General features: G+C 44.5%; 2 protein-coding genes and 1 non-coding gene across 5 annotated transcripts; 1 reads left to right on the forward strand and 2 right to left on the reverse strand.

Annotated features, from left to right (window-relative positions):
• Nucleotides 1-750: 750 nt before the first annotated feature.
• LOC123784475 (small nucleolar RNA U13) lies at nt 751-852 on the reverse strand. Its single transcript, XR_006777466.1, has one exon. It is a non-coding gene; the product is annotated as a small nucleolar RNA U13 (small nucleolar RNA).
• Nucleotides 853-4,856: 4,004 nt separating this feature from the next.
• Nucleotides 4,857-33,876, forward strand: B4GALT4 (beta-1,4-galactosyltransferase 4). Of its 3 annotated transcripts, XM_045785128.2 has the most exons (8): nt 5,890-5,970; nt 15,499-15,574; nt 16,444-16,837; nt 19,566-19,798; nt 22,810-22,997; nt 28,146-28,268; nt 30,227-30,331; nt 32,988-33,876. In XM_045785128.2, the coding sequence occupies exons 3-8, from the start codon at nt 16,585-16,587 to the stop codon at nt 33,118-33,120; spliced, it is 1,035 nt and encodes a 344-aa protein (XP_045641084.1). In that variant the 5' UTR covers nt 5,890-5,970; nt 15,499-15,574; nt 16,444-16,584; the 3' UTR covers nt 33,121-33,876. The 3 variants fall into 3 exon arrangements, with proteins under 3 accessions (XP_045641087.1, XP_045641085.1, XP_045641084.1); XM_045785131.2 differs by lacking the exons at nt 5,890-5,970; nt 15,499-15,574 and adding an exon at nt 4,857-4,875; XM_045785129.2 differs by lacking the exon at nt 15,499-15,574 and having other exon boundaries at nt 5,860-5,970.
• A 6,302-nt stretch (nt 33,877-40,178) lies between these two features.
• Nucleotides 40,179-68,217, reverse strand: UPK1B (uroplakin 1B). Its single transcript, XM_045785132.2, has 8 exons — nt 68,078-68,217; nt 57,001-57,088; nt 55,756-55,956; nt 52,838-52,912; nt 52,028-52,150; nt 49,540-49,719; nt 44,974-45,057; nt 40,179-41,101 (listed from the first exon to the last, which is right to left on the reverse strand). The coding sequence occupies exons 1-8, from the start codon at nt 68,215-68,217 to the stop codon at nt 41,051-41,053; spliced, it is 942 nt and encodes a 313-aa protein (XP_045641088.2). The 3' UTR covers nt 40,179-41,050.
• Between the last annotated feature and the right edge of the window lie 2,289 nt (nt 68,218-70,506).

Raw genomic sequence — 70,506 nt, forward strand, 5'->3', positions numbered from 1 at the left:
TATCTTGTTTCTGATCTTAGTGGGAAAGCATTCAGTCTTTCACCACTGAATATGAAGTTAGCTGTCAGTATTTTGTAAATGTCTTTTATCAGGTTGAAGAAGTTCCCTCATATTCCTAGCTTACCAAAAATTTTTATTAGGAATAAACATTAGATTTTGTCAAATGCAGCATTTGCATCTATTGAGATGATTATATGGTTTTTCTGCTTTGGTTTGATAATATGGTGAATTACTGTTTGATTTTTTAATGTTAAACCAACTCTGCAATTTTTGGGTGAACCCATCCTTCTTGGTCATGTTGTGTTATCATTCTTTATGCCATTGAATTCAATTTGCTAAAGTTTCGTTTAGATTTTTTTTTTGCTTCTGTATGCATGAGAGATATTAGTCTATAGTTTTGTTTCTTGTAGTATTTTTGTCTGGGTTTGGAGTTAGGATAATGCTGGTCTCATGGAATGAGTTGGGAAGTATTCCCTCTTCTTCAATTGTTTTGGAAAATTTTGTGTAGAATTAGCATTATTTCTTCTAGCTATGTGGGCCTGGAATTTTCCGTGTGGAAAGGTTTTTAAGTACAATTTCAGCTTCTTTAGTAGATACTGGTCTTTTTAGGTTATCTATTCTTATGTGAGCTGTGGTAATTTATGTCTTTCAAGGAGTTTGTCCATTTTATCTATGTTGTGAAATTTATTAGCATAAAGTTATTATTGTTCATAATAATCTATTTTTATCCCTTTTTTCTTATTTTTTTCACATCAGATGGGTAATATGTTGTAGTCATAACAAGGCTTGAAGGAGGCACATCACAAAACAGTGTGGATACTCAATCATCACACTTGTGAACTATAAAAAGACCTACTTTTATCCCTAATACTTGAAGAATATGTGGTGATATCAACTCTGTATTTCTGATTTCGATAATTTGTCTTTTCTCTTTTTTTTTTTTGATTAGTATAGCTAAAGCATAGTCCATTCTATTGATTTTCTGAAAGAACCAGCCTTTGCTTTATTTGATTCTCTCTATTGTTTTCTTCTTTTCTATTTCATCGGTTCTTACCTTGGTCTTTATTACTTCCTTTATTCTGCTTTCTGTTTGCTTTGCTCTTTCTTTTCTAGGTTTGAAAGGTAGAGCTGAGATCACGGATTTGAGACCTTTTTCTCTAATATAGACATTTAGTGCTGTAAGTTTCCCCTTAAGTACTGCATCAGTGGCATCTACAAATTCTGATATGTTGTTTTCATTTTCATTCTGTTCAAAATATTATTCAATTTCTCTTTTGATTTCTTCTTAAATCTGCCGATTATTTTTTTCTAAGATTTTATTTATTTATTTGTCCATGCATGCACGTGTGTATGTGAGAGAGAGAGAAAGAGAGAGAGCACACAAGCGGGGGGAGGGGGAAACAGGCTCCCCGCTGAACAAGGAGCCCCATGTGGGACTCAATCCCAGGACCCTGGGATCATGGCCTGAGCTGAAGGCAGATGCTTAACCGACTGAGCCATCCAGGCATCCCTAATCTGCCAGTTATATGGAAGAGTGTTGTTTAGTTTCCAAATACTTGGGGATTTTCCAAGGATCTTTTAGTTACTGATTTCTAATTTAATTTTTCTGTGGTCAGAGAACATAAGTTGCATGACTTGAATCCTATTGAATTTTATTGAGTCTGTGATCCAAAATAGTTCTCTGTGCACTTGAGAAATATGTGTATGTATTCTGCTATTGTTGGGTGTTCTATAAATGTCAATCAGGTCAAGTAATTAATAGTGTTATTTAAAATTTCTATATCCATACTGATTTTCTGCATACATGGTCTGGCAATTATTGAGAGAGGAGTGTTAAAATCTCTGACTATAATTATGGAGTCATCTATTTCTTTGTGCAGTTCTATCAGTTTTAACTTCATGTATTTTGAAGCACTATTATTAGGTTCATAATGTTTAAGACTTATATCCTCTTGATGAATTGACCCCTTTATAAAATGACCTTCTTGATCCCTGGTAATATGCTTTGGTCTGAAATTTATTTTGTTTGATTTTAAAGTAGCTAATCTCGTTTTCCTTTGGCTAGTGTTAGCATAGTTTCACTCTTTCCATCCTTTCACTTTTAACTTATTTATTATATTATCTTGATATTTGAACTGCACTTTTTATAGGCAGCATATAGTTGGGGCTTGCTTTTTTATTCATCCTGACAATCTATGCTGTTTACACCATTTACATTTAATTTGAGATTAAGGTAGATTTGCTGTTTGTTTTCTATTTGTCCTGCCTGTTATTTGTTCTCACTTTCCTGGTTTCCTACTTTCTTTGGACTAATCAAGTTTCTTGTTGAATGATTTTATCTCCTTTGTTGCTTAATTAGTTATAATTCTTTATTTTGTTATGTTAGTGGTTGCTTAAGGGTTTATAGTATATGTATTTATCTATCATAGGGTATCTTAAAGTGATCTTATGCCATTTCACACATAATATAAGAACCTTACAATATATACTTTAATTTATCCCTTTCTGGCCTATATGATGTAGTCATACATTTTATTTTTCATTTCTACAAGTTTAATTTGGGTCTTCCTTTATATTTTCTGTGTTTCTAACTTTTTGAATGTATGGAATACAGTTATAATAATTGTCTTAATGTTCTTTTCTGTTAATTCTAGCATCTGTGTCAGTTCTGAGTTGCTTTTCACTAATTATTCTTCCCTCATCAGTTGTATTTTCTTGACTCTTTGTATAATTGGTAATCTTTGTTTGGATACTAGACACTGTGAATTTTACCTCGTTCAGTGTTGACTATTTTTATAGCTCTATAAATCTTCTTGTGCTTTGTTCTGGGACATACTTAAGTTATTTGGTTATAGTTTGGTCCTTTGGGATCTTGTTTTTACTTTATAATAGGTAGTGCTCATTGTAGGGCTACTTCTCCACTACTGAGGGAAGATCTCCCTGAATATTCTACCAGGTGCCTTGTGAATAATGAGTTTTTCCAGTCTGGCTGATTGATATAGGCACTATTCCTAGTCCAGTGTGAGTGACAAGAACCATTCCCTCTAATCCTTACAGATTGTTCTTTCCCAGGCCTAGAACAGTTTCCTTAGATGCATGTATTGGTCATAAATTCTTGAGGGAGAACTCTGTGGATATGTCCAGTATTCTGTCTCTATGCAGCTGTCTTCTTTCTGTTATTCTATCCTGTGAAGTCTACCTGCTTTGGTTTCTGTACCCTAGGGTCTATTTCCTCAACTCAGATCTGCCAGTCTCTGTCTCAGCTTTCTCTTCCTTCTCCATGCTTGGAAACTCTCAAAGTAGCAAACTGGGGCAATTATAGGACTCACCTTATTAGTTTCTTTTTTTTTTTTTATTAAAGATTTTTATTTATTTATTTGACAGAGATAGAGACAGCCAGCGAGAGAGGGAACACAAGCAGGGGGAGTGGGAGAGGAAGAAGCAGGCTCATAGCAGAGGAGCCTGATGTGGGGCTCGATCCCATAACGCCAGGATCACGCCCTGAGCCGAAGGCAGACGCTTAACCGCTGTGCCACCCAGGCGCCCCACCTTATTAGTTTCTTATCTCTCAGAGATCACTATCCTTTGTTGCTTCATATAGAGTATCTTGAAAACTGTTGTAGATATTTTGTCTGTTTTTTTGTTTGTTTGTTCATTTTGTTTTGTTTTAGATACTTTAGTTGGGATGGTACTTCTTGTCCTTGTTAGTTCATCTTGGCCAAAAGGGGAAGTCAGGTCATTGCTTTTTTCCTCTTTGAGATTTAATCCTTTCTCTTCTATTTTCACTTTTTTGAGGGTAAAATGTCAAGGCTTAGAAAAGTTGTGAAATTTATTCATGGAACACCTGTATACACTTCATCTAGATTCATCAGTTGTTAACATTTTGCCACATTTATGCATACATTCTCTCTCACTCTCTCACACACAGACTTTTAACTGAACCATTTGAGAGAAATTGCAGACATTATGATAATCATTAAATAATTCTGAAGAATAAAGTCACTTTCCTATATAACTATAATACAATGATCAAATTCAAGAAATAGAATATAGTGGAAGAAGCAGAAATTGCCTTTTCTTTTTGAAGATCTTATTTATGTATGTATTTATTTTGAGAGAGAGAGAGCAGGGAGAGGGGCGGAGGGAGAGGGAGAGAATCTTAAGCCAGCTCCACCCTGAGCGTGGAGCCTGATGCAGGGCTCAATCTCATGACCCTGAGATCACAACCTGAGCCAAAATCAAGAGGTGGATGCTTAACTGAGCCACCCAGGTGTTCCCAGAAATTGCCTTTTAAGGATTGGGCTCAGAAAAAAAATAATAAAAAAATTAAGGTTGGGTTCAGAATTGGCACCCTGTCACTTCCACTCTACTCCATTTGTCCAAGCAGTCATCGCTAACCCAGATTTAAAAGGAGGGGAAATATGTACCCATTTCTCAGCCCGAGGAATGTCAAAGAATTCTAGGCTTTTTTTAATCTATCACACTGTACATATTCACTTCCTATTGTCTCAGTAATATACTTTGCTGCAACTTGTTTTTCAATCAGAAATTCAGATGTCAAATCTCTTTAGTCTCCTTTAATCTGAAACAGTTTTTTTTTCTTTGTCTTTTATGACATTGAAATTTTTGGGGTGTGCAGGCCAGTCGTTTTGTAGAATGTCCCTTAATTTGGGCTTATCTAACTGTTTTCTCATGATTAAATTCCAATTCTGTATTTTTGGCAGGAATACAATAAAGGTGATGTCATGGCCTTAGAATACCATCTCACGTGTGATACCAATTTGTACTACTGGTGAATTTAACTTTGCGTACTTGATTAAGGTGGTTTCTGCCAAATTTCTCAAATGTGCTGGTACTCTATCTCCATCGTAATTGGTAAGTAATCTCCAGGAACATCCCTTTTTTTTTCCTTTTCCTTTAAATTTTTCTAAAAAAAAAAAAAAGTTCTGTATTCTGTGTTAGAGAATCCCTTAATCCGTTGTGTATCAGTTGTGCTGACTGTCACTTATGTGTGACCGCCTACGTGTGGTGGTTTTGTTGTTGTTGCTGTTAACTTGCATTTGCATCAACCTTATGGCACTGAATCAAGGATGCTTCCCTCAGAGTGGGTTTCTAGTGCTTCTGCTTAGAGCACAGGAGACCTGGAACTCTTAAAAGGCTCAGGTTTGGCTCTCCTTCTTTCAGTCCCAGATCACAGTGTGGGCAGGAGCTCTCCATGCGCCCTGAGCAAAGCCCCAGATCTCCTGCTTAGAGCTCAGTGACCCACTCCTGGTTCTTCCCATGGTTTGTTCCTTTTGGGTTGGGGTAATTCTTGGAGAATCTCTTATTTTACTGTGCGTGGTAGGGTGCCCTGGAGAATATGGCCTGCTATCCTGCCTGCCTAAGCGGAACCCACCGTGATTTTTCTTTTAAATTTTTAGTTATAAATATGATTCTGTCTTGACTTTTTGTTTTATCTTTGAAGAAGTTAGGATTTCTCACAATTTATTCAGTTAATATTCTCAATTGTCCTGGGAAATGGGAAAGGCAGGTAATTTGGTACACTATGTAGTTGAGAAAGCTGAAAGCTGTCCGGGTGATGTAAGTTTACTAGCCTCTGAAGCCTCAGTTTCCTATTCTGTAAAACCAGAACTAACCATCGCTTTGAACTAACCGATGCTTTGTGAGCACTGACGGGGATGAATGTGGAAAGCACAAGCTTTATCTCTCAAAAGACAAGATGTCCACCCCTCTTTCTCCCTCCTAGCTCCTCGATCGCCCGGGTGGGGTACGTCTGGCTGGGGGTGGAGCGCCACGCTTGCAGAGAAACTGGCAGACCCGCCCCCAAGGCCCGGCCGACGCGACTCTCGGGGCGGGCGGGGGGAGGAGCCCGCACTCGGGAACCTCCTCCCAGGCGGCGGGGGCGGTCCCCATGGCCCCTCTCGCCGCCTCTGCTTTCTCCCGGAGGTGCTGGCCGCGGCCGCGTCCGTGGTGAGTGCGCCGGGCCTGGGCCCCCCGGGCGCCTGGGGCGCGCAATCCCGTGCGGGGGGGCGGTGGCGGGCGCGGCGTGGGCATCGCCGTGGGGCGCACTCGGGTGGGTCCGCGCTGGGGCTGAGCGCGCGGGGGGCCGGCGCGGCGCGGCCCGGCCCGGCTCGGTGGGGCCGTCCTGCCTCAGCCCCAGCGGTGGGGCCGGACTGGGGGCCTGCGGAGGCCGAGCCTAGCGGGAGGCACCGGCTCAGGTGTCCGCGCCACCGCGGCGCACCCTCCGCTGTTGGCGGGGGAGTCGGGGGAGATGCTGCCAAGTGGGGAGAGATTCAGGGGTCGTCTCACGAATTTGGGGTCGTCCTCCAGCACTTCTTTCTCCGCGGGCGCATCAAGTGAAAAAGCCCCCTCCTGCTTGGAGCCCTTTCTCCCAGGGTTTCTCCTAGGAAACCGACCAGCTGATCCCAGCCTAGGGCCTGCTGTGGCCGGCGAGTTGTCAGAGTCACCTGGATTTTAAAGTACTTCAGAGACACCTGCCCAGAGTGGGGCTCTGAGTCCACCCCCTGCCTTTCGATCGGTGTCTGTTGATCGGTCTCCCATTAGATAAGGGCTAACTCTAGTTGGAAAAGAATGGAAAAGTCCAGGAAGACTGGGACTGAGAAGAGGCCTTTGGATTGCTATCCTTAGGAGAGCAATTATCAACAAAGTGGACGTTGCAAGTGTTCACGAGTGGGAGAGGTTTGAGGACGTGGAGGCGTTCAGGACACAGGGGGAGTTCTGCAGCCCTTTGGTGATGAAAAGGAGGAGCAAGAAAATAGTAATTTGAGGGTTGAGGAGAGGGGTGTGTGTGTGTGTGTTTTAATTTTTTAATTTCTAAATTTTTTAAGAAAGGAAGATAACATGTTCGAGATGTGAGAAAGTCAAGGAATCTTGGATAGGAATGAATATTATTCAGGGCCCAGGCTTAGAAAGAGGGGTGGAGGACTATCCTAGGCAGGAGGGCTGGGCAGGAGTGCTGGAATGTGTCCTTAGGGGAGCAGATAATGCTTGATTGGACCATAGTTTATCTTTTAGGAATTTTATCTTCTAGAGCAAGGTTGGCCTTTAAACCCCATAAAATTGCAAACATTCAGGTTCCTGTTTGTGTGCCTTGACCAGATTAAGAACATCTGTTGGAGAGAAGTATTGAATTGTTTGCCCACATAATCTTGTTGGGGGGAGCAATAAAACCAGCTCTGTTATTGTATTTTATATGCCACTTGATAGAATAAGTATTTAGTATCTACTTTAAACTGAGCTGATAATAATGGGTGCTTTTTCCAGAGATGCATACAAATAATTTGAGAGCTAACCATCTCTTCGAAGATCTTTTATTCAGAGTGGGAACATCAAAAGCAAGTCAGTGCTGGTTTTATTCTCTCTCTCTCTCTTTTTTTAAGCCATCAGGGGACTCAGACAAACCTAGGTTGGTTTCTCAAACATACCTAGGTTCCTGTTGAAAATATGGATTCCCTGACATCACCTCAGACCTTTGAAATAAAAATCTCTGGGAGTAGAACCTGGGAATAGGAATTTCAAACAGAGACTGCAGTATTCTCTGGCGTTGAAAATTATTGACAGCCTCTGAGATGTTTTGTTTTGTTTTGTTGAGATTTGGGCTTGTTGGGGCCTCTTGAGAACAGATCCTTAAAAGTTATATGAATGAACTGTGGCCAAACTTATGTAACTTCAAGTTATAATCCTGTCTATTGTGTCCTCTCTAAATTTTAATATATTTTGAAGGAAATCTATATAGTCATTTTATCAGAAAAAAACAACATTGCTTCTGATCACAAAAACCCCACTTTAGAACAATTAGAACATAGAGGGGAAAAAAACTACAATTTCCCTAATCTTATAATTAACAAACAACCAGCAGTCGTCACTCTTTTTGGCATTTCATATATAAAAGACATGCACACCATACATAGAATAATTGAAATTGTATATGTACGTTTTTATATTCTGGGTTTTTTCCACTTTGCTATCATGAGCACTTTCCCATGTAGTTATGTTTTTGTTTTTTTGTTTTTTTAAAAGATTTTATTTATTTATTTGAGAGAGATAGAGAGAGCGCGCATGCAGGTGTGCAAAAGTTGGGGGGGAGGGAGAGGGAGAAGCAGACTGCCTGCTGAGCAGGGAGCCCAAAGTGGGCCCGATGCAGGCTCCATCCCAGGACTCTGAGATCATGACCTGAGCTGAAGGCAGATGCTCAACCCACTAAGCCACCCAGGCGCACCGCCCCCCCATGTAGTTAAGTTTTTTCAACACTTTTTTAACAAAAGCGTATGTTCCAGCATATGGAGGTACTGTAATTAATTAAATCAGCTCTGAATTGTTAGCATTCTGATTCTAATCAATTTTTGGTTATTTTTATAATGTTGGCTTGAATATTGTGGTCTGCCTTTCTGATTATTTCCTTAGAATGAAGTACTAAATGATGGAATCAAAAGCTATTCAAATGCATTTTAACAATCTCATTTTCACATATCTTTTTTTAAAAGATTTTATTTTTAAGTAATCTCTATACCAACATGGGGCTCAAACTCAGAACTCTGAGATCAAGAGTCACATTTTCTACTGGCTGAGACGGCCAGGTGCCCCTCACATATCTTCTTACTGTTTGTCCTCACTAGAAGGAAAATGAACATTTCTGAAGGATCTCTTGCATTCTAGGCCCATTCTCTCATTTCAGTGGTTCTCAAATTTTAATGGGTAGAAGAATCACCTGGGGAGCTTGTTAAAAATTCATTTTCCCGAGTCCCACGCCTAGCTGTTCTGACCCATTAGCTATGGAGTAGGGCCCAGGAATCTGTACTTCAGGATTCCCCACTGTATTTGCTAGAGGCATTCACGGAACCACATATTAAACAGGCTTTTTAAATAAATGGCAGGGACACCTGGGTGGCTGAGTTGGTTAAATGTCTGCCTTTGGCTCAGGTCATGATCCCAGGGTCCTGGGATAGGGCCTTGTGTCGGGCTCCCTACTCAACAGGGAGCCAGCTTCTCCCTTTGCCTGCAGCTCCCTCTGCTTGTGCTGTCAAGTAAATAAGTAACATCTTAAAAAAAAAAAAAAAAAGTTAAATAAATGACAAAACAGACTCAGAAATTTTGGTCACTTGCCCAAAGCCATTCATGCGTCTGGTAACAAGATTTGAACTCAGCTCTTTGTGACTTCAGAGCCTTGTTTTTTCCCATTTCCTTAGACCTTCTCAAGCTTTCTCATTGGTGTGCCCCTAATTACTGCAGAAGCAGAGCGCTGACCTCCTTGCAGGGCTCTTTGGGCTACCTGAGCAGGACTCACAAGTACACCATGAATCTCCATTACACCCGCCATCAGAAATTCTCTTGAATTCTGTTGTGCTGCATAACATATGCTATATAAGACAATTTCAGTCTTCAGCTAGTTACATTTACTTCATGTTTCCTGACTGTGTTGTGGCAACTCTTGCTGCTGTAAAATGGGTAATGTTGACATCTGGCAGCTCTTGGCTGGAGTCAGGGACTCTGATCCAGTGTGCCCTGTGGCTTCAGGATGGGAGGGACAGTGGAAGCAGCAGTTCCTTTCCGAATGAGGAGAGAGAAGCACTGCTTTTGAATATTCAGTGGCAGAGGAGCAGAAAGTTGTGGGCAAGACCAAGAGAAAGTGCCATTTATTAGAGAGGGGGCTCTTTACCCTTAGAAAAGTGATGGTGTTAGTAAACCAAAGGGAGCTAGCGAGGGGGCGAGCCTTTTTCAGTTTTTAAATGTTCCCAAATGGAATTTTAGACCCATTTAATTTTTCCCTTATTTTTTTATTTTTTTTAAAGATTCTATTTATTTATTTGACAGAGAGAGAGGGAGAGGGACAGAGCACACAAGCAGGGGGAGCAGCAGGCAGAGGGAGAGGGAGAGGGAGAAGCAGGCTCCCCGCTGAGCAGGGAGCCTGATGAGGGACTGGATCCCAGGACCCCAAGATCATGGCCTGAGCCAAAGGCAGACGCTTAACCAACTGCGCCGTCCAGGCTGCCCAATTCTTTCCCTTCCTTATTAATGTTTATTTTCCTTCTCTCCCTGCCCCCCCATCAGTTTTTAGTAGTCGCCTGGGATGATGGTGAGTCCTTATGTATTTCAACTAGTATACTCTAGACCGTCATTGATTATTTACCAAATTCAGCACCTGCTATGTATCAGGTCAGTTTGAGGTCCAGGAATACAAAAAAACAGTGATTCTCTGTGAGAATGGAATTAATTTCACTGCCCTATGTTGACTTGGGTTATACTCAGTCTCTGACTTTTAAAATTTTAACTTTTAATTTTAATTAAGTTTAGATTTAGAGAAAAGTTGCAAACATGGTACAGATAAATCACTCAGCTTCCCCTAATATTGGACCATTACATAACCATGGTTCAATTATCAATACGATTAAGCTCCAGATTTTATTCAAATTTCATTAATATTCCTGCTAATAATTTTTTGTTGTTGTTCCCATATTCTATCCAGAATCCTACATTGCATTCAGTTATTTCTCTTTAGTCTCTTCTGAGATAGTTCCTCAGTTTTTCCTTGTCCTTCATTATTTTGACCCTTTTGAAGAGCGCTGATTATTTTGTGGAATTTAAAAGATCACTGATTCATGAGGTTGGTAGGTCATATCACCAGTAATACTAAACCTTATCACTTAGTGAGGGTGAAATCTACTATGTTTCCCCACTGTAAAGTTACTGTCTTTCCCTTTACAACTAGTAATTCTCTTGGGGGAGATACTTTGAGACTATACAAATTCTGTTTATCCTCAAATTTTCACCTACTGATTTTAATACCCATTGACGGATCTTGTCTGCAACAATTCTTACAGTGCTGTTTGCCTAGTGGTGATTTTTTTTCCATCTCCTGTTTCCTTATTAATTGAGTTTCCTGTACGAACTGTCCTTTTCCTCCTATTTATTTATTTATTTATTTATTTATTTATTTATTTATTTGTGTCAGTATGGACTCGTGGATATTCATTTTATTCTGTGGGTTAAAATATAATGCCATCATTATTTTCTTGCTCAGATGCTTCTAGTTTTGGCCCTTCAGAGCTCAGTCTAAATGATTTGTACTTGTAAGTGGCTGTCACCCATCCTTACCCCCCACCCAGGGAACCACTGGGGTCTGGGCAGTGATCACTCAGAAGCCAGGTAAAGGAGATGAATACCAGAGGCCCAAAGAAGGTAGGACAACCTGTGTGCAAACACAGCTCTCAGGAATTCTGCAAGAGGAAAAGGAGTAGCAAAATAATGGCCTTTCCCCTGTGCTGCTCCGGAGGCCCAAAGCAGTAGGATCATGTGCCAGGGGCCTCATCACGCCCACTTTGAGATGCCTTGTGCTTGCAGATGGGTTTGGAAACCATATGGGTTTGGCACGCCGAGTTGGCACTCTTAGCTGCTAAATGAAGACTACACCCTTTCTTCCTGGTGCATAAGTATTTAGTAAATATTTATGAAATGACACCTGGTATCCTCCCTCCATCCCCCACGGTGCAAAAATGTGTATGTGTAGAGATTCTCCAGAAATGATACATGCTGATTTACCTTTTGTTATGGCTTATCTTCTTTGCTAGATTTTTTTCTTTCATTATTATGGGAAATTTCAAGCATACACAAAAGTAGAGAGAAAAGGAAAACGAACCCTTGGGTACTTTTCACCTAGTTTCAGTATGTCTCAATTTTGCCAATCTTATTTCATTTATTCCTCCAATTTCAGGGGTGGGGCTGGCATATTTTGAAACAAGTCATTAAAATCTAAGAAAGGTTTGAAATAAACTCTAAGTGCTAGGACGTGTCCTTAACTCCCTTTTTTATCCCTTTGGTGCCTAGTACCATGCCTGAAAATAGCAGATGCTCAGAAAAGACTGGTTGAATTGGGAGGAGGAAAAAGAAAGCTTATGAAAACTTCATCATTTTGAACTATTGGGCAAACTTCTAGCAAATAAGTCTTGCCCTAAAATAACTTGTTTCACATTACCTGGATTTATTGTCTACAGTCAGAATTTTCCTGTCACTCTTTTGATTGAAAAAGAAAACTCTTTTCAAGGGGAGGTTCAAGGTCTCTCAATTACTTGTATGTTATTATAAATAAGTCCAATCTAGTGACGTTTCCCCAAACATTAACCAAGAGTTACCTGCCTTTGAAAGAACTTTCTTTTGAAAATCATTATTTTTTAAATCGTAAAGGTAATGTAAACCCATTAAAAGAAAAATAGGAAATAACACAGAAATGGAAAATAAAAATTACCTGTATGTCAATATGTAATTCCCAAGATAACATTATCACGGTTAGCAGTCTGATAAAATTTGAGCATGAATCACATTGGTAAGCAGACTCAATGATTACTGTGTTCCTGGGAATGTACTAGGTGTGTTTGGGTGCAACTCTCATTAAATTCTTAGGGCAACATTTTTTTTTTTTTTTTTAGATTTTATTTATTTGACAGAAAGAGAGAGAGCACAAGCAGGGGAGTGGCAGGAAGAGGGAGAGGGAGAAGCAGGCTCCTTGCTGAGCAAAGAACTCAATGCAGGACTCAATCCCAGGACCGTGGGATCATAACCTGAGCCGAAGGCACTTGCTTAACTGACTGAGCCACCCAGGTGTCCCTCTTATGGCAATACTTTAAGATAAGTCTGTATATGTGTGTGTGTGTGTGTGTGTGTGTGTGTATGTATGTATGTTTAATAGCTTGATAAACATAGTAAGAGGGGTTGCCTTGAGTCACTCGGCCAATAAGCAAGCTGGGCAGGAGCTCTCTCCTGAAGGATGGTTGGACCGGTGTTATAGACCCTTCACACCTCACATGTTTACTCCCAGGAACCAAGGAGACCTCATACTTCAGCTTCCTTTATGCTGGCTCCCTGTACAGTCAGTTTTGAGGATGGCACTAAGGCTTTAAAAAAAAAAAGAGGGGAAGTGATTATTTTTAACTCTCAAGAAGTGGAGTTAGCCGTGAAGGGCTATTAAGTAATCATTAAGCATGGCTCCTTGCTTTTATAATAAATTCCTTATCTTTGGACAAATTCTGTGGGCTGCAGTTTAGCAATAATCGTCTATGATTGGGTTGGGTAGGTTTTAAATCTCTCTAAGCCACTCTTCCTCCCTCTGTAACAGGACAGGGTGCTGGACTCGTGTGCGTGGTGGTCCTTTCTGCTTCTGACACTACAGTACCTCTGGTCAGAAGTCTCTTCAGCCAGGGAGTCTCCCTGTCGGGGGCCTATACCTCCATAAGCAGCTGTTAGAAAAACAATGCTGTCAGTCTAAATTTTCCAAGAAGGAGATGGAAGTGTTAAATCACTGTATTGTGTACCTGCAACTAATATTATACTGTGTGTTAACTAACTGGAGTTTAAATAAAAACACAAAGAAAAACACTATTGCTGATTCCAGCAGTCAAGGCTCCTGCAGTTAAGTCCCCAAGAGCTTGTCTGATTGGCCCCAGGAACCTGTAGACTTTCTGGAGGGAAGAGAACAGACGCAGGAAGCCACATGAACACAGTCCCAAGGAAAGGGACAGGAGGATATAGAAGAGAGATAGAAGGCTGCCAGAGTATTTTAAGGGTTATTTTGTGTATTTTAAGGGTTAGCGTTGGGTGCCCCCAGATACCTACGTGAGGAAAGAGATTGGAACGTCCACGCAAAGGGCAATGGCAGAAGCAGGCTTTGGGCCTGGCCTTGCGGGCTCAGACCCCAGCTCCACCACTTACTAGTTGTGTGGTCGAGGGTAAATTCCTTTATCTCTCTAAACTTTCAGTTTTCTCCTCTATAAAATGAAGAGACTAAGGATTCTTACCTTGCAAGGCTGAGAATGAGAACTAGGTAAATTAATACAAGTGATTTAACCCCAGTGCATGCCACAGAGTAAATGCACAAATAAATCACTCTTCTTCTTAGCTGTCATGACTGCCTTCAGCAGCAATTTCTTGTGATAATTTCACAAGACGCTCAACAGAGGCCATACTGTTTATTTGCTTCCTGAGTCAAATCTTCTCTTTTGTGGCTTGACCCAGGGACCTAACCTCCCTTTATAACATTGAATCTGGAGAGAAATCGCTTTCTAGGTAGCCCTCGAACTAACCTAGTGCTAAATTTTTGGAATACTACCCTTCAGTAAATAGAGGACTATCTCAAGAGGTGCTAAGAGTCTTTTGTTTTTGTTTTTCATAGTGAATTACCACATCCCTATGTCTAATTTAAAAAAGCAAACACAGGGGGCGCCTGGGTGGCGCAGTCGTTAAAGCGTCTGCCTTCGGCTCAGGGCGTGATCCTGGCGATCTGGGATCGAGTCCCACATCAGGCTCTTCCGCTGTGAGCCTGCTTCTTCCTCTCCCACTCCCCCTGCTGTGTTCCCTCTCTCGCTGGCTGTCTCTCTGTCACATAAATAAATAAAATCTTTAAAAAAAAAAAAAAAAGCAAACACGGGTGCCCGGGTGGCTCAGTCGGTTAAGTGTCTGCCTTCAGCTCAGGTCATGATCCCGGGGTCCTGGGATCCAGTCCCATGTCGGGCTCCCTGCTCAGTGGGGAGTTTGCTTTGCCCTCTGCCACTACCCCTGCTTGTGCTCTGTGCCCTCTGTCTCTCACTCTGTCTCTCTCGAATACATAAACGAAATCTTTTAAAAAATAAAAAAACAAAACAGTTTAACAACTTTGTTTTCATTATGAAAGGGCAGAAGTATATCGTACAAAATTCCAAAAATAAAAGAGAAAAAAATACCCTTGGCTAATCGCATACTCCTAATACAATTATTGTTAGCTTTGGGCTATTTTTCTTTCTAGAGTTTTCTTATTTCTGTAGTTTTAGTGGTAATCACAAACACAGTGTTTATTTCTGTTTTCCTTTTTGTTACTTAAGATTTAATCATACCTGTTTTCGTGTCATTACTTGGCACAGCAAATATTTTGGTCTCCATTCTATCCATTTAATTAAGGATATGTTTGACTATGAAGATGACCGCCGCCCTGGCTTTATTTAGCATTTCCTGCACCCTTGTGATAACACGCTTAGAATTTGAGGAGAGAGGTGGTTTTGGCAACGGAGGGAGGATGTGGGGGGAATTGCTGGCTGTCCCCGCGGGGGCCTTGCCAAGTAGCCTTCATCACCGTAGTGCATTCACTATGGTCCGGGGTGGGCCCTCTGCGTTGTGGTCTCCGAAACCAGATTTTTGTTCATAACTAGAAGCACGGCCACCTCTCAGAGGTGAATTCACACTGTCTCACCACATGCTCGTTCAGTATGAAATCAGAACGGCAATTCAGCAACTGACAGAAGTAGTACAATAGCGTGACGGTGTGTCCACCTGTTGGCCGTCCTTAGCCTGGAGTCACTTAATGGAAGTAACACACCAACAGCAGCAGTGATGGTCGCCACTTAGCTGGTGCTCACTATGCATCAGGAGGTGGGCTAACACTTTATGTATTAATACATTAGGTCATTCAGTCCCACAGTAACTTCTCCAGGGAGGTACATTCTTATTCCCATTTTACAGGTGACGAGACCGAGGCTCAGTTCAGTGACTGGCTTGAGGCGTCCTGGCTGATACTTGGTGGAGCTATAGTTTCCGTGTAAGTCCAAACCCTTACTGAGCCCGTGTCGCCATTCTATGTTTCTTGCCCTCACCCCCCACCTGTTGGGATGTGCCCTGTGCCAGTGCCTCCTCGTGAATGTAATATTTATAGCTGAAACATCCTTGATTTTTATTGCCTGTTGTTGAGGAACAAGTTTTTCTAGCTGTCACAGAAAAGAACTTTTGTTTTTTTCCTTATTTTCTCTTTGGGTCAAAATACAAGATTTTACATGTTGTTAACATTATCTTCCTTTTTTTTTTTTTAAAGATTTTATTTATTTATCAGAGAGAGCACAAGCAAGGGGAACAGCAGAGGAAGAGAGAAGCAGGTTCCCCGCCGACAGGGGAGCCTGATGTGGGACTCGATCCCAGGACCCTGGGATCATGACCTGAGCCGAAGGCAGACGCTTAATGACTGAGCCACCCAGGCATTCCTGTCCACCTTATCTTAAAGTTGTGCTCGGAAGGGGCCACTAAAGAAAAAAATTGGGGGAAAGTTGTGCTAGGAAGGGGCCACTAAAGAAAAAAATTGGGGGGCTGTGTTTTGGGCTGTGCCCACCTCAGAACTGAGGAGGCATTCACAGTCTCTACTTAACTTCACCTCCTGTGTGACATCTGAAAGCTCCTTTTCTTCTTGGGTGACAGACAGCCTGGGTGGTAACCCGAAGAGAATTCCTGTGATGTATATGAGTTTTTGGAACCCTCTACCCCCGAAAACCCTCTGATTTTCTGATCTCAAAGCCCCTGTTGGAGAGTTTCCATTATTGTTGGTCAGGCTCCGCTGGGGATCAGTTTTCCGTCTGTGCTGGCGTGAATCATTCGGGATAGGATTTCCATGTGAAACATGTCTTTGTAATTGCCTTTCAGAGACTGCTGGAGCAGAACTACGGAGCAAAAGCAGGCGTCCCTATTTGTCGCCACGTTTGCCATCAGCTTGGAAAAGTTGAGCCTGAAGCTTCCTGCTTGCGGTGAAGCAGAGAGATACGTGTTGCTCACGGAGTAACAGACATGGGCTTCCTACTGACTTTCCATCTCTCCTACAAAGTCCGGTTACTCTTGCTTTTCCTCTTATGCCTGACAGTGGTTGGGTGGGCCACCAGTAACTACTTTGTGGGTGCTATTCAAGACATTCCTAAAGCAAAGGACTTCATGGCTAATTTCAACAAGGTCCTAGTTTGGGGGAAGGAAGAAACTCTGACTAAGGGAGATTCCGTGAAGGAAGCAGACCTGGACGACTGCCCTTCTGTGTCTCCGTACCTCAGTAAGGCTTTTCGTTTGTTCTTGTTTACAAGTGTTGTGTCACATTTTATTTGAATATAACACATGTACAGAGAAGCACAAAAATCAGAAGTGTGCAGCTTGGTGGAGTTTCGCAAAACGAACGAACGTACGTATGTGATCAGCATGTAAATTAAGAAATAGAATCCTCTAGAACCCCAGAAATTCTCATGCTTTTTTCAGTCATGACCCTTACTTCAAGATTCCAACACCAGGCAGTAGATTTTTCCTGTTTTTAAACTTTACATAATTAGAAACATGCACTATGGTCTCTGTTGTGTGTGGCTTCTGCTGTTCAGCATTATGTTTGCGAGACGTACCCATACTGCTGTGTGCCGTCCGTCTTCATTATATGAACATATCCAGTTTTATGACCAAGCCACTGGAGCCTCAGAAGCTCATGTCAATGGGAATATTTTTAGTTCCCAAGTCTGCCAGATGAACCGGGAGCCCATTGACCTAGGCTGGTGGCTCTGCTCCATGGGTCTCACATTCTCCTCCTGGGACCAGTGAGCTAGCCTGGGGCTGCCCTCCTGGCATCGTTAGCATTCCCTTGGCTAAAAGTGTGGAGTCAAGGGACGAGACCGAGTGGGGTTTTCAATGTTTTTCATGTTTATTTCTTAAATATGTTGTATATTCTGATTCCCCTTGGAGGTCTTGCCTTTCGGTTTAAATTAACAGTAAGTTGGTTTTATTGAACACGTTGATTAGAGAGGAAAAACTCCACGGCGATAGGAGACATAACCCACAGAGATTCTATCAGGCCTCTGATGCTCCAGACCATCAGAGTGCTTGTAGCTCTCCAGATACTTCTCTGAGCCTTAAATTTCCTCTTTCCAGAATGCCTTTCCTCAACCTATGTCTGCCTGGTGGATTCCTGTTTGTTCAGCAAAAATCCGATTTAGATTACTTTTCTCTCAGAAAAGTACGTACACTCACGTAGCCCTCTGCGGGGTGGCTTCCTGGTCCTCGCTGAGCAAGAACCTGCAGACCCTCTTTCCTAATTGAATCATTCTTGTACTGTGTTCATACTGGCATCTGTTTCTCGTTACTCAGTCATGGAAAAGCCAAAATACCGTTCCTGACCGTGTTGTGAGGGAAATTGCTCTCTCCCAGGTGATACAGGTTCAGATGGGAGAATGAGTTGTTGAAAGGCAAATCTGACTGTGTTATCTCCCTTGTTCAAAATTCTCACAGCATATTTAAGCAATAAAAGTATTCAGAAAAATAGATGGGCAGTGACCCAGGACTGGGGAAGTACCTGGATTAAGAGGGTGACAAAAGTAGTGATGAATTAAGATGGGCCAAGAAGGGACAGAATTTGAGAAGATGCCATGGGCGGGGCAGGGAGACTGATAGAGGGAGCAGAAGTAGGCACTGTAGAAGGTTAGGGCGCCTAAAAAGTTAAGACAATGAGAAAGTGAGCAAGGGGACTAGTTTGTATCAGAGCTGTTGCTTAGGGTCTTTCAGGGGCCAAGAATAGAGGCTTAGGTTAACTCAGATGGTGGGTTTGTTAACAGGCTGCATGGGAAACCATCTCAACAGCCACACCATCATCTCCCAGCAGCTCTGGTAGTTTGCCTCTCATGAAACTCATGTTCCTACTGTTGGCTTTTCGAGCATCACTGCCTGCTGACTCTGTCTCACATCTTCAGGAAGGGCTCTTCCTTATAGGCCAGTTAGTCTCTCTAGGGGCTGGAAGCAGTTTTTTGCCCTTAGTGCTGTTGGGCTGCATCTTTCAACCGTTTCATGGACCCTGGCGCCTGGTCTAAGCAGCCATGCCAGGCAGGGGTGGTCCCACGGAGCACGGCATGGTGACTTACACAGTGGAAGGGCCCGTGACTGCCTTGCTGCAGAGAGGAGGGCACAACATGCCAGCATCTTGAGATGTTACAGCCTACCAGTGTATATGCAGTGTAAAAAAACGCATGGCTGAGTTCTCTAACCGGAACTCTGCCTCCCCTCTTACCAGTCAGTTCCCTGTTAATTCAGATTGAGGACGAGGGCCTGTGGCTTCAGCCTAATCTGTAAAGCCTTGCACGAGTTTCGTTACCGTGCACGGCGTTGGGTGTCATCCAGTCAGGCTGTGTCCAGACTCGCTGGGCAAATGCGGTGTTGGGGGATGTCTGCTACCATGGCACGGCGGGAGGATTAGGATGTGGCGCATACGTGTTGCTGCTGGGTGAGGCCGGAGGCTGGTTGCTTTCATGGTTTTACCTGCAGTGAGCTAGGATAGCTTCCAGGAGCTCAAGGAAAGAGTGGGGAAATGGCCTTGCCCATGAGCTTGATTCCACGGAATGCTCCTGATTTTTAAGGGACTTGGCCCTCCTTTGGCATTTCGAGAAGGAAAAGTGGATCAAGCAATTTGAAGTTACTCAGTCTGGCCCTGATCTCTGCTCTTTACCGTGGCCCCAGGACAGGCTGCGTCTCCTCCTCACGGATGAATCACAGACCAGCGTTGGTTACCCAGCCACAAGAGAATGCTCTTATGTGTCATTTACTTCCTTTTGCAGCCAGTATCCTGGGTCACATGACTCTGGTTACAGTTCATGACCGAACGAGGCTTTAAAGTAATAATAGTAAAAGTCAGCTGTCCTACGGTCCTCACCGAGTGCCGGGTAGTGTTCTAAGTCCGTTATGTAAGTGCTCATGTCCTCTGTCAGCCCTTGATGAGATAGCTGTGGTTATTTCCTGTCCTGGTTTTATTGTAGGGGGCCAGAACAAGCTCGTTTTCAAACCAGATCTCACTCTGGAAGAAGTGGCGGCAAAAAATCCCCAAGTGCACAGAGGCCGGTATCACCCTGAGGAATGTAAGGCTTTACAGCGGGTCGCCATCCTCATTCCTCACCGGAACAGAGAGAAACACCTGCTGTACCTGCTGGAACACCTTCACCCCTTCTTGCAGAGGCAGCAGCTGGACTACGGCATCTACATCATCCACCAGGTGAGCGTGGGGGCAGACCAGGGCCTGCCTGTGCCTCCTCTCTCTGGGGTGGGGCTGAGGGACTTGGCCATTCGTGTCTCTTGGCTAAAAGGAGCATCAGACTCAACAAAGAAAAGGTCTCCTACCTCATTTATCCACGAAAGGAGTAAGGGAAATTCTTGTCTCAGAGTGTGGAATAATCAGACTACATGCTGGCAGATTTTGCTGCCTCTTTTTTTTTTTTTTTTTAAAGATTTTTATTTATTTATTTGACAGAGAGAGACAGCCAGCGAGAGAGGGAACACAAGCAGGGGGAGTGGGAGAGGAAGAAGCAGGCTCCTAGTGGAGGAGCCCGATGTGGGGCTCGATCCCAGAACGCCGGGATCACGCCCTGAGCCGAAGGCAGACGCTTTAACGACTGCGCTACCCAGGCGCCCCAGATTTTGCTGCCTCTTAAATGCACCTCTGGAGGAAGTCTGTTTAGTTTAGTTTTGTTTCCTTTTTGTGTGTGTGCAAGCCCTTCCATGTTAGCCAGTGACTGCCCGAAGGCTTTCCCGGAGATTTGCCTTGTATTTCCTCCTGCCTCTGCAGTGCGCTACATGATGAGATGTGGATTGATTTTCATTACTGAGCGTGGCTGTTCAGTGGGGATCTAGGCAGAGGATCCCACAGATTACCATGTTCATAGCCATGGGGTGCTATGACTGTCTCCATCCTTCTGCCTATAACTTTTATTATCTAAAACGGATTATGTTTAGTTTTCACTTTCGTGACTCCCTTACTTGGCTTCCAGAAGCGTGATTCAGTTGGAGCCCAGTAAGTGGTAAGCTTAGGCTGCTTTTGAAGAATTAAGCTCTAAGTAGAGAGGCTGATGAAGATGACCGTATTTGGTATTCACGTTTATCGAAAGAAAAGGCATCAACTTAAATATCCATGTCTAGCTTTCCCAGATTGTCCCAGACCATTCAAATAATTCCCTTCAAGTCCTTACAAATGCCAGAAATGTAAACAAAATCATTCACTACGTGTTTAATATTGTTTTATAACTGGTAGTATTTGTTTTAGGAAAACTTGTGACAAATCAGAGGGTGTAGTTCTGCAGTATGTACTTAAAAATAAACGGGGGCTCTTGAAATCGATGTGCATATATAATATGCCCATTTTTTAGGATTTGAAACAAAATTTTACTATTACTGGTTTAAATTCTTTTTTAAAGATTTTATTTATTTATTTATTTATTATTTATTTATTATTTATTTGAGAGAGAGAGAGAGTGCATGCAACGGCGGGGGGTGCAGAGGGAGAGGGAGAGAATTTCCAGTAGACTCTGCGCTGAGCTCAGAGCCCGAAGTGGGGCTCAGTCTCAGGACCCTGAGATCATAACCTGGGCTGAAACCAAGAGTTGGACGCTTAACTAACTGAGCCACCCAGCCACCCCTGTAATTATTTTGCTTTTTAACATTATTGGTCATTCTCAGTTCTTACTCAGGGCAGCAACCCCCAGTGTACGGTATATTTGTGACTAGAAAAATATGTTTGCTTGGTGTTACTCTTCTCAGGAAAATACTGTAGTAACTTTTGAGAACTGCCTGTGTTTTCTTATGATAAACTGTTTGTTAAACTAGAATTTTTTCTTAAGGATTATGATCCACAAACAGCCATGAAAAACTTCAGTAAAATCTTTTTCATACTATAGCTTTGTTCGTATTACTATTTGAATTGTGTTCTCTTCTTACCCAGTGATGAATCCTTTCTATAAGGTCACTATGAGATTTGCCTTGTTTGTTTGTTTGAAGATTTTATTTGAGAGAGAGACAGTGAGCACAAGTGGGGGGCAGGCAGAGGAAGAGGGAGAAACAGCTCCACACAGGGCTCAACATGGGGCTCAGTCCCATGACCCTGAGATCATGACCCGAGCTGAAATCAAGAGTCTGACACTCAACTGACTGAGCCACCCAGGTGCCCCAAGGGTTACCTTCTGCCATTAAAGATTAAAATAGGATTCTCTTACAGTGATTCCAAGAAATCTTTAAGTAGCTTAAAAATATTAGCAATAGGGGCTCCTGGGTGGCTCAGTGGGCTGGGCATCTGCCTTTGGCTCAGGTCATGATCTCAGGGTCCTGGGATCAAGCCCCGCATCAGGCTCCCTGCTTGTTGGAGAACCTGTTTCTCCCACTCCCTCTGCTGCTCCCCCTGCTTGTGCTTGTACTCTCTCTTTCAGTCAAATAAATAAAAAATCTTTAAAAAAAATAAATAAAAATTATAAAAAATATTAACAGTAATCTCTGTTTATAGGTCCAGATTCCTTGTCTTTTCTGGTAAGCAATGTCTCTTGGAAGCTTAGTGTAAATTTGTTACATACGGTAACAATTGGAATCAGCTGAAAGTTAGACAATAAAGCAGTGATACTAATTGGCATGACTAATGTATAAAAAAGGTTTATGCTTTTATGTGGAATAAATAAATGTATGTTCTTAAAATTTTTTTTAGTTATTTTTATTTGTAGTTTTCAACCATGACCTTTTTAAAATTGTGAAATATACATAAAATTTTGTATCTTAACTTTTTTTTTTTTTTTTACCAAACCATTTTATTGAGGGGCTTCAGGGCAAGGTCAATGGGCTGGGAGAACAATGAGATCCGATGTCCTCAGCCCTGCCAGGATCCCCCCAGGTTCACAGTCACTAGAAGTGCATCTTAACTGTTTTTACGTATACGGTTCAGTAGTGTGAAGTATATTCACATTATCATGTAACCAGTCTCTAGACTCTTGACCGGTCTCTCACCTCGCAAAACTGAAACTCAATACCTATCAACCAACAACTGTCCATCTCAAGGCATGTTTGTAACTTTTGGGATATAAGCATATATGAAAAAACACAAAAAAACAAATGGTCTTTATGTTACTGCATCTACTCTGTCAGATCTTTGCTTGGGGAGAATAATTCCAGCTCCCGCCTCTGAGCTGGAGAGGGGCGTAGTGTGAGACCTGATCTGTGGACCTTTCCAACTTTTAATTTCTACGTCTATAGGCTGGAAGTAAGAAGTTCAATCGAGCCAAACTCTTGAACGTGGGCTACCTAGAAGCTCTCAAGGATGAAAATTGGGACTGCTTTATATTCCACGATGTGGACCTGGTGCCCGAGAACGACTTGAACCTCTACAAGTGCGAGGAGCAGCCCAAGCACCTGGTGGTTGGCAGGAACAGCACGGGGTACAGGTGAGCGGGAAGGCGGCACCGCTGCTGGCTTGCTCAGCCTGAGACGCTCGCTCTGTTGTCCTCAAGGCTGTGTGGGACGTGGTGTCCAGACTATCGCAGAAAAATGATCCGTGACCCATCACCTAAGTTCAGAACAGGAATCACAGCAGTCTTGGCAGAGCATGAAAGACAGCAGGGAAAGAACAGGAGAGGGAAAGCAACCCAAGCATTGCAAATGACAGCCAGCCCCACCCACGGCACCCCCGTGGTGGAACTTTTGCCAGTAAGTCCACACTGAGTAGAACTCAAGTCATTGCCTGGCTATCCCTGACTTCCCCTAACAGGAGGCAACGAGAGTGCCCCTTCGGTCAACTTTTAGGCCTCTGTTTGGAGACTGTGATGTTTCTTTACAGACTGTGGCATCTTCCCAGGGTTCTGAGGGAGGATGGGCAGGGGCCTGGGCATACAGTAGACTGTTCAAGGGCCCGGACACCAGGGACAATTCCTGACTCTCAGAGCCACTGTGAGAATTGCTTAGCTTCCGTCATTCCTGTCTTCATTTTGGCCCCCTCTGTCTCCCAGCAGAGGCATAGCTGTTCTCCCACTTACTTTATACCAGCTCCTCTTCAAGCACAACCAAGAGGAAACGGGGACCAAAAAAATTCTCCATAAATGAAATCATATGTTTGCTTATACATCGGCATGTTTACCCATCTGCTTGCCCCAGGCCCTGCCACTGTTGTGTGCTCATGTCTGTGGTGCTTACTGTGCTAGGGGCCACGAGACCAGTTTGCATAAGGCCGGTGCTGCCCTCAGAGAGCTCCCTGTGGCGTGCTGGTGCGGGGAGACGGAGCTGCCCTGGGGGGGCATCGGTTTCGCACTTCACTTCTGCACATTGAGCTGTAAGCGGCTGGTCACGGCGGGGAGAGAGGAGGAGGCCGGGAGAGAATTATACAATTACAACACAGGAGATTGCCCCATTGTCTACCCTGGGAAGTGAGCACGAGATGGAAACCGTGAATCCCTTGATACCCCACTTAATCTCAGGTTTCGTGCGGCTCGAATTGTGTAGGTCTGTCACTTTGGACTGTAAGAGAGTTCCAAGAGTAACATCACAAGTGATTTTTGCCTTAGGTACTGACTTTAAACCCAATCCCTGTGTAAATTGTGGGATATAAACAAATATCTAGAATAAGCTACAATGGTTGAGCACCCAAGGTCTTTAAGAAACACCTACAGAAGGGCTTAAACCTCTTCCCCAGGGAACGTGGCCCCATCATATGTGCAACGACGGGAGCTTCCCAACCGAGTCCCAAGACATGGACACAAGAGAGCATGGCTTGGTGTAGGGGGGAATGCAGGTAGTTCGTGGGTGCTCAGCAGTGAATGTCTGGGATGGTGGAGGGAAGAGAGGCAAGAGATGGGGGTAGGCAGGGGCCAGCTTAGGCAGGCCTCGTTCAGTGGGCTAAGGAATTTGGATTTCTTACGGAAGGGACTGAGGGGCTTCTGACAGCTGGATACAGCTGAAGAATGACAGGAGCGCAGGGCAGCTGGCCTTTCGTGTATTGGATGGGGCAAGGCGGAAGGGGAGAAGCTGAGAGAGGAGATGCAGTGCTCCCGAATTCGGCAGGGGGCAGTGGGGCCGGAGGGCAGGGGAGGGGTCTGGAAGAGAACCACAGGATTTTTAACTCTGGGGAATTTTATCATGATCCTTAACCTGGAGGCTTTGCTTTCTTTTCCCCTTGAGCCACCTGTGCATGAAAGAAAGCAGTGTATTATATCGGGGTACCTTGGTGTTTTCAGAAGCATGTCAGCCATCTACATAAATTAATAAAGTCACCATGTATAACACCCAGCACCTGGACTTTGGGCCCTTCCATAGATAACTTTCTGCGGCCGAGCTCTTTCTGCACGTCCATGGTGAGAAATGATAAGCGCACAGGATTGTTTTTGCTGTTGTTTATTTTTGGAGCGCAGATACGTGGGATTGTTTCAAGGCTTTTTATTGAGATTCTGGATTTTTTTTTTCTTTTATTCAGCTGGACCACATAAAACAGAGTTCTTGGGCTTTCCTGCTGGAAATTAATTTTGAATAAAACTGCAGTGCCACAATCAGGAATTTCATCTTATGCTGCTCACTCTAAAAACAGCCCCTGCATGAATCTTGATGTTTCTGATTTCCTATTGTCACTGGCCAGACATTTCTTTTGTAACTAGGTATCAGAAAGCCTTTGTCTTCTTTGAGTAACTGGCAGGGTTTTCTTAGTAAGAATCAGGTGATTGAGTGTGTCTCCTCTTTTGATCTCGATGTAGGAAGCTGTGAGCCAAATCCATGGCCTTCTTTTAGAAGCTGAAAAGAATCTCATTTGTAGATCAGAGTTCTAATATATTTCCTTCTTTGATCTTCTGTTCTGTTTTAACTTTTCCTCTGGTTCCGATTTTTGTCATTTATACTTTTTTACTTTTTTGTATGTATCATGTAAACTGCCTCATCTTCTGTGGCCTCAGTAACGTAGAAATTGCCCTCATCCTCCTCCCCTACTTCTTACCTTTGCTATTTTGGGCAAAATCCCTGTAGTTGCAGTTGCAGGCGGGAGGCCAGGTGGGGTTGCAGGCAGCTAAATGTCTGCTCTCTGCTGGTCACTGTTACCCTGTGTCACAGAGCTTGAAACTCACATGCTTTAGTCATTGTGACTGCCGCCCCTTGAGTGTGATGAGGAGTGCAAGAAAAGTTTTCACTTCATACACGTGCAAGAGGAAAGAACTTAAAGGAACTTGCCCCCCTGTTGCAGATGCTGCTGAGGCCAGAAATAAATCTTGTTTATCTCACTGAGTGTGGATCAGTGACAAAGCCCTGGACCAGCCTGTGGCACGTTTTACTGCCAAGAACTCCTTTGGTACTGAACTGCTTTCTACAAGGACGCTACTGTTATTTTAGGGCTGCGTTCTCCCCACCCTTGGGCTTTACAGCCCTTTAAAAGTAAATTAAACTGTTCAGGGCCAATTAAATGATTATGCTTTTCCTGACAAGAAGAAAACCCAAAAGCAAAGATCGACAAACACATAGACATTTGCCATGCAAGAAACAGCTGAGAAACAAGAGTTCCTCACCCCTTCTTTCCGACTAGTGTCCTTCTGTGCCTCCCACTGTGGCGACACGGCTCTCGAGATGCTCCCAGACAGCCCGCGTTCATCTCTCTTCACTCGTCCTTGTGGAGTTCTGGCCACCAAGAGTTTCCCCGTGTTCCTGCCTACTGAATCCTCGCAGGCCCACCTGCCCGTGCTGCACGGCGTCTCCTCCCTCAGAACCCTGATGACACTCGTGTCTTGTGTTAGACCATAAGCTCTATGAGGGCAGGGCCCACCTGTTCCCACGCCTAGATCGCTGTCTCGCACACAGTGGATAGTGGTTACTTAATAGGTCACGGCCAGATCAGTAATGCCGGTTCTCTCCTGGTGACCCATTGTTGGTGCGTGGCCGGCTGTGTCTGGGCAGTGGTGCTACTCAGGGTCTCGATGAAGTTACTGGGCTGCAGGGCCTTAAGGATGCCTTCCCAGGGGCGCCTGGGTGGCTCAGTTCATCAAATGTGTGCCTTCGGCTCAGGTCATGATCCTAGGGTCCTGGGATCGAGCCCCGCATCAGGCTTCCTGTTCACAGGGAGCCTGCTTCTCCGTCGCCTCCCCATTTGTGCTCTCTCTATCTCTCTCAAATAAATAATTAAAATCTTCAACAAAAAAAAGGAAAAGAAAAGAAAAGAACACCTTCCCAGTCAGAGTCCAGCAGCCATGGCAACAAGTCACGGCAGCAGATGTCTTGGCCAGTAACAGCTGCCTTCTGAGCACTTTATTCCTTTTGTTTATTTTTGGTTGTTGTAATGCCATTTTCTAGAATTTTAGGTTGAGGGGTTACAAGTAAATCTATTTCCATTGTGAACAGGGCCTCCCCATCTATACTCAGAACATAGAAACAAACAGCTGAACTACAAATTGGCCTTTGGGACTCCACCTGTTAGATAGCAAGTGTCTGCGTGTTTATTGATCTTTTCTTTTGGTTTTTCTTACCTGGAAAAGCAGAAATATTTAATTGGTCCTGGAACATTTTGAAGTTAATTCAAATTAGAAATCCTCCATATGTTTGTATCTTTTTATTCAGTAACATCCAAGGTATTAAGCTGTTTTCATTTGCATTTCTGAACTGTTACAGAATTATATTCAACGGTTGTCTTTTTTTTCTCAGATTTGCTAATTTGTCCACCAATGATCCGTCAGAGTCCTGTATGACTGGGAGGTGCTCTCTGCCTCATTCCTCTTGATCTCTTCCCCCTCCCCTTTTTCTTACTGGCATCCCCACAGCTCCACCCTCTGCCCTCCTCTCCTCTCACCTACCGTGTTGTCTTCAGGCGACTTCTCCTGCTCCCACATCTTCACCCACCACCTCTTGACATCTTGGTTCCGAAGCCGTACTCTTTTGACTTTGGGTCCTAGATCCTTTGGCCCACTAGCAAAAGCGCCAGGGGTATCTCAGATTCAGCTTACCCGAAACATAATTTACTGTCTGCCCCTTACTGTTCCGTATACTCTGTGTCTTGTTGCCCAAGCCGGAAAGCTCTGGATGGCTGAGGTGTGTTGGCTCCTCCAGGACCCAGACTCGGAGATGGAACTTCGCGTGCAGAGAAGTGAAGTTTGCACACACCGTGCAGGAGCGGTCTCCTCTCCACCCCACTCCCCCCGAAAAGGAAAAGCAAAAAGGCAGTACATTCGTTAGGGCATTCATTCATGCTGAACAGGGAGGCAGCCTCAGAATCCTTCCTGACCCTGTGCCCTTGGCAGCCAGTACTGCTCCCTGGGTTGGCACACGGGGTGAAATCTGTCTTGCAGCTCTGATGTGGTGGTGCACGTTTACAGGGACCTCTGTAGACCTCTGCACACACACATTCACAGTCACAGGCGGGGAGCACTTTGCTTAGCGAGCAGGCATGAGCACTTAGCGAGGCAGAGGAAAGAAGAGCTGACAGGGGAGGCTGGGAGCGCTGGGAGGTGGAGGTCAAGCCGGAGTGGATGGATGGAAGTGCAAGGTCTTCAGCGTGTTCCTAGAATGCCAGCCCTGACACGAGAGAACAAAACGGCCTTGTGCTAATGTTACCCCTTCTCTCCTCTCTTCTGCTCCAGGTTACGTTACAGTGGATATTTTGGGGGTGTCACTGCCCTCAGCAGAGAGCAATTTTTCAAGGTGAATGGATTCTCTAACAACTACTGGGGATGGGGAGGCGAAGACGATGACCTCAGACTCAGGTGAACAACAGGGGCAGGTCCCCTTCACGGGGCTCTGCTATCACTGGTGGCTCTAGAAACCTGCGTTTACGTTCCTATACATGTCAGTCCGGCAGGTCATGAGGCTGCAGAAGGGGCGGGGGGCAGGGGGCAGCGGGAGGGCAGGCTGGCCCAAATTGCTGTTTGCCACTGGCAGTTCATAAACGATGGAGGGTTGTTTGTTTCTGGCTCCTGGGTGTTTAGGGACCAGAAGTGTTGATGGAGGTTTCTGGACTTGCTGGTGGGTATTACTTATGAAGACAGGATCCCAAACTCTGCAAAACTGCAATTTGAGGAAAGTGGCCAGAGAACCTGTTGTAGGCCTGTGCTTTTCCCCAGACCCAAGGGAATCCTGGCACGGTTCTCAATTTCCAGAGCAGACAGTGCCAATAGCCTCTGAGGAGTGGCACCCCCAGGATCAGGCCAAGATGTCCTTTCGTGCTTATGCCTTAGGCAGTCCCACTCACCGGGAGCAGTTGCTGGCCTGGCTCCCAGGACAGACTCTGGGCTGCGGGCGTCACCCTCAGATTTTCTTGGACTACTTTCTGCTCTGAGGGGCTCAAAGGGAGCATGTCTGGCCTCTTCTCTCGGCTCATCCCCATGCCAAACTTGGGTTTTGTGACCAGATAGTTATGGGTATCCCTAGCTCCCCAAAAGAAGTATGCAAGAGCCTGAAGTTAGTATTTTCAGACTTCGAATCACAAGGTCGTTCGGGCTATTAGGAGACTCCCTTTCCTCCTGCTGTTGCCTCTTAGAAAGGAAATTTCTTAGCTAGATTCTGAATTAATAAATGTGTGAGTGCCAGAAATTTTCCACCACTTTAGTGTGAAGGAGCCAGGGCTCCGTGATGGTCTTGTTCCCATGTCTAGGCTGAGAGTCTCTGGAATGTTTCTGGCCGGAGAGAATGGATTTCCCTCACGGAAGGCTCCATAGGAATAGCTGTAGTGATGGGCCACAGCACTTTGTGGCCCAGCCTGTCAGCGTCCTGTGTGGCCTTGGCTTATGAAGTAGACAGAGAGTACCTGACGGGTTTCAGAGCGAGAGTAGCAGGGACTAGAGATAAACAGTATCCACCGTCTTCCCCGAATCCGTCCCACTGTCCAGATGGGATGCTTAGAATTTGGCACATCTCTTGTAACTTCACTATCTTCTTGATCCTCTTCAGCTGCGAGGTAGAGGGGAGACCCCAGTTTTGCTTTCATTTGAGAAGAACAGCCTGACCGCAAGTGGTTCTTGACTAATGCTATGAATAAACCAATGATTTGAACATAAAAGTTGACTAAGATTTATTTACATAACATTAATCTACTCACCTGGGCAATAGGCACCACCCTTCTTTGCACTTCTGTATTACATTACTCTGTGCAAGGCGTGTTCCGTGGGGTCTGTTTGTTTTGGGCCTGTCCTATCAACTCTGTAACACCATTGCCATTTTACAAAGAAGCAGCCAAGACCCGGAATCATGAACTGACTTACTCAGGTCGTAAATAACGAAGTCTAGTTTTATACCTGGGTTTGTGAGCTTTTAAGCTTGGGACCTTAAACGGTCATTACTTTCTTTGTTAAAAAAAGGAAACATTAAGTAAATTAGGCATCCAAAGAGATTTGATTCTCCTATTTGTCATGATGTTTTAAAATAATTAGAATGAGTACTTTCTCAGGTGTTTTGGAAAATGACAAACTATAAATTGACACGGCTCCTTTGTACCCCAATGAGAAATGTTAAATGTGATTCTTTTATGGACTTACTGCCTGAGGCCCAACGTCATAAGAAGATTCTTTTTTTTTTAAATACCCTGATAATCAAACTCTGTGTGACTGTGTGTGTGCATATGTGTAAATTTTTGCAAATGATTTTTTGAAGTGCCTGGTGGTAGATAAGTGGGATAGACTTAAAAAACAAAAACAAAAACAAAACCCCACTTCTGTTATCCTTCTAGGGTTGAGCTTCATAGAATGAAAATAATCCGGCCAATGCCTGAAGTGGGTAAATATACAATGATCTTCCACACCAGAGACAGAGGCAATGAGGTGAATATCGAACGGTAAGTCTCGGGTTCACGTGCCTGGCAGGCACCTGCTTGGTGTCTTTTGTCGATAAGGACGCTGCTAAATTCGATCCGATGAGTCAGTTTATTTCGTTCAAAGCTTTTTATGAAGGTCATCTTCAAACAGACACAAAAGTCGAGGGAAGGGTATATTGAGCTGACACATGCTACACACCTAGCTTCAGCAGTCACCAACTCATGTCCTGTCTTCTTTCTTCTGCTTTCTTCTCCTCCCCCACTAGATTTTTAGAAGCAAATCAGATGTCACAGCATTTTATGTGTAAATACTTCAGTATGTATCCTTAAATATAAGAAGTCTTAAAGAAAGAGCCACTATAGCATTATCATACCTAAAATAAAATTTTCAATACTTTCTCAATATCATCAAATACCCAGTTAGTGTTTGGATTTCCCTGATTATCTCATAAATTTTTTCCCCCCTTAATGGTTGGTTTATTCAGATCAGTATCTAGACGAGGTCCACGCATTGTGTTTGGATGATCTTTCTGAAAGCTCTTAATCTGCAGATTACGTCTCCCCTACTTTTTTTCCCTTGCATTTTATTTGTTGAACAAACCAGGTCGTTCGTGTGTTGGAATTTGCTACCTTGTGGATCTTGTGAATTGCCTCCCGGTAGTACAACTTCCTATGTGCCTCTAACCTCTGCATTCCCTTGTAAACTGGGCATTAGCTCCTGGAGGCTTGAACGGAATCCAGTACTGTTTGGGGCAAGAACGCTTCCCCAGCGGTGCCACGTAGGATCCTCTTGTATCACAACAGGAAGACATGACGTCTGGTCGGGTCTTTGTGATGCTAGCATTGATCGTTGGGTTTAGAGGTTGTCAGCCCCATCCAGGTTCCCCATCAGCACCTAATGAGCTTAGCAGCCACTGATGCTCATTGAATAAATTTATTATTCAATTCGGGATCGCAAAATTCTGATATTCTGTCATGCCTTCTGCATTTATTAGATAGATTTTTCTGCAAAGAAGGACTTGGCTTCTTCGTGTGTTTGAGTACACCAAGGTATGGTTGTCATTGAAAAGGCAAAATAAAGGGAAAGAATCAGTACTGATTTTTCATTTTTCAAAACGATGAGTTGCTTTTCCCAGCATCCTGCGGAATGTAGTTAATATTCTCTTCAATGCTCAGTTTGTCTCATCTTTGGTGCGTGGCATCTTCTTCAAGCTGACTCCCGGGTCCTTTGACATAACTACACTAGTTTTGAGAGCTCCCTTCCCTTGCTCCTGTGTGATGAGCTGTTCTAGGCTCACGCTGTACTTCTCTTGTCCCAGGAATTGGCCCTTTCACCAAAGAATCCTGGCAGATAAGCCAGCTCTTTGGGGGGCAATAGTTGAAGAATCTACAATTCTTTGTTCTGATTTTTTCTTCTAAATTTTAAAACCATATTAAAGTGCTTTTAGCCTTTTTGTTGGAATCTACATTTTAAAACGATATTAAAAGGCTTTTAGCCCTCTTGTTAGAATCTGTGACTTTAACAAAACTTCTGTTTTCCATGTGTCTTTCTAGTCTTTGTCCGTAGGGGTGTATTTTTCACTTTAAATTAAAAAAAGAATAATAATTATGGAATAGATACAAAAGAATACTTACGAATTGTTTGAAAAGTCTGAAGATTCTTGATATCATGAGCAGTGGTAGTGTCCCTACCCAATTTATGTTTGTTACCCATGTAACCTTCCCCAATCCCATTTCCTCACCCCCCCCAAGAGGTCACATTTTCCTGCATTTTTGTGACATATACTTGTGATAATGAGAATAATTTCTGTGGTTTCTTTGTTGTTGCTGTTGCTTTCCCATAGGCGTGCATCCCTGTGCAAAAGATTGTTTAGTTTTACATGCTTTCCAATTTTATACAAGTGAAATCGTACTGTATTATTTTTCTCTGAGCTTATTTAGTTCAACATTGTGTTTCTGATCTTATCCACATTGATACTGTAACCAAAATGTATTTTCACCCACAGTTCCTAGAGACCAGTTCAGTTCACCACCTGCTCCACTCCCCACATCCCGGGGCTCCAGCCATGTACCTGCGGCTGCTGCTTGAAATGCATCCTGCTACTTTGCGTGTCTCTCCAACTTGCACAGGGCGGTGTCCCTGCCTGCATGTCCTTTCCCTCACCTTTCTCCTCTTCTAAGCCTCGGTCGTATGTCCTTTCCCTGCGCCTCTCCCCAGACTCCCTTATGAAGTCAGGTGCTGCTTCATTCATCCTCCTCTACATATATTCTAACTTTGTTTGAGACTCAGGAAAGCTGTGTACCCTCCTGCCTACAGACAACAACATGGGAGGATTCCTAGATCCCCTGATGATTAGCCGAGGACCTGTTAGCAGGGGATGGCACGTATCACGTTGTATCAGTGTTACTCGTGCGTCGTTCTGTCCTGTAGACTGGGGGCATTGACCCTTTTCATCACTGGTCCCTAGGATCTTAACATGGGGTCTGACACATGACCACATGCTATCATTGGTGTCCGTGACTTTAGATGGGGAAAGTTAACTTTTTGCAGTAGGAAACCCAGCAGATGCAATAATTTACAAAGATGCTTCTGTCAGATGTGGGGGCAAGGCAAAAAGCAACGGAAATATATGTTAAATTCTTGCATTACCATTCACATTGTTCTTTTTATCTTTAGGATGAAGCTCTTACATCAGGTATCACGAGTCTGGAGAACAGATGGGTTGACTAGTTGTATTTACAAATTACTCTCTGTGGATTATAATCCTTTGTATACCAACATCACAGTGGATTTCTGGTCTGGTGCATGACCCTGGATCTTTTGGTGACGTTCAGAAGAACTGAATATTTTATTGCAATAATTTTGGACTAGAGCCTTTCCCTAGTAGCACACATTAAGAACTGGTCGCAGCTAATTACTGAGCTGAATTTTTCCTTTTTGTATTTTCTTAGCAGAGCTCCGAGTAGTACGGACTGTAGAACAGTTGTAAGATGACAGCTTTCTTGGTTGGTTTGCTCCTGGGGGTTATCAGGACTGTAATACACATACTTGAAGGGCTGAGTCTGAAAGGACTGCTCAAGGGATGACATGAAGGCTACTTGAAAACTTGGACTGAAGGAGATTTAAGTTGGAAGTGATCCGTGATGGGATCGGAAAAGCCCACAGGAAATAGGGTTGCTGAATGTTCCAGAGAACTGGAATTGTTCTCGTTCGAGTTAGAAAGGTACGAAGAAGTCTATCTGTTTACTCATTTATCCTGCATGGTCATCTGAGAAGAGTTGGGTCCCAGGTGAGCAGAAGGCCACAGAAGAGAGGAGAAAGGGGAAGAATCAAGATGCAGTGAACTTGGGCACATATGGCTGGCGGGAGGCCAGCGTTGTGGCGGGCGTCTCCTGCCCCATACACGCCCTGGGAACAGCCCAGCAGGACACGTTCATCTACGAGTTTTTAAAGTATTTTTGTAAAATGATTTTGTACATGTAGGATATGAATTAGCAGTTTACAGATTACCTATTAACTAGTTATAGATCGAAAGTACCTCTGTAGTAAAATATGCAAAAAGCTTTGGGTGCTCCGTCTTGGTGTTGAACTGTTGTTTGAGGCCTGGAGATGTGTTCATGTCAGTATCCTTAACCTCAGTCGTGTAGAAACACACAAATTGGACTGAGCCCCCTCACTCCCTCTTTTCTCTATCCTTCTGATCCTTTCTCCTGTTCTTGCTGTGCACAGCCCCTTTGTATAACCAGCTCCAGGCCTGTGGCAGGTCTGCATTTCATTTCCTGGGCCCCATCATGCTTTTGTTCTCTTCATCCTCTTATCCCTGCTCCTTTCCCCCCATCAGTACCGGCTGCCACTGGGCTGGCCTCCCGGGCACACCTGGCTGGGTAGAGGATAGGAAGGGGTGAAGGCCAGGGCTCGAAACCTTTGATTTGGGAGGAAGATGGGGCCGTGGCAGTGACTTGGGAGAGAAGCGGCCAGTACTGCTGAGCTTCCTGGGGTGGGGGGCAGGGAAGTGGGAGGATAATCTCAGGAAGGCAATAGGAGGTGGCTTCTGGAATACAGAAATATTCAGAGATGGATGCTCGGATACAGAAATAATACTGTGTTTGCATGGGTGAACCGACGCATCAATAATGTAGCTGTGGCCGTTCTGCAGCAAGCTTTGTGGCACTGTGCCCCGGGCTCTCCCAGTCCTTCATTGCTATATGACGCTTTAATTGTTCAACTTGAACATGAATGAGTGCCAGCCGATGAGTGTAAATAATGTCCTCCCCAAACAGGGCGAGGGAGAGGAAGGAGGGCTTGGCGCTCCCAAGAAAGGCAGCAGCCACCTCCCAAGTAGGGAAGGAGAATTTGAAAGGAAAATACATTTTATAGACAGGACAGGTTTACCAAGGCTGGCCTGGTTTACCTTGAACTCAGCAGGGACAAATAAAAGCTGTGTGTTTTGTTTTGTTTTATTTCATTTAGCAAAGAAATAATGGTTTTCAGCTTTCCCCTCTCACTCTTCTCTTTTCTGCAGAATCTTGAGTTTTCTGCCGCAAATTCTCTTAATTATAATCAAATACAGACTGAACTGTTGTGATTGCCAGCAGCCCATGCCAGGGATCCCCAGTTTAGAGCTATGGGTCCCTGGTTGTGGTTGGGAGGGAAAAAGGAGAGAATACTGTGTGCAAAGGAATTTGAGAATCCATATTTGAGAATTCAGTTTCCTAGTAAATGGAAACAAAATACAGCCCCTACCATGTGGAAATTCCCCGTGCGTTTTCAGCTACTAACAGGCATCTGCGGTTTTGGGGGAATGTTCTAGAAACCCCTGCTCTGTGCCAATTACTGTTCTTCAGGTTATTCTTTCAACCAAGATAATGCACAAGTTGTTTCAGTGACTCGTTGTGAAACTTTCCAGGGTGGAAGAGAATTTTTTAAGACCTTTGCTTATTGCTCTCGTCCCCCTACCTCCCTTCACAGCTGGGCAGAGGAGTTTGGCCTCAAAGGAACGAAGTTTCCCCAGTTCTTGCCCTGTGTGTTCTCACTGTCGACTGCTAGAAAGAGGCCAAGCGTTTTGAGCTCTGTAGACAGGCCTCCTGTAATTGCCAAGGATTGTAGGAGTGCAGTCTATTTGGACATCACAAATACGTGAACAGCGTGTTACTTTACACAGTTTTTATGGATTTTTTCTCACCCTGCCACTCAGTGTTATCATACTATATGGTTTGTGATGTTTTTACACACACTTTATTGATCCTGTTGACTCTTGAGATTAGTGGGGTAGATGAGGAAGTAGAGGTTTTGAATTGTGGGGGACTTGCCAAAAATCTCACAGCTAGTGAATGGCAGAGTCAGGGCACAGACTCAAGTCTTCTGACTTCAAGACCATGACATCATATTGCCATCATCGTGGCTTCTCTTGTTTTTTAATTTTTGATTTATTTGTTTTTTGAGGTGGGGGGCTTCATTTATTTTTAAAGGTAGGTTTCCTGAATCTATATCCCTGTCCTAGCTCCTAGAGAAGTTTGGTATCTTCTGGGATCTAAAGAGTATGTTCCATTCTCATCCAGTCTCAGAACTTTTTTCCAGACTCCCTCCCTCATTTTTCTGCCCTCAGCCCCCTCACTTTCACTCAGGCCACTATTGGGGTGTCCTGAGGGGCCCCAAATGCTCTGCGGATGGGCTCTCGGGAGAGAGAAAAGATGTTTTGTGCTAGACTCCAAACCTCCATTTTCTCCAGGTTTTGTACGTAGATACAGTTCCTGTGCGACAACACAGCCTCCTAGACGGAGCATATTCAGATAGATTTCGTCAGTACTTTTGCCAATCACATTCCAAACTTTAAGTCTATCCCTTCCTACCTGAGATAGTTCACTGGTGTTAAATACGCTGAAGACGTCACACCTGCTGAGAGCATCCGATAGGTCTCGGAGGTATTCACGCAGGAGTGGCTGAGAGGTCCCACCCCAGGGAGCAGAACTGTACAAAGGCTCCATGGTTCCACTGGTGGCTGTTGAAGCTGAAGACTCAAAATTGAACCGTGTGTGTGTGTGTGTGTGTGTGTGTGTGTGATTTCGGGCCCTGAGAGAGAGGTTGGGGAAGGGTGTGTCATAACAATCATTGAATGCCTGCTCTGCATTAGCCAAGTTACCTGGGTGCGTATGTGTTTTTGTATTTTAACTTTCCAACAGCCCCGTAGGCATGTATGTACTGCAAAGAAGAAACGGATTCAAGTAACTTACCGACGTTGGTAAGAGGAAGAGATAAGTCTTGAATTCAAGTCTCTCTCTAATACCAACAAATGCACCAAGAGTGGAAATAGGGATGGGCAGTTATCTGGAGAGGGGCTGTGCCCTTCAAAGACCCCCCAGGAACACATCTGCAGTTAAATAAGTTGGGCTTATGACTCCCAGTGAGGGAGAACACGCCGTAGGGAATCATGAGGTGTCTTAGGAAAAGGGAGTTAGAACCTATTCTAGCATTTGGGTTTCAGTTGGGTCATTTGGGGAGGGCCTAAGCAAGCACGGTGTGCTCTGCACTGGGCATTGCCAGAAACCAGGGACAGTTCTATGAGTGTGAATACATTTTATTCATCGGGACTAGCAGGAGAATAGAGCTGTAAGTGGTAAACTTGTAGCAGTCACTTTTTTTAGCCAGAGGAGGGTATGTTTGGTATTTTGCAGGTGGCCCGTGACCTCGTATCTGTGCTTGGACCAAATTAGGAAGTGGGCTGACTTTGCCTCATTTTGTGTGACCTTACCTGAGGTCGGTATTCTGTGAGATTGTTTACATCTAACGGCCTAGGTGTGAGTGCAGCCTAGTTTCTGAATCTCAGGGGCTGCCCTTGTTTTCTTTTTTGGGGTAGAGGCCACTGGAAAGTAGGACAGGATGGCACCCTTTCTCTTTTACCCCAGGATTTGGCTATTTGTCTCTGTCAGAGCTGTGTGTGTGTGTGTGTGTGTGTGTGTGTGTGTGTGTGTATCTGTGTGTGTGTGTGAGTGTGTCTGTGTGTTGAGAGTTGGCTGGGGACTGTGGGGAGCGCTGCTTGGAGGAAGGTCTGGGAACTATGCCTTTCTCAGCAATGCTGCCTTTCCCCAAGATGTTTGTTCATCTCATTAGACGGGCCACTCAAGCCTTTTAAAAATGTCACACATGAAAGCAAACTCAGTAGCTTATGACTAGCCTTCTCTGGGTTTCTTTTCTTTCTTTCTTTTTTTTTTTTTAAAGATTTTATTTATTTATTCATTCGACAGAGAGAGAGACAGCCAGCGAGAGAGGGAGCACAAGCAGGGGGAGTGGGAGAGGAAGAAGCAGGCTCATAGCGGAGGAGCCTGATGTGGGGCTCGATCCCATAACGCCGGGATCACGCCCTGAGCCGAAGGCAGGCGCTCAACCGCTGTGCCACCCAGGCGCCCCTCTGGGTTTCTTTTTTGATTCAGCCTCCTGCATAGAAGGTGATAAGGATCTGGGTGTGGTGAAGCAGAAAAGACAAAGGAAAGGAAATAGTAGCTACAGAGGGAGAGACACTTGTTCATTCAATAGAGAGAAGAAAACAGCTGAGTTTCCAGTTCCTCAGCCGGCTTGTCAGGGATGGGGGGGGTGGGGGTGGGGTGGAGGTTTGAGAGGAGATTGGCTTTTCAAACTCACATGACTATTATTTGTTCTTTCTCTTCTTCATCAATAGCCAGGAAGTACCTGATGTGCTGTTTAGATTCAGAACGGTTTCTGTTTATTCCAGCTCATGTGGGAAAAAAAGTTACAGGGCTTACAAACCTGAGTATTAGGCCTTTCTTTCTTTTCCCTTTCTTTCTTTCTTTCTTTCTTTCTTTCTTTCTTTCTTTCTTTCTTTCTTTCTTTCTTTCTTTCTTAAGATTTATATATTTATTTTTAGGGGTGGGGAGGGAGAGAATCCCAAGCAGACTCCTCCTCCCCAGCTGAGCCCAGAGGGGGCTCAATCCCAAGACCCCAAGATCACCACCCAAGCTGAAACCAAGAGCCCGTTGCCTAACTTAGCCACCCAGGTGCCCTGAGCAGTAGGCTTCTTAACATTCCCTGTACACAGCCCACCAGGAGCCTGAGTGGCAACCTGGAGGAATCAGCTAACCAAGAGACCGTGATGACCCATCTGGCATTGCAAACAAGTAAAACCTACCCCAGAGTCAGCCTGACCCCTTTCTGGTGTCAGGTCGTAATTGTTCTTTGTGTACCTGATAAGCAGGCCATGGTCTGTTGGAGAAGTGGCATTTTCTCCAAGATGCTTTTGTCTGGGTGGATCTCGAGCCCAGCAACCTGCCAGCTTCCCAGAGCCAGGCGCCCCTGGTCTAGCGGGGCTGGAGGTGGCTTTGGTGAGGCTGGACCTGGCTCTCACCCTGAATGGTGGTTTGAGTCCCATTATGAGCCCCACTTCCAGTCCCAGAAGCCAGAAGGAAGAAGGGGAAGGCTGGGCTTATATGGAAGGCGGAGAGGGATGGAAGCAGGAACCAGGCAGAGCGGAAATTGCTCTGAAGTTAGACTGACGACCCCTGGCACAGAACGCACAGGAGTCCTGAATGGCTGGACTCTCTGCAGAGGAGTCCTCGGGCCTGGGTTTGTCTCAGCTGAAAGGTATGTCCTCCCCAAGTGTTGGTGGCCTGGACATAGTGGATACGTGAGTTCAGGGCCTTATTTGGTTTGGGGGTAACAAAAACCTGTCTACATTTACAGTGGAATTTGCACCTTCTCCGAAAATGAGGCTGAGGCTCCACTAGGAATCTAGCTGGAGAGGGGACAAGGGGCATTGACTAAAGGCCTGTGTTCTTTCAAGGTACTTCTTGGTAGAGAAGGCAGGAGGTAAGATTTAGAGAGCAGCAGGAGGACCATCTTACCCCCATGATAGCTCTTCCTGCTCCCACTGCTGCCTTGGATTCCACTAACCAGAGATCAATTTCCAGTTATCAGTGAAAAATCCACAGAGAAGATTAAGAGAGTGGAAACTAGTTGTCACTCACCCCTTAGTATGAATTAGTCTGCACAAAGCCTTTCCTTTAACCTAGCTGAGATCCAATCACAAGGAGAATGGAATTTTGTGGGTAGGCAGAGTTTTGGAGCATGCACAAAGCCCTAGAGGGGAGGTAGGAGTGGATTTGGGGCAGACTTCGCTCAGCCAGCACAGAGCGTGAGGCACTGGAAAACCTAGTTAGCAGTGGAAGAAAAAGGCATCAGAACACATGGGAGGCATTTCAAAGCTTGGCCCAGAGTAATCTGTCTCTTTCTCTCTTCTCAAAGACCATGGAGAGAAGTTTCTCAGCTAGTGCAGGTGTCCTTTATCCTGACACCCGAAGCACTCTCCTGGAGAGACAAGTGAGGCAGGGGAGGGGCAAGCCGGTTGGGAGTCAGGACAGGAGCCTGTGGCCCCCTATCCTGGGAATTAGGGATCAGGCTGCTGTCCCAGCTTTTCCAGCAGGTGCATGGCACTCCTCTCTTGTCCCTCCCTACCCCGGGGCTCAACCTAAGTCACCGAACACCAGGGTGTGGGATCGGCGCACTCCTTGTGACTGAGTTGGCTGTGAGTAGGACCTGAAGAAAACATCCATTTCCTTCATAGGGGGCCATAGTTCACAGTTGGAAGTTCGGGATGCTTCCGTTGCAGGAGGAAAAGGATTGAGGAGCCGGAGCTAGCATCCCCACTACTGGGCCAAGTGCAGCAGGAGTGAAAAGTTTCAACCATCTAACCGTACAGCAAGGTTGCAGGGCATCGGCAGGAAACCTCACCCGATTGCGTTTTCCATCTCCTAAGTGTTGATTCCCATGAGCCTAAAAGGCTCTTCTGTTGGAACACTCATTTTGTTACCCTTGTATGTGACCAGTTATGCCACTGGTAAAAACATAAGAAAAGGAACATATTTAAAAGCCCTTTTTATTTATAAGACTAGACAAATATTGAATTGTAAGAATTTCTTTCAGGACCACCAAGGAAACAGTTCAGAAGAGAAATAATTTGACAGTAGCAGAAATGACCATAAGTCACATATCTAATATCCAGCTTGCTTCTCTCCTGTTTGAAAGGTGTTTCCGTTTGAGACTCGTAAATACATGACAGGCCCCTACTTTGTCCCCAAAAGTCCACATACTTTTAATTAATGGGAGAACTGAGCTTAATACCCACATGTCACGCTGCCATGTCTGAGAAGAAGTTTCAACCACTATTAGCTCAAGTTTGGGCATCATCCTGGAGAATAAAAGGGTCCTAAGGGGGCATTAAGGGAATCACTTGAGTCTGTATAGATGGGAGCCACCATAGAACAAAGGCCAAAGATCTCTCTCAGCAACCTTTTCCTTAGTTCTCTGGCTTGAGCAAGGCTGAGAAGAATGAAAGCTGTTGCAAGTCTCTCTTAGAAAGTAGTGAGAAATACACGCAACCTTGCTGTCCAAATACGGACTTGGCTTTGCTGTGATAACACTGGTTCTTGCGAGTGTTTTTATGCCCCCAAATTAAAAGTAAGCAGGGATGGAAGTAGTTATTGACTTTCTAAAGTCTCCCTTTCCTAACGTCTATAAAAATGTTGCAGAACCCTAGACCAGGCTGAAAACACTAGTGAGAATTTTGAGAGTCTGAGAGCCCAGGGGAACACCGCACCAACTGACTCGGCAGTGTGAGCACGAAGGCACAGGGCCCCCTCGGGGCGCAGATGTGGGCTGTCCTAGGAGAGCTCACTTGCAGCACCGGGTCCAGAGTCACTGGAGGAAGGTGGTGGGGTGGTGACACTTTGTTCTTAATATTCAATTCTGCTCCAGTAGAACATGGTACCCAGGAGAACCCAAAACTAGAATACAAAGGGAAAAAAACACACGAAAATAAGGAATTGTTTTAGAAACAATTCATACTTGGGGAAAAAAGGATGTTAGGTTCACTCAGGCTTAGATGATGCTGATTTTTTAAGAGTAATCTCACCTTAAGAAACTTCCTGGGGCAGAGGTAATTAAGCTGCCAGTCAGTGATAGCTTCTCCATTCCCCACTTTCTTGCCCCAATCTGCCCTAGACTTCCCTGTCTGCTGGGGTTTCTCCCCTCACATCTGTGCTAAACTAGCCCGCTGGGGAAATTCTTTCCTCTTCCCAGCAGGCTAATGACCTTCCAGTGGATTCTTATTTCTTGTATGTACCATTTGGAGGTACGAGTTTCTTGCTTTCTGCTATTGAAACTCTCCTCCCACAAACCCCCTCTTTTCCCAAAAATGCCTGTGACCTGGAACAGCTGCCCCTGAAGAATGCCACAGAACTCAAGGTATTTGACGTGGGCGAGGGCTTAGAATATCTCTGTTCTGAGTGAGCTGCCACTCACTCCCTGCATCTGGAAAGTAATGATAATATTCTCCATCCGCCCCCTGAGTTAGACGACGGAATGAGAAAGAAATACTATGATCACTAATGTCTGATGTTTATTGACAACTTACTATACATCAGACACTGTTCTGAGTGCTACACGTACAAGTCCACTGAATGTTTCCAGAGCCCTATGAAGAGACCAAGGCACAAAGAAGGTAAGGAACTTACCCTAGGAGACTGGCTCCCTACCTAGCTACTGTTGTGGGGATTTAATGCTAAAAGTATTGGACATGATGCCTTGTCCATAGCAGGCCCTCAATACATTTAGTTCCTTTTGCTTCCCTCTTTTGAATTTCAAGGAGACTTTACTAGATTCAGAGTCCATTCAATGCTTGTGGAAATGTCAAGTGTTTCAACTGGTCTGGAGTTTAAGAGCCTTTAAACATTATCCCACAGTTCCTGCTAGCATGGCACGGATAGAAACTTCACTGTTACCATTTTCCATTGATTCAACAAACTATCAAGCACCAGCTACGTGCACTGCTAAGCCCTGGGGATACAGAGGGCAGCTGGTTCTCAGGCTTTTGACAGAGACAAATACATCGTAGCGGAGTGACGGTGACATGACGGAGGTGTGTGGGGGGTGTTGCAGGACTTCCTGAGGGTGGGTGAGGAACCACAGAAGAGCTCTCAAAGGACTTCACTTTCCCTTCCTGCCTGCCTCACTGAGCTGCTCACGCTGAACCCAGCATTTCCTCAAGTGTGGTGCACCAACACCCAAGGGACCCTTGGGGGTGTGCCGGATGTCAAGACCATTTGCATAACAATATTAAGACTTTATTTGCCCTTTTCCCTGTTTTCCACATTTGTACTGATGGTGCAAAAGCAGGGGAAGGTAAAACTGCGGGCAACTTAGCAGGATTCGAGGTAGAGGCACTAAACAGTGGTAGTAGTCTGTGTATTCTTCACTGCTATGTACGTGCAGCAAGAGAAAAGGCACCTTAAGAGATTTGGAGTTTTAGAATTTTGAGATTGTTTTTGATGAAGCAGTAAGAATTACTAATTTTATTAAATGTTCACCTTTGAATATACATCTTTTTTTTTTTTTAAGATTTATTTATTGGGGCGCCTGGGTGGCTCCGTCAGTTAAGTATCTACCTTTGGCTCAGGTCATGATCCTGGGGTCCTGGAGGTCAGCCCTGGGTGGGGCTCCCTGCTCAGCAGGGAGTCTGCTTCTCCCTCTGCCCCCTCCTCCATTCTGCTCTCTCATTCTTTCTCTCAAATAAATAAATAAAATCTTTTTTAAAAAAGATTTGAGAGACAGCGCACATGTGCTCATGCACGGGGGAGGGGGAAGGAAGAGGGCAGGGGAACCCAACATGGGGCTTGATCTCACGACCGTAAGATCACGTGAGCTGAGTGGAAATCAAGAGTCGGACACTTAACCAACTGAGCCACCCAGGTGCCCCTGAATATACATCTTTTTAATATTCTTGCAACGGAAAGTATGCATAAAGCAGTTTTGTTGAAAGCTGAGATCTGAGGGTTGTCTTAAGGAAAAGCACTTGTGTGATTGTTTGAGTTGTATCCTGAACTAGCCATTTTTTTTTAAGATTTTAATTTTATGTATTTGAGAGAGAGAGCATGAGGGGGGAAGGGTCAGAGGGAGAAGCAGACTCCAGATCATGACCTGAGCCGAAGGCAGTCGCCCAACCAGTTGAGCCACCCAGGTGCCCCAAGCCTTTTTTTTTTTTTTTTAAGATTTTATTTATTATTTGAGAGTGAGAGCACCAGCTGGGAGAGGCAGAAGAGGGGCAGAGGGAAAGGGCTGAGCAGGGAGCCCGACATGGGGCTCACTCCCAGGACCCGGGGGTCAGCACCTGAGCCAAAGGCAGACGCTTAACGAGTGAGTGATCCAGGCGCCCCCGAAATAGCCATTTTTTCATGAAACATGATTTTTACTTGAAAAAATGACTAACAGACAAGCTACAGTTATTCAGATGGGATGTTTGGCAGACACTGTCTCAAAAATTTACAAAGTGAGTCTGCTACTTCCAAGGAAAACAACTGACAATATTTGTTGCCAGTGATCCATTTGGGCACTCAAGCAAAAATCAGGCAACTTGTTTCTGTCCTGATGGGTTGATAGCATCCCCATGATTAAGGGCCTTTCCAATGTGGCAATAGCAACGAATGTGATTTCTTGGTATTGGGTAAAGAATTCAGCCAACGTTTGGAAGATCAGCATAACATAGTGAACCAATATTTTCCCAAATGACCAATGCATGATGTTATAGAATCATGAATGGGTAAAAGATTTCTGCAAATTGTAAGACAAACCAATGTGAATGTATTTTAATACAATAGAGTCTGAAAAGTTTGTTGACATAGTTTTAGATTCCACATTGCAACTAACCTTTAAGAAACTGCTAGTTGTCAAGTTTTGTGTAGTACCGAAGAAGAATATTCACAATTACCCTTGGATAAGGCTATCAAAACATTCTAGTTTTTTTCAACTACCTATCAGTGTGAGGGTGGATTTTCTTCAAATCCTTCAGCCTAAGCAACGTACCATAACAGATTAAGTGAAGAAGCAAATATGAGGACCCAGCTGTCTTCTATTAAAACCAGACACTGAAGATACTTTTAAAAATGTAAAACAATGCTGCTTTTCTATTTTTTGTTTTGGAAAATAGTCACTTTTTTCCACAAAAATATATTGTTAATGCTAACATGTAATTAGTTTATTATTGTTATTTCAAATGAATTAATAAGTATTTTTTAAAATTCTGAGTTAATTTCCATTAGGGTAAATATAAATAGATATAGTCCCCATAAATAAAAGCTTGTTGGAGTCCTCAATAATTGTTGAGAGTGTAAAAGGGTTCTGAAAGCAAAAGTTTAGAACTGCTTCCCAAATGTGATGGCTCTTCATCCTGACAGCAAATTAGAATCATATGGAAAAAAGGAAATGCTTTTTAACGTCTGGGTCCTGCGCCTGGATCTGCTGGATCAGAATCTCAGAGGCTGGGGCCCAGGCATATTTTCTTTTCCCCAAGCTTCCCTAGGAAGTGGTCTCTAACCACTGAGCGATCTTCGGTATCTATAATAAACTAATGAGATCTGGAGAGCAGGGGTAGCAAGCAAGTGCTTTCCCGTCAGCGGGTGGATGTGGCGAGTAGGGCACATCCCTTCTCCTGGGGGGATATGAACACCCTGCCCACCAACGGAATCCACGGTCCTTGGCCTGATGCCAACAGCTTCCTGCCCAGCCCTCAGGTCTGAGGTTTTGTTTCCAGACTGCTAGTGTGGTTGGGTTAACCAGGGGCAATCTCAAGTTCTCTCCTTCGCATGGGCAGGGAAATACTCACAGTCCAGCAGAGAATGGCGAATCCAAACCAGGCCACCCCCCAGGCGTGTCGGTTCATCGGTCCAGAGATGAGTTCATAGCATCCCTGGAGAGACAGGTGATCCCACGTGGGTGTGAGAGGAACCAGAGAAAAAGATGTAAGGGGTGGGCAGGAGAGCAGATTTCTACCCAGGTCAGTACTATTCCAAAGTCTAGTTTACATAACCAGGCTCTTTCCACGTCCCCGTGGACAGCCGGCTGTTGATGGGCTGTGCTGAGGGAATAGAAACAGTCCTGTTCAATAACTACTTCATATCACGTTCTTTTGTGTCTTTATCACTCAGGCTAACAAAGGTGCTGCTGTTTTAGGCTAATGTTTTTTCATACTGAATACGTGGGCAATGTATTCTTTTTTTTAAATTGTAGTATAAAGTACAATATAAAGTATTCTTAATAAAATTTGAGTATTTTTTCTCTCCCTACAGATTTTTTTGATTTTTTTTGAGAGCAGAGTTACCTTTTGTTTGTTCTTAAAAGTGCTTCTGATCTATGAAAATCAAAGGGTTTTTTTTTTTAAACCATTAAAGGAACTCCTATTTCATGCTGTCTGAATTCTCATTTGCTATCATATTTCAACATTTCTTTATTGGATTCTAGTAAGACATTGAAAAGCCACAGTGTGCGTGCAAGCGATTCATTTTTGATTAATCAAAGCAAGCATGCATGCCGTAATCCAGCGAGCTTTTACATGCGGCACACTCTGTCCCAGTCGCCATGCGAAGTGCTGGGGTGACGCACATGCGTGGGGTTAGAGCTGCCCTCTGGGGGACCTGTGCTGACACCCTGGGGAAGTCTAAGCAATGCGGCAGCCAGGTGGTTCCATGGACCACTGAGGTCCGGAGGGAAATGTCCTCAAAAGGCTGACCTTTTGGCGAGGCCCTGCCCAGGCGACCACTTGAGGTTCCATCTTTCTGGCCCTGCTCCAGGCCCTTGTTAACCCACTTACGCGCCCTGACTTTGCTAAGCCTTTATGTCCCCCCATTTACCCTTCTCTATCTACGTTACAGGCATCTCTGTTCACCTACGCGCTCAAGTAAAACTTTTGGAATTATCTCTAACTGTTCCTGTCCATTATCTCTAACTGTTCCTTATCCAACATCATATACTTAAGCAAGACCTTTTGGGTCTACTTTAACAATATATCTCAAATGCAAACACGTATTGCTTCCTGCTACCGCCTTGGTCCACAATGGTCTCACTCCAGAATTACTACAACCTCCTCTTAACTTTGTCTCCCTGGGGCCCGAGTCTGCTGTCGGCACCCTCCTTAGCTTTATACAGTGCCAGAGGGATGCTTGTAAAACATAAATCAGATCACTTCAAATCCCTGCTCAAAACAAATGGCTTTCCCCCACTCTTAAAATGAAATTCTGAGTCCTCCCAGCAGCCCTGTCTGACGAGGCTCTGCCTCTCCCTCTGAGCCTGGCATCCTCTCCCAGAGGCTGTTTCCCTGTAAAGCTAATGAGCTTAAGCTTCAGGGCTGCTTACTTACCAAGACCAATTCAAGGCCCTGTACCTAATTTTTTTTTCCTAAGGAGGGATCCTTCCATAGAGATTCAAGCCCTACAAAATCTAAATCATCCTCGCCTTCTACTCTTCCTTCTCTCATTCTGGCCTTGCCATGCGGATGTCCTTGGTGTTCCTCTAAAAAGCTAAGACCGCTCCTACTTAGGGCTTTGCACCTGCTGCTTCCTTTACTTAGAACTCTCTTCCCCAGTCTTTTTTAAGTGAGCGTCTCATATCCTCATTTGATTCAGAACTCTGTGCAAGTGTTATCCCAACGAAGTCTTTCTTGACCACCATAGAGAAAAACACTCTTTCCCCGTCATTCCTGTATACTTGCCCCACTTTACTTCCACTCATGGCATTTATCACTACCTGGAATTTATCATGTATTTGTTTGGTAACTTGTTTGGTGTCTCTCTCCCACACTACAGTACAAGTGTGAGGGCAGGGATCTCATTGTGCTCATTGCTGAATCTCTAGAACCCAGCACGAGTACCTGGCACATAGTAGGCACCTAATAAACATTGATAGAATGAGCTGATTCCAGCAGGAGCATCTGTGACACCGTAGCTCACAAGCCCTCCTATATCCATTACTCACGGGTCCTCCTGACAACCCTGGGAGGGGTCGTTTGTCCTAATATGTACCCATAGAACCCACTTATGTCAGGTGCCAGACGCTGGGCTGGGCATTCAGCGGTGACAAGACAGACATGGGTATTGTTCTTATGGAACTTACAGACAAAAGCCCCAGTTTTTTCACCTCTTCTAATTTAGTTCCTTCGCATGGTGCTTTTTTTTTTTTTTAATCATTGTAATGGTGCTTCCCTTGATCTTCTTTAGTTCTGTGATAAGGTTCCTGAGGTACAACGATCAGAATTTGCACATAGCATTTCTGGGGCAGATGGACCCAAGTAAGGATATCTGCATCTGACATGCTATGGGCAATTCTGGTGAGTTTCTGTTTTCCCCACACCTATGAGGACTTCCCTAATTTTGTTAGCCTTCATTTATACAATGTGCATTTTGAAAACTACAATGTGGATATGAAAAAGAGAGTCATTCCCCTCTTCCATCACCCACCCCCCAAACATTTCCCAGTGCCTGCATTGGGCCAGCAGTATGTGAAGAACTGAGACGCAGAAGTGAGTAGTGTACAGTCCTCGAGGAGACACAGAAAAAATGGACTTGTGAGCAAATACCTACAATATGGATCCAGGCGTCAACTGCAATAGTAGCAGTAAAGGATAGGAAGTACTGGGCGACGTATTTAACTTGGTGGGAAGGGATTGCTATAGGAGAAGTAGCAGGACCTGTAACTCAAAAAGAAGGGTGGTGTGTGGGAATCTGGGGCACAGGGAGAGGGAGAAGTGGAAAGGACGAGTAGGTAAGAGTATGTTGAGGGTGAAGAATGAGTGAGATCGAAGAGGAGGAGCACGGGGAGCTGGGGACAGAGAGAGGAATTTCAGGTGCAGGACTCGGGTAGGGGAGTAGGGTTGCGTGATGGTAAGTTTGTAGTTGTGCTGTAGCTGGTGGGTAGAGGAGGTAGAAAGGTTACGGACAGGTGAGGCCAAGAAACCTCAAGGGAGGGGGTGGGAAGGGTTGTCAAAACTCATGGGGAGGTCCCTCGCTGCTGGAAACATCACCTGTCCTAGGGAGATCACCTGATTATCTGAGGGCAAATACCCTATTCTGTCCCTTTCACAGAGACGATCCAGTTTATATGCAATGCAATCCAATCAAGATACGTTTGTGTGGGTCCGGGCCAAGGTTGAAATACTGAAAGCATGTATTACTCCCGAGAGTGATCATTAGGCTGCGTGTTGTGATTAGAAGGAGTACGTTTAATTGTTAGAGCGTTCTGAACGTAAGCGATTGAAATGACACCGGTCGGCCTCGCTGAAAAGCTAGATAGGGTTGCTTTGACGGACTCTGCAGAAGAATCCGCACCGCTCCCATGCCCTTTTCTGGATGAATGCAACCGATCCTCGTCCAGGCACCCTCCCGGCGATGGCACGATCTTCAGCTGTTCGGTGACCTTCACTCTGAAAGCGCGCTCTGTATTGTTTACTCCAGGACTAAGGAGCCTGATGTTTCTCAATATTTGATGAACTGGCACACAACCAGCTTCCCTCAAAGTGGTACCTCGCAAAGCAGTGTAAGTATTTCGGAGGCTGACTACAAGTATAGGAGAATTCTCCTCAGGCTTTTTGGGACTATTTCCAAGTTCTTTCTTGGCTTACAGTCTGGGCTCCAGAGCCAGATGGCTTGGGTTTGAATTCTGACTCAACCATTTACTAGCCGAGTGACCTTGGGCAAGGTACTTATATCTCCATGTCTCAGTTCCTCGTCCATAAAATAAGAATCACACTGGCACCTACATTTGAGCCTTAAATGAGTTAATATATGTTATGGCACTTGGAGTGGCATCTGCCTTAAGTAAGTACTCAATACATGTTAGTTTTCAGGATCATTATATCGTTCTCATCAGGCTGGAAACACTGTCTCAAAAACCATCTGTATATAAACTGCCTTCTACCCAAATCATCGACTTCATATTCAATTAAGACTATCCTATATTGCCACTGAATAATGAAGGCAGTTGTACAATTACTCCATTTACCATCAGCCATTGCCATTGCTTTGGCACTAGAAGAACATTCTTTTTGTATACACCCCTTCCGATTTACATTTTGCAAAAATAGAACAAATCTTTGTTTAATGGAAATCGTGTCTGAAATATCAAGTCTATATTCTCCTGTACAAATAGTCTGCATTTAAACAAAGTTGGACTTTGCTATCGCAATTCTCAGGTTCTGTTAATTTTATTACAATGTCGATTTTCCCCAGAACAGCCCTAGATTAGCATCCGCATTTTACTGACCGAGAAAGAAAGAGTTGACATGAGGTTTAGGAAGAAGGATGCAGAGTTCTTCATGAGAGACCTTACCTATAGTTAACCAGTATTTCCCTCATAAAGAACAGAACACGGTTCTGGCAGGTGTCGGGCGGGGAGGACTCACCTGCTGGTGGTAGTAACCAGGCACCCCTAGTTTGCAGGCCTCCAGGTTGAGAGGTTCTTTAAGATTGGTCATCACACAGCACTGACGAGGCCAGGGATAGTCGGCATCGTTATTCACGGTCCGGAAGGCAGACGTATATTTCTGCCAGTCTGATGGACCATTTACACCACAGCAGTGGTCCTGTCAGCAGAGGACAGAGACAAAATTCTCTTCCATGCTCCTTGCTAGAACATCAATGTAGCCACTGAGATTTTATGGTGAAAGAAGATATGGAAAGTGTACCGTATCTTACACTTACTAGAATTCCCCAAACAAGAGCTGAGGGTATCACTAACCTATGTTTTAGAGCCTACAAAATACTTCAACATTTGTTACTCTGCCAGCCACTAATGAGCTCTGTAACCTCTGAGGGGTTCAACTCCCTACTGTGCCTCATTTTCCTTCACTGTAAAACATGGCCTTGTTTCCTTCACACAGTCTGTGGTCCTCAGAATTCCTGTGAGGATTAAATTAACTAATGTGCCTGACCTGTCTAGTACAGTGCCTGACTCATAGCAAACCCTTGATTATCATTAATACTAATATCTTGATACAGCAATGGGAGGGAGGTATGATTATTCTCATATGACAAATGAGCAAATTGAGAGTCAGAAAATTAAAATTTTTAGCGGTGAAGAAGTGATGAGTAATTCTTCTTGTTTTACATTTCTGTACTTTTCACATTTTCTAGAGTAGTTGTGTATTACTTTTATAATGGGAGGAAATAAACTGGAAAAAAATGACCCAAACCTGGTGGCACACAGCTACGCCTCTACATAGGAGAGGAAGAGCAAGCAACACATAGCTAATATCCTCACCCTCTGGATACAGTTGAGGAGAGAGGGTAAAACATACTTCATACCACTATCCTTCCTTTGTAGAAATTCTGCTAAAATGTTTCAAGGGAAGAAGTTAAAATGACAGACCCCTCTCAACTTTCAGAATGAATTACTTTCAAATAAAGTTGATGGTAAATCAACTGTCTTTATTTTTATTTTATTTTATTTATTTATTTATTTGAGAGCAAGAGAGAAAGAGGGCACAAGCAGGGTGGGGGCAGAGGGAGAAGCAGACTCCCCACTGAGGAGGGAGCCCAACACGGGGCTCAATCCCAAGACCCTGGGATCATGACCTGAGCTAAAGACAAACACTTAACCAACCGAGCCACCCAGGCACTCCAAATCAGCTGTCTTTAAAGCATATCCTATTTTGCCACTGGATTATGGAAAATATCTTGCTAAGAAAAATAATTATCCTGTATTTAGATCTGGGCTTTTTTTGGGAAAAAAATGGTTAAGTTCAGACTGGGTTTTTAAAAGTTAGAAGATTTTTCAGATGTGTAGGCATTTGCATTTTCATTTGAAGAGCTTAGTTCTTGCTAGCAGAGTGGGAAAAGTACATGACCTATAGTCAGAAGAGTGAGAGAAAGTAAAAAAGTGCCAGTGAATCAGAGGTCCTCATGGGGTAAAAAGAATGACTGGAATGGGAATATTCAGATAAATGTAGGAAGGGATAGAGGATTGAGGGTAAAGAGACATCAAAGAGGGGGCAAAGCCTATAAGGGAGTTTGCTGATGATGTGCTGTGTGCCAGGGGAGGGGGAGGGGAGGCAGGGGGCAGTGTGAGAGTTGGGTCAGATTCGGGCTTATGTAGGGATAGACATTTACATACATAAGGCAATGTAAGGGTAACAGTGGATAGTCTGAAAGGCTTGGATTTTTGATGATATTTAAGGTAAATTTGCATATAAGGTATGATGGCCAGTTATAGAAAAGTGGGCAATCAAGTCAAGTCATAGCCCATGGTTCTTGGCAGCACTAGCCCTTCAGTAATAAAGAAGCAAAATAGGCAATAATTGCCACTTGAGTTCTCTGTGATGCAGAGGAAGCAAACTCATTCTTTCAGTGTAAGTGATGCTTGAGTTCTAAGAGGCAGTGTGTGTGATTTATCTAAATTTCTTAACAATGTCATTATCCCTAAATGGAAGTTAATCAACATAATGGCTCGAAAATAAAAGATCTAGGGGTCCCCCTGAGTGATGTACACACAAGAGGAATAGACAGGAAGAATAAATGAACTTGCCTATGTCCTGTCTCTTTTGTTCTTTTCTCCTTTTTTTTTTTTTTTTTTTTTGAGAGAGAGAGAGAGAGCAAGTCTGTGTGAGCAGGAGGGGTGGGACAGAGGGAGAGGGAGAGAGAGACTCTTAAGCAGGCTCCATGCCCAGCCTGATGCAGGGCTCTACCTCATGACCTTGAGATCATGACTGGAGCTGAAATCAAGAGTCAAGACACAACCGACTGAGCCACGCAGGCGCCCAGTCCAGTCTCTTTTTGAACGAGACCGCCCTAGAGGCTGTGATCCCCACTCTTTGGCTTCACTCCCCACCATACCTCACTCCCGGATACTGGTTTAGGTACAGAATGCTATCTCCCCAAGACTGCCGGCATTACCTGGAGCATGAGTCTGTCCCAGGTCTTGGTGACTCCGTTATTCTTCCATTGGTCATCATTGTTTGGAGGGCTGTTGTTTTGGTACCTCTCCAGCATCTGTTTCAGGAAGAGGTTGGGTGTGAACTATGGAGGGAGGAGACAAAAAAAGGAGAGTTAGCACACTCATCCCCAAGGAAGAAAATGATTTGCTCAGCCTGTTGCTAGGGGCACTGAACAGTGTCTCCTGGAGTAAAACTGTTTGCAGAGGCACTGAGAAGCGGTGGGGCGGGGGTGAGGCTGCTCTGGAAGGCTGAAGTCCCCATGAAGGGAGAAGACACCCCTCACCCCCATCTTCAAAGAAATCCCAGTGAGACCAGGGTGAGCAGGCATTTTAGAGCGGCTTAGGCTAGGAAATGGAGAACAAGAGAGAAGGCAAGATGCTGAACTGAGAGGAAGTCTTAGATGTGGTGGGTTATTGGCCATCCTGTGGGAGGGCAGAGTGGGCAGAGCACAGCCGTATAAACTTGGGCCTGGGAGTTACTCTGCCTGGACTCAAGATTCTTCTCTTTCCCTTACAGCTGTGTAACCTTGGACAAGTTACTTTGCCTTTTTAAGTCTCATTTCTTTATCTAAAAAGTGACCATTGTGATAATACCTATTTCAAAGAGTTATTCTGAGGATTAAGGAAACTTGTATAATTAATATTAATGCACATATTAGAGTGCCTGGTACAGAGTAAGGGCTTAATACATGTCAGCTATTGTATTGTTATGATGATAATGACGACTCCTGTGATCATTTTCGCTCTGTGCTTTTTGCGATTGTACTCACGAAGTCTCGTTGTGTCGCCGCTGTGATACAAGACGCCACTTCAAAGCCGTATACTATAAACATCAGAATGAAATACTGGAAGGGAAACAAATGGGGAAAAAAATTACATTTATCTCCAAAGAGAGAGTTTAAAGAAAATAAACTGCTACATTTTCCAGCACATTCATCTAAGTATTAACCATCTAATTATTCACGTAATTATTCAACAACCCCTCGTTGATCAGCTGTTTGGAGCAAGACTTGGTGGCAGGTGCTAGTCAGCTCAATTCCCTCCTTATGCCCAGAGAACAGATCACTATTGAATACAGAGCTTTCTCAGCCCAGTACCTTGCATTTCTATTTTAACTGAGAAAAACAAACACAAGAGAATGAACTGCTGTGTGCGCGCACGCGTATGCACGCGTGACTCTGTGTGCGTGTGCGTGTGCGTGTGTGTTGGTTCGATGGCTGGCAAGAGAGTCCTGGTGGGTCAGACACTACATAGAGCTTCATAAATCCCCCTCGCTGACGGCAATTTTCTTTATGGTTTACTGAAACCTTAGAATTACGGAGGTCAGAAGATCGTGTTTAACATCCATCGCCGCTCCTGACAAGGGTCCAGGCCGACCAGAGAGGAGCGGGCCGCGTCCGGGTACACAGCCCTTTGTCAGCACTCTTCTCTCAGCCCCCAGCCTTCCAGGTACCGGTCAGGCCAGCGGAACGCACCTCACTGTGTGGTGCCGTTGTGTGTCTGTGTGCCGTTGTGTGTCGCACGATGCTTCCCCACCACACTGTCTCTATTAATGACTGAAAAATATCTGAACAGCACGTGGCCTCGATCTGGGGTGGGAACTCTTTGCAAGGGTCTGTCTCTGCTTTCCTCGGTCTTGCATATCCGCTTTGGGGCCCCGGGTTCTTCTAGGGAAGGGGCGCCGCAGTCGGTGTGGGTGGCGGAGGGCAAGGAACGCTGTGCTCTCCCCCCCGGGGGATGGCTCTCTGAGCAGGACGCTGGGCTGCCCTAACGACTCAGCGGCTCCTCACACAAGGGCTGTGGCTGCGGTGGCGGCAGCAGGAGCACCGTCAGAGGCCGCCTAACATTTGCTGCCTTGTTTCTTGTCAAGAGCCTTGGTGGTTGGGGGCACCTGGCTGGCTCAGTCCCTAGAGCATGTGACGCTTGATCTTGGGGTTGTGAGTTCAAGCCCCACCTCGGGTGTAGGAATTACTTAAAAATAAAATCCTTATAAGAAAAAAAAAAGAGTTTTGATGGCTCTTCTTTTTTCTTTTCTTTTTTTCTTTTTTTTTAAGATTTTATTTATTTATGTGACAGAGAGACAGCCAGCGAGAGAGGGAACACAGCAGGGGAGAGGGAGAGGAAGAAGCAGGCTCCAAGCCGAGGAGCCCGATGTGGGACTCGATCCCGGAACGCCGGGATCACTCCCTGAGCCAAAGGCAGACGCTTAACGACTGCGCTACCCAGGCGCCCCTCTTCTTTTTTCTTTTTTCTTTTTTTTTTGAAGATATTATTTATTTGTTTGACAGACAGACAGCAAGAGAGGGAACACAAGCTAGAGGAGTGTGAGAGGGAGAAGCAGGCTTCCCCCAAGCAGGGAGCCCGATGCGGGGCTTGATCCCAGGATCCTGGGAGACCTTAAGGACTGAGCCACCCAGGAGCCCCTGATGGCTCTTCTTAAAGGGGCCCGGAAACCCCTTACAGACACTCCAGAAAGGAGGCCCCGGGCTGCAGGGGTTTCTCCATCAGCCCCCAGAAGGTGCCTTGCTCCTTCTGTTTGCAGGGCACGGTGAAGCATGTTCCCTCCTGGCTGTGTCAAGCATACACGGCTAGCCCAAAGGGAGACCAGGATGCAGGTGAAACTGTCTCTGGGGACACTTGCCCCTCCTCTCCCTTTCCCTGCATTCTTCTCCTTACCAGAAAAAGTGGGTGCTTTTGTCCTGGAATTAACTCATGCTAAAGGAATCAGAGAATGTAAAGGTTCTGCATTCCCTGGGTGCCAGGACAATGTTTAGATCGCAGGAAAAGTAAACCAACAAGCATCTTAAGTTGATGGGCTTGTTCCATAAAGATGTAACTCAGGTTCTGCAGCATTTGGGTAGGAGATTTATTTCAGGGAGGGGAGTGGGGGTGGGACCAGGACCGATCGCATTGTGAGAAACCATTGTCCTGAGCATGGGGCAGAGAACAGAGCTCTAGACCCGATGTCAAGGGTTCTTAGCTCTGCTGGCGGCAAACTGGCTTCCATCTACGCAGGCCAGGCATGCCCTTGCTGTCTGTGGCTAAGGGCAGAAGCCCGTCTGCAGGTGCACAGCATTAGAGCCTCTGCAGGCAGGTGGGAGCTGAGGCTGTCCTCTACAGTGCTGTGCAGCAGGGTTTCCTAGGGTCCCTGAAAAGTAGACTGAATGCAAAATATACAAAATGCAGGTCGTTTTACAAAATCATCAGCCTTGAGCTCAAAAATGTCTGAAAAACCTCATGTTTTCTCTTTAAAAAATCATGCATATTTTGTACTTTATATCCTAAAATGCCAATGATTAATAGGAAAACAATACTTTAAACTACTTATTGTCAAGAGAAAAAAATCTAATGATCATGTTCTCACTCTGTCTCTCCCTTGGCCTATGTAGCTCCTGGCTGTACCTGCTGGACATGTGCAGACACTGGGTAGTGAAGCACAGATCTAGAAAATACTCAAAAGGGTCATGCCCAGGTTTCTTCCCTGTGGGTTCCCTGTACTGGAATCTTCTGGACTTGCCATGTGGACAGGCTTCGCTGCAGGGGGAGTCTTAACCTCCTTCTCACTCCTCACCTGGCTCTCTCTGCTCCCACCTGCTCCACTACAAGCCAAATCACTGTCTTCAGGGAAGAGGAAACAGTCCATCACAATTGATCCCAGAGGCAACTGTAGAGAGTTTTAAGGTCTCACCGCCAGAAGAATTTTCCTGTTGGATTTCATGATGCCTACAATGCCTAGAACGGACAGGCAGAAGAGGCAGATGCCGGTGAACATGCCAATCCAGGCTGCCCCGTAGATGTCATCATTGTCAGTGGCCTCAAGCAGCGGGTAGAGGCTGTGCTGGTCGGATACAAAGAAGATGCACTCTGCAGTCAGGGCAAGGCCGCACATCTGGGGGCAGAGGGCGTTCGGTCAGGCCAGTGGTCAGGAGAACAGCATTGGGAAAGGGATGCAGAACAGTGGGGAGGGGGTTGTGAGAGAGACTCACTCTGTCCCTGCATAGGCTCAAAGCGATGGACTTAAACTCATTACCAGGAAACCAAACACCCCCTTCCATCCTGTTAATAAGTTGTATGCTTCCTCTCACATGTTGCTCTGTCTTATTGCTATTTAGGAAAAGATCCAGGCAATTTTAGACCATCTAGAGTCCTTGGGACATGAACCACTCAAGTGACATCTTCTTGTATGGAGATAACCTCCCACACCCACTCCCACTGCCCCTCGCCCAAATTCCTGGATTATAATATTTAAACTAGTCCTGGTCATACTCATCCATGCCAGAGAACCATTGAGCATTCGGGCTGGAAGGAACCTTGGTGGTTATCTTTCCCACCCCCTGCATCTTATAGATGAGGGCTCTTGGCCTTGAAAGCCAATGACTTGTCCAGAGTCACGTGGAGTGGGAGGCCGGGCTGGGCCTAGAGCCAGTGATCCTGACTCTCGAGAGCTCGGTCAGGACACCGAGCCCACACAACCTGGACTCGGAGCCACTCTCACATCCTGTACTGGCCTCTGTGGGATAAGGATGTGTAAGTGCAAACATCTGTCCCCAACAGCCTTACCAGAAGAGTTCCACAGAAATCAAACAGGTGAAATACGAAAGAAACACCAAAGTGTGCATGTGGTGGGAATGTTTGGACACTGACCATGGTGGACGTGGTTTCTTTCAGATTCTTGCATGTTAAAGCTGGGAGGATAATATTCTTTTATTTATTCTATTTTAAACCATGGTCTTTCAACATATTACGTAGTTACGTATGATTATTTATATAAGTTCTAGCTAACATATTTTACTAACACATTTCCTGGAATGAAGAAAAGAGAGAGGAAGCCAGTAATTATATCATTATTTTCCTTTAAACTCTCACTTTTGATTAATCCAAAAACTGTGATTACAGAAGGAACAGAATTTCCTGAAAAGTACTTGTTACTTACACCAACAATCACATTTCCAAAAATCAGCAGGCCCTGGAAGCAACGAACGGTGGAGTCGTCTTTGGCCATCTTAAGGATTTCACACAAGCTGGAGACACAGTGGAGAACATTACAACTGAATAGGACCAGGTGACAAATGCTGCTCCAAGTTCCACAACATGACTACGTCACACCATCACGGATCACCTTCTTGCATTTGAAATCATCCAAACCAAAGTGAGGCAATCATTTAGCAAGGGCGGGAATTTGCTTACTAAGCTCAGGAATCACTGTAACTTTTTTTTAAATGTAATTTTATGAATAAGAATAAAAAGGAAAGCTTGCTGGAGTCTTATCAGTGACTTTCAGTGGTCCTTTAAGGTGTGGAATATACAGACTGCACGCGTCTACGTGATGAACTGCATGTCGACCAGGGCAGACGTGGGGTGCTGAGGACTGGGCAGGGGTCCTGGCATGGCTCTTCCTGCCCTCAGTCATGGCGAACTGAAACCCAAAAGGTAAACCCATGGCCAGAGTTGGCAGATGGGGCCCATATGGACTACAGGCAGCTGTTAAAAGCCATTATCATCAGAATATTTTGTTACCTTCACAAATAGTTGGCAATTTAAAAAGTACCCTGTTTATTTACCCAAAGGATACAAAAATACAGATTCAAAGGAGCACCTGTACCCTGATGTTTACAGCAGCATTATCAACAATAGCCAAACAATGGAAAGAGCCCAAATGTCCATCAACTGATGACTGGATAAAGATGTGTATCAGAATATTATTCAGCCATCGAAAGAATGAAATCTTGCCATTTGCAACGACATGAATGGACCTAGAGCGTATTTTGCTAAGCGAAATAAGTCAATCAGAGAAAGACAATTATCATATGATTACACTCATATGTGGAATTTAAGAAACAAAACAGGTGAGCATAGGAGAAGGGAAGGGAAAATAAAATAAGATAAAAACAGAGAGGGAGGCAAACCATAAGAGACTCTTAACTATAGAGAACAAACTGAGGGCTGCTGGAGGGGAGGTGGGAGGATGGAGGAACTGGGTGATAGGCATTAAGGAGGGCACTTGGTGTAATGAGCACGGGGTGTTATATGAAACTGATGAATCACTAAATTCTACTCCTGAAACCAATACTACACTAAATGTTAACTAACTTGAATTTAAATAAAAACTTGGAAAAATAAATAAGGAAGTAAAAATAGAAGATACCCTGTTGTACAAGGCGGGGCGTGGGAGAAGAGGGGCTGACATATCGTTCCTTCCATGTGCCGCTGTCCTCCGTGCTTCCCCCACACACATTTCACTCTCATAGCCCAAGATTAGGTAGAAAAAGAAAAAAAGGTGAGGAGCCTCATTCTGCAGATGAGGAAACTGAAGCTTTAATTTAGGTAATTAAAGTCCACGGGGCCGTGCAACCAGTAAGTGGAGGAGCGAGGCTGGAGACCTTGGTCTGCGTGACTCTGGAGCCCAAGCTCATCCCCCAGCCCACACTGGCTCCCAGAAATTATTTATGTGGTTTAATGCTTTGTATGGCCCTAAAAATAAGTGGGCTTCTCTTTCCCTGAGGAGTCTCTGGTAGGAGCATGAGGGTAAGTGTTTGGGTTAATTACTTTAGCTTCTGTACTTTACCTTCAGAAAAGCCATCCAGATCTCTTACTGTGGTATTGACTTAAGTAATCACTTCCTGCATTCCTGCTCTAATTCAAAATGTATTAAATGATACAACTTGAGGTTTGAGGTATACGAAGATACATACGGGAGATTGCTGTAGTCTAGGATTTTATGCTCTAGCAGGGAAGCTAAGATCGTTCCTAAATAACTTGAATACTTCGAGTAAGACCCCAAGTGCTCTGGGAGTTCTGAGTAGGGAAGATGTGAGCCTTGCAGCATGTGTATGGTTTTGGTAAGTAGACTAGAGACTGACGGCGGTGTGGGAGGAAGGTGGGGGTTGCCGACCTTCCAGGGAAAGAAAAGTCAGGGAGCAGGGACCCAGAGGAGCAAGGTGACCGTGAGGTAGCAAATGAGGCAGTTTGGCTAAAATCCCAGTTTGTATAGAGGCTCAGTGGGAGGCTAGCCTTCTACTTGACTCAGACCTTGCTAAAATGTAACTTCATTGTTACACTCTAAGCGTTAACAATCTTCCAGATAATCTCAACTTCTCTATTTTCCCTTACTCGTTTGCCTGGGCAGCTGTGGGAATTGAAGAAGTTAAAATCAATGAGTGTTTTGGGCCCAGAATTGGGTGCAGCATGGGTCCTCCATCAATGTTTGCCGAGTGAATAGAAGAAACCGGGTCATTGTTACAAGATGTTTCTGTGTAGTTTCTGCTTAGAAGTGACAATCATTCTTTCCTGCAATTGTTCTGGTAATTGTCACGCTCCAGACTGCGCGGAGCCTGAGCGCCCTGAAGGAGTTACTGCGCAAACTCCACGGGGGAGGGGGGGATCTTTACTCCTGTGACCGACCAGTCACGTTGTAAAGTTCATTACTGGTCTGCGCAGACATTGCTCCGGACCAGTTGAGTTACCATCTAGAGACAAAAATAAATAGACGGTGAAAGGAGAAAGTTCAGATAACACAAGTATAGAGAGTAAAGGGCAGAAATCTGGAGAAGCCGAGTGCAGCACCATTTCAACCAGTACGGATTATGCACCAATGTGCTGGGTAGCAGCCTACTGGTGCTGATTAGTCGGGTTTAAAGAACAGAAAGACAGCAATTTGTTTTTTTAAGGCATTTAAAGTGTGATTACAGCAGCATGGATTCAAGCAAAAAATGACTGCATGCGGTCGAATAAAGGGGGAGGTAGGACTACAAACTTAAGGAAGGGGGGAGGCAGGCCACCAAAAGGGGCTTTATTGGTCCAGAAAGGAGCTGAAGGGGCTCTGAACATGGGATTTGGTCCCAGTGACTCATCAGACCCCATAACACACTTTTCCAAAGACGACCCGCCACACTGAGTTTTATAAAGTGGGGAAGAGACAAAGGAATACTCTGTGGGAGGGTTGCCTGCCAGGATCAGCGTGGAACCGTGCAAACAAGCGTGGGAGAAAAGGAGGAGGAGGCAGATGAGGGGTGGGTTTGAGCAAAAAGAAGAATGAACAGAAGAATCTGGCCGGGCATGCGGTAGGAAGTGCGGGAGGCAGCTGGGCTGCAGGCTGACTTTGGAAGGGCAGGGATACGGTGATGGGCCTGACCTGCTCCAGTTGCCGACTGCTAGATTTTTCTCCTTTTGCCCCGTGCATTCTCCTCTCCTTCAGGCCTCTGGGATCAGTGGCACCTAATAACTTAGGAAGTCATTCCCATCTTCCAAAATAACAAAGCAATGGTGAAAGCTGTCATTTAATGAGGGCTTATGATGTCCTCAGCACATGCTAGGCACTTAATGTTCATCTCTCAACAGATCCAAGAGATGGGTATTTTTTTTTTTTCACTGAAATCTGTACTAATTTCCTATGGCTGCTGTAACAAGTTACCATAAACTTAGTGGATTAAAACAACACAAATGTAACATCTGAGGTAGAGGTCAGATTCCGGGAAACAAGCTGAGGGCTACAGAAAGGAGGTGGGTGGGGGGATGGGGTGACCAGGGGATGGGTGTTAAGGAGGGCACGTGTGATGATGAGCACTGGGTGCTACATGCAACTAATGAATCGTTGAACCCTACATCAAAAACTAATGATGTACTCTATGTTGGCTAACTGAACATAATAATAATAAAAAAGTGTGAGATGAGTCTGACTGGGTTAAAATCAAGGTGTCAGCAGAGCTGCCCTCCTGGAGCATCTGGGGGAGAATCTGTTTTCTTGCCATTTCGCAGATGAAGAAAGGGAGGCTCGAGAGATTGCTTACTTTGCCCAAGGCCACATTGCCAGAAAAATGCAAAAGCTCAGATTCAGTGGTCCTGGGTGGCTCAGTTGGTTAAGCATCTGCTTTTGGCTCAGGTCGTGATTCCAGGGTCCCAGGATCGAGCCCTGCATCAGGCAGGGAGCTTGCTTTTCTCCCTCTGCCCCATCTCCCCGCTCATGCTCTTTCTCTCTCTCTCTCTCTCATTTGCTATCCCTCTCTCAATCTCTCTCAAATAAATAAATAAATAATATTAAAAAAAAAAAAGCTGAGTTTCAAACCCAGGTCTGCCTGGCTTCAGCTCATTTCCTTAACACCGAGCCGTGTATAAAGTCCTGTCACAGAGCTAATAAAAAAGCGACACCTCGCTCACTTCCTTCCCAACCCTCAAGCAGAGAGAACAGGTCTATTTTGTTGCTCAGATGGTCTGCCTTTGCCAAGGTCAGATTCACTGCGCCTCTCTTTACTCCCTTTACAGGTACTTGTCTCCTTGGCTCCTGGACGTTGCACTCATATTTGCACATTTTCCCCAAACCCAGTGTGGCACCTGCATGTTTTTTCAGAAAATTTGTTTAGATGTACCCCAAACCCGCAGTTCTCTCACCCGCTTCTTGGGACCGAAATTCTTGGAAGGAAAAGTGCACATGTACAGGTTAATATGAGAGTCAACATTTCATAGCCTCTCCCTGGACACCTGTATTTTAGACTAGGTCCGTGTCTAGAGGACCCAAAACCTTTGTTGCATCTTCTAAACAGCCACAAATGTCAAAAGAGATGGCAATTAGGGAGCCCAACGTAGGGTTCTCGTGGCTCACGGTATGGCCTAGTGGCTGTGGTCTAACTGGGAGCACGCTGGATGTGGTGTCAGAATGCCGAGCTTCAAACCCCACTCTTGCCCAGCCTTTCTGTGCACCCCTGGGCAATGCCACTCACCGTCTACTTCCTCATTTATAAAGTGTGTAAGACACAATGTGTTTGATGGGGTCTTTATGATCTCTGAGATAAAAGTTGGGGAAGGGGTTGGCAAACACTGTTTATAAACCTAGGAAATTATGGTTAATAACCAGGGGCACATTTAGGAAGGGCAGGAAATTGGGCTGTGGCTTTGCTTTATGGACCAGTGACACCTGGGGCCTGGCCAGGAGGTAACGCCTTCCAGGCTGAGGGGAAACAGCCCCTCTACCTTCCCTCTGTCCTCTGCCTAGGGCACGTTCTCCTGTAGGGATCTATAAGCCTTACCCATGTGTGCTTCCTCTTATTTTCCATGGAAGGATTCATAGGGGGAAAATAATCTCTTTGGGACAAGAAAAAAGGTTCCCAGTTGTGCTTGGGGTGTGGCCAGAGTCAGGTACCAAGCAGCGCGTTTGTATGGGAGGGACCCTCTCTGCATTCCATCCACATTCCCGAACATCCACATTCCCGAACAGTTAACATGCAGACACTGGCTCCATCCCTCTGGGTTTGGCGAGCTCGAGTGCCTCTGCTCTGGGCTGTGAGGTGATGTCCAGCTCATGCTTGAGATTCTCCTCTGTGCCGGGGCTGCAGAATTTACTTAAGGAGGACTCTGTTCCGCTCCCCTTGTGCATTCATTTCTCCTGGTATCAACGCACAAAGGGTTCCCTGCACTTTATTGCAAGAGTCTCCGAAGCAGGGGCACCTGGGTGGCTCAGTCGTTAAGCGTTAAGCATCTGCCTTCGGCTCAGGTCGTGATCCCGGGGCCTGAGATCGAGCCCTGCATCAGGCTCCCTGCTCGAAGAGCCTGCTTCTCCCTCTGCCTCTGCCTGCTGCTCTCTCTGCTTGTTCTCTCTCTCTCTCTGTCAATAAATAAATAAAATCTTAAAAAAAAAAGTCTCTGAAGCAGGAGAAGGCCCTGGGACCCTGTTTCATTTGTCTTTCTAGGACCAAGGTGGCACAGTGCTTGACACATAGTAGGCACTCAATAAATTATTTTGCTAAACAAAAGGCAGATAAAAGTAGATTTTAGAATGTGTATTTGAATGAATGAATGAATATATGAGTGACTCATTTGCCAAGACCTCTGATGCAGAACGGGTTAGAAAGTACAGTGAGTGAGAAGAGCAGGGGCTTTGGACAGACCTGGGTTTGAATCTTTGCTCTGTTATTTAGCAGTTTTTTTTTTAAGATTTTACTTATTTATCTATCAGAGAGAGAGCACGCACAAGCAGGGGGAGCGGCAGGCAGAGCAGAAGCAGGTTCCCCGCTGAGCAAGGAGCCCGATGCGGGACTCAATCCCAGGACCCTGAGATCATGACCTGAGCTGAAGGCAGATGCTTAACCAACTGAGCCTCCCAGGCGTCCCTGCTACTTAGCGGTTTTGTGAGCTCAGGTAGTTTCTTAATCTTGTTGAGCTTTATCTCTAAATGGGTATCACAATAACTAACTCAAAAGGTTACTGTGAAAATTCAGTGAGAATATAGGTGAATACGAACACAATGTTAGTTACCCAACCAATATTCATTTTCTTTACGTTTGCCTCAATTTCTTGAAACAGATAGACCAAGCCAACAGACTTGAATGGTGAAAGCACTAAAACTAGTGGTTTAATTTTGTTTTAAAACACAGAACCACAGGGGTGCCTGGGTGGCTCAGTCTTTAGGTGTCTGCCTTCGGCTCAGGGCGTGATCCCGACGTTCCGGGATCGAGTCCCACATCAGGCTCCTCCGCTGGGAGGCTGCTTCTCCCTCTCCCACTCCCCCTGCTTGTGTTCCCTCTCTCGCTGGCTGTCTCTCTCTCTCTGTCAAATAAATAAAATCTTAAAAAAACCAAAAACCAAAAAATCCCACAGAGCCACATTTCAAAGGACATATGATTTTAATAGGGTTGCTAATATACAAAACCAGATCAAAATTTGGCTGAAGCAAGAGTGGAGAGTTTTCCCTCATCAATTCTGAATTTCTGAGCCACATGGTGAGCCCCAGAGTGGCTACGAACCACCCTTCTAGAACTAACAGGAACAAAAGATGTAGGAGAAGTACTGAACTAGAAGGCAGTCAGTTGCCCAGAGAGTTAGGAGACACTCAAGACTGAAGTTGGAAAATCCTGGTCAAAATGTGAACAATGATATTACATAGTTTCTGTGTTGAAGAGACCTGTGCTGAATGGAACATTTCAGGAAAGTTTCCTGGAAGGCAGGCGACTTCCATAATAGCCATCTGGAGGAGCATCTGGGAAGGGTTCTTGGCATACTTGGAGCAAAGGCAACATGACTTCTATGAAAGGAAACCATCAGGCCTGGCTCATCTTTCAGAGTTCTTTGAAGGCTCTGAATGCCTGTGCACCAGGGCAGACTCATGAACTTATTTAAGTTAAAACAAGAAAGACTTTGACAAATTTTTACACCTATGGCTGTTAAAAAAAAAAAAAAAGACATTATGAATGTATTGCCCTTACCAGAGAGGACAGGCCCAGAGAGAGAATGAAAGAGAGAGACAGGTGGCACCACTCTGCACACAGAGTATAAACTGGTATTCTCTAGGGCCTTGACTAGGATACAATGCCTAGTTGTTTGGTCAAATACCAGTCAAGATATGGCTGTGAAGATATTGTTACAGAGGTGATTGACATTTAAATCAATAGACTTTGAGAAAAGCAGATTTCTCTTCACAACATGGATGGGCCTTATCCAATCAGTTGAGGGCCTTAAGAACAAAGACGGATTTCCCGAGGAAAAAGCAATTCTGTCGCCATACTGCAAAGCAGAAAGCTCATCTGCAGATTTCAGATTCAAGACTGCAGCATCAACTTCTTTCCTGAATTTGTGGCTGCCTTACAGATTTCAGGCTTGCGAGCCCCTACAACCACGTGAGCTATTTCCTTAAAACAAATATCTTTTTACTTGGCTGAGGATGTAGAGGCTTTATAGTAAGTCCTCTCATTGTGCAAATGAGAAAGCTGAGGCTCCCAGGGGGCAGTGACTTGCTCAGGATCATGGATGTGTTGTTTGCAGAGTCAAGATTCAAGTCCAGATCTCCTGACTCCTAACAGCCTTTTATTGAGTTTGTCACTAATCATTCTTGTTTTTTAAGATAGGTAGACACCACCTCCCTTTATGTTTCTTTTAAGTTGAGAGAAAGTCCCATGCCCTGCCCAGCTCTTTTCTCTTAGAGGTTAAGCCACGAAGGGAGTCACATAAACAAAGCTGGCAAGGAGAGAGCCTTCCGCTTTTGCCCTCCATTCAGTCTTCCTTGCTCTTTACCCTGGTTTCTGAAATCCCACAAGAGAATCACGCCTTTGCTCCTGATCAGAATGCACATCATTATGAAAGAGGCACAGTGAGGCTTAGGAGCCATCAATGTCAATGCCTCATTGTGAATGGTTTTTTCAGATCCCTTCCTTATTTTTCCAAAGGGAGAGGAAAGACAGACGTGAGAGAAGGAGACCCAAGGAGTGTAGAGCCTCAGTGGACTAACCTAACTCATGATCTGGGGTCTTGGATCTGTCTTCTGTGAATAGAGACTGAGTCCTGACAATATGATGAGCCTTCCCCTCCTAACTTCTTTTTCAGCCTCCAGAATGTATCTGCTATTTCAAATATGGGGTCTATAGAAACTTTCCTCTGTTATTCCAAAGTAGCACTTCCCTCATAGGTATTAGATTTCTTTTTTAATTTGGCAGAGATGGAAAAGAAGCAGATGGGGTGGGGCGGATTTTAAAAGGTGGGATTGGTAGAGGGCAGAGACCCGAGGAGCGGCTGTCCACTTCAGAAATGTTCTCGCCCCTGACTGAAAGTACGCAGCTTGCCTCAAACTGTTTTCCACATTCAAGAATAGCCTCTGTGAGCCCCACCCTGTGGAAAACTGCCCAGTGGCCTGGCACCATGATGATATACTCAAATTGCTCAACATCCCAGGAGCTCCTTTGCTCTGAGGAATGCAAACATTTTAAAAGGCTAGAGTTTTATTTCTTTTTTTTTCTTGTGCCCTCGTTCAGTTTGTTTTCTTATAAAAATTACTCATATCCATAGTATTGGATGTTGATGTTTCCAGACACATTGAATAGGTCTAAAAACCATTGCTCACTAAACAAACCACTTTCAAAGCAGAAGAAAAAGAAGTGAGACTCTCCCACCAAGCATGAGATCATTTTTTCAAGTTCATTACCTCTTTTCCTCACTCAAGTTTGTTGGACCAGAGAACATGCAAACCACACCTCAAACTCCAGCTCACGCTAGAGAAATTTGGATTAACAAAAGAAAAAAAATAGAGAAAGAGGAGAGGAAGAAACAAGAAATACGCTGTGCTGTTGCCTTAGCCCTGACCTTGAAACCCAGAACAAGAGTAGACAGTTGTATGACTTAGAGGGGAGAAGAAAGATGGGTGTGTGGATTTTAGATCAGAACAATTGCTGGTCTGCTTAAGTTTAGGGCAGGTGAGTCCCTGGGAATGATGAAAAGTGGTGCTTGTTCCCATGGCCATGACACACAGGGCTCACAGCATCCATTGGTTTTTCTTCCTTTAAAGCTCTAAACCTACTCTCACTAATATGGTAACTAGTATATATGTAGCTTGGTAATGTGGTAACTAATATGGTAACTAGTATGTATGTAGCTATTTTCATTCAAACTAGTTATTCAAACTAGTTTCATTCAAACCAATCGTTCAAACTAGTTTAATTAAGTAAAATTTAAAATTCAATTCTTTAGTTACACTAGCCCCATCTTAAGTGCTCAATAGCCACATGTAGTTAGTGGTTTTGGTATAGAATATTCCCACCACCACAGAGAGTTCTGTTGGATAGCATCACTCTAGACTCCTGACGCTTGCCACGCTGACCTCAGAATCATTCACCCCCCTGAAGTCAGGATGAAGATAGAAGCAATGGCCCAGGCATTCTCAGCCAAGTGAGGACCTCAGGTGTGGGCCATGCCAGCGGGTGCCTGGCCCCAAGGCAAGAATGCTATGGAGACTCCTTGGGGGAGGTGAGATTAGGGCACCTCTTCATGAATTTGGCCTTTGCCCCAGTTAGGGAACATCAGGTGTGTGGGCACCCTGCATGGGCTGATCAGTGTTTGCTCTTGGTAAGAATGTAAGCAGGAGAGGTCGAAAAGAAATTCTGAGAGTTCATTTGCTTTTCCTGACTAAATGGTGTGTAAATTCCCCTTTGGATTTACAAGTCTATGATTCTTTCCAGGTAGTTAAAAAAAAAAAAAATTGGGTGAGTTGATTTTTAGGCCTATGGTAGCAGAGAGGAAAAAAGTCTGTTGCAGCCGAAAGCAAAATAAGAAAATTTTCTCCTCATTGAGAAGAGCTAATCAAAAGGAAAACCATTTCTTTATAAGATTTGAAAACTATATAAATATATAAAAATATGTATGTATATATATACATATATATTATATATATATTCTTAATATATAAATTAAGAATCAATCAACATTGCCTTTAATTTAAAAAAGACATTGAAATTAATGAAATTCAAAATGTGTTCAAAATCTTTGAAACTAGTTATAAGTGGGGTTTTAAACTTACATAAAATAATACTAGCATTATTTGAAACTTGATTCATATTACACGTAGAAATGTTCTTAGAACAAAAAGTATATTTAGGACCTGTGGCTCCTATACATCAACTAATTGGTGAAGAGTAAAAATAAATTATGTAAAAATAACACTGCATAGATAAAGCTCATTATTTCAACTGACACATTTATTAAACAGAACTATTTGCAGAAAAGAAACATGAGTAAATTGCCCCACAAATTTCATTACGAGTAGGCAGGATCAAATGATTTCTGACAAGACGACCAGGGGGAACTTTCTCCCTACTACATTATTAAGAAAGAACGTAGCCTATTTCCTTAAATTTTCTTTTTGCTTCTCTGACTTCACCAGGAAATTGGGGTCCATAGGGTTCTGTCTGAAATTTTAATCAGGAGATACAGGTTTTCCCAGGGTTCTTGAATATTTCTTGGTCTTTTTGTCAGGAAATTGGAGGTTGAGATCAGGGTGGGTGAATTATACTCCCAGAATTTTAATCTCAGTTCTGAGAACTGGACGATATCAAATGGTTTAAGAAAGCAGTTTGTACCATTTAAAGTAAAAGAGAACAAAATCGTTAAGATAGTCTAAGTTACAAAAACTGACGGATCTATTCATAAGGGAATTACCTTCTTCCCCTTGCCCTTTCAGACCCCAGCTCGCCTCCCCGGAAAGCAGCCCAACCATTGAGAGTGCAGGTGGCCTCCCTGCAGAGTGAGATCAGTTTGCTCACCTTGCGCTCTCCTCCTTCTCCTCCTTGTGCTGCACCGGCCACTCTGCAAGCTGCTCTGGCCTCAGGTGCTTTTCTACCCAGCACCCGTTCCTTGAACCTCCTGGACCAGAGAACAGTGGTCTGTGATTGGGAGGAGACATCTCACATGGGCTGAGCCTGATGCTGCCTGAGCTTGCCTCGCTGAGGCCGGAAGTAACAGGAACTTTTTGGACAGTAGATTTCTGCTACTTTGGAATGTGTGATTCTGACAGATGGAAGCACCTTGACAGGGCTTAGCTCATCACTCTTCTGGATTTCTCCTAGGTCTGGGCTTTCCTGGAACACACACAACTCAGGGCTTTTTTTTTGTTTTGTTTTGATTTTTTTTTTTTTTAACTATGTGATCCTTATTTCTGCTTTTGTGCCTTTGAAGGCTTATCTATTGTCCTGACTGCTCACAGTCATGCTGGTACATGTCTATCTGTCCAAGGTCATGTCTAATTTCACTTTTTATAACTTGCATATGCTACATTTAGGGGGAGAGTGACTGCCCAATTAACACTCACATAGTAGGTGGTCCAAAGACTCCTAAAACTAATGTTGCCCCGCCCCTCCCATTCCCTTCCCTTCCCTTCCCTTCCCTTCCCTTCCCTTCCCTTCCCTTCCCTTCCCTTCCCTTCCCTTCTTTTCCCCTGGAGCCACTATGTGTCATACCCAGCACCAACAATATTTCTGTTAATGTCTGCATAACATATGATGGTATAAGCACACAGTAGTTAATTTAGCCTGCAGTTAGGGGTGGGTGATGGCAGTAATGTTAGAATTTGTTGAGTGCTTTCATCAATAGACTCAGGAGTTCTCTTGGGTCCGGATCATCTCTGTAACAGGTTCTTCAGGAAGCAGACTCTGAGACAAAGTTTAGTGTGCAATATATTTATTAGGGAATGCCCTTGCAATTAACACCCTTGGGAGGGAGAGGGAAGAAATCAGATTGGGCAGACAGAGAAGACAAGCTGCCACGCAGGTGGGAAGCCTCAGGCACTACCCCCGCTCCAGCCGGAAGCTCCAGAAGAAGATGGCCTGCCACAGTTGTTGCGCATTGGGCCCCTCTGTGATCAGTCCTTAGGTATAGGTCACCCTGGGAAGGTGGCTTTCAGTAGCTGAGGCTATCCCTGAAGGGGGCTGATGATGGAGGCTGGGGTTGTCAGTACTTGCAGCAGCAGGGCAGCACACTTCTCCTTGCTGAGGGGGCCAGCACGGGGCATCTGTCCGTCCCTCACACGCCTTATTCCTCCTCAGCCCTCCAGGGCCTGGTTAGACACGGGATGATAATTCACACAATGCAATTCTATGAAACTGTGAAAAATGATGCCATAGAAAAAATTTAAAGATGTGGAAATATGTTCACTCATTTATTCAACAAATATTTATTGAGAACTTGTGATGTGCCAGGCACTCTTCTAAGTGCTAACAATAAAAAGAGCAGGTTATAAATAGTTTGTACAATTTGACATATGTATATGTGTGCATATATATATATATATATATATGAATTAAAAAGTTAGGAAGAATGTAAAGTAAATGTCAACAAGGTTATATCTGGATGATATGATATGGATGGCTTTTCTTTTTCTTTTTTCATAGTTTCTATGCCTACAAAGGATCTTAATTACAATTATAGAGAGAGAAACATGTAAATTATTAAAAGTATGCTCTTTTGGAAATCTTTGTGATAAAGCAGCAAGGAAGCAAACAAGGACCTATGTTTCCATTCATATCCTAGGCATTTTATGTTCTATTACTAGGATTATGTGGGAAGAAAATAAACATGACTCTTTTCAAAATAGATAATGTGAACACAAAAGCCCATAACAAGAAACAAAAGACTAGCTAGGAAAAGGAAGATGGATTTTCAGACAACAATGGCCACTTATCCACCCTCAATACGTCTCAGGTATCTGGAAGTCAAGAGGAGTATGTGCGCCCCTCTCCGCCTGGCCATCCTACTGCGCCATCACCCTCCAATGCTTTTCCCTTTTCTGTGGTGGTTCCAAGACAAAGCTGGTGACTAATGGAACATCTCCTGAGTTACAGGATGTTGGTCCTCTGCACTCCCTCAAACTTTCCAACCCTCATGGGGCTTCTCTCTTCCATCACTGGGACGGGGAACCACTGGAATAGTACTCTTCACAATCACTACACTTCCTAAATGGACCCCTCACTTCAAATCCACTTTGTTATGGCGGGGGGGGGGCGGCGGGGGAGAGTTGCAGTGTCATCCGGATGGGAAAGCAACTGGCCCCACCTGGAAGTTCTGAGTTAGGAATGTGTGTTACTTAATGGCTTTTGCTCTACTCACCAGTTTCAGGGAAAAAGTTGTCTCAAAGCATGATTTTGTCTGCCATATTTTCAGTTCTTCTAAAAGTCCCAGGCACTGTAAGGCATACTCT

This window comes from Ursus americanus, chromosome 4, assembly GCF_024610735.1.
Source record: "Ursus americanus isolate L20-20 chromosome 4, mUrsAme1.1.p, whole genome shotgun sequence".
NCBI lineage: Eukaryota > Metazoa > Chordata > Mammalia > Carnivora > Ursidae > Ursus > Ursus americanus.

What these genes read in the sequence shown, in the direction of transcription:
- UPK1B (XM_045785132.2), bottom strand. Translation starts at nt 68,217, where the DNA reads ATGTCTCCTCCCAATCACAGACCACTGTTCTCTGGTCCAGGAGGTTCA. An exon ending in TTGGAAATGTGATTGTTGGT is followed by an intron (nt 55,957 to 57,000) that starts GTAAGTAACAAG and finishes CTCTGCCCCCAG; the next exon opens with ATGTGCGGCCTTGCCCTGAC. An exon ending in CTGGTTACTACCACCAGCAG is followed by an intron (nt 45,058 to 49,539) that starts GTGAGTCCTCCC and finishes CTGTCTCTCCAG; the next exon opens with GGATGCTATGAACTCATCTC.
- B4GALT4 (XM_045785131.2), top strand. Translation starts at nt 16,585, where the DNA reads ATGGGCTTCCTACTGACTTTCCATCTCTCCTACAAAGTCCGGTTACTC. An exon ending in GCATCTACATCATCCACCAG is followed by an intron (nt 19,799 to 22,809) that starts GTGAGCGTGGGG and finishes CTACGTCTATAG; the next exon opens with GCTGGAAGTAAGAAGTTCAA. An exon ending in AGGAACAGCACGGGGTACAG is followed by an intron (nt 22,998 to 28,145) that starts GTGAGCGGGAAG and finishes CTTCTGCTCCAG; the next exon opens with GTTACGTTACAGTGGATATT.